A 60,948-nucleotide genomic window follows, 5' to 3' on the forward strand; every position below is an offset into this window, starting at 1 on the left:
TCAAATCCCCTCCCCATAGTACCCAATGTGGGCTTATATCTTCAAATATCTGGTTTCCAGGAGTATGTGGGGCAGGATTGCTCACCAGTAGCTTCCCCCGTTAGCACTAGGTTCAAAATGGCACCAGAAACCACCAGCAGTAACCTCGCAGTACTTCTGCTAGGAATAAAGCTGCCATATAAAACAAGGCTTTGAGCTAGCATAGTTTTTGCTGGAATAATGCAGTTTGTAGTGTTCACCATAAACTTATTCAATGTACATAATAATGAGTTGTTTTCATGTGTTTGCATCTCATTATCATTTATCTTTAACAAACCGACATGCATTATAGTAACATAACATACATTATTGCCATTAACATGTATTAAGGGGCATATGATGTGTACTACTATCATAATGTACAGGTACTTGTCGACTTACGACCTATTCAAGTTACGACTGTTCGACACGTTTACTAGTTTTCCCCACCAGCTGTTAGCAGCCCCAATCTCCCGCACTCCCAAGTCTCGCTACACAGCAGTAATAATATAAAGAGGAGGAGGCGCCACAACGAATATTCACCACAAAGGGATTGTGCTGTGCTTGACTTAGAAAGTAAGAAAATGTTGATAAAATATTACTTTAAGATGATTACAATACCATTACCCAGTCTAATACAGTATTCTTACCTTAGTCTAACATAGGCCGACTTACATCACGATCAACTTACGACTTGTCAGTCGGAACTAATTACGGTCGTAAGTAGACGAGTACCTGTACTTTAAACAACTACCCCCCCCCCTTACCTGGCTAATTAGAATCAAGTGCTTTAGTAACTGAGGGGGTCCTTTTACTAAGGCGCGCTAGCTGTTTTGGTGTGCACTAAAATGACTAGCGTGCCTTAGTAAAAGAGGGGGGGTGAGTCACTAGTAAACCAACCCACAGAATAAATATGCAAGGCAGAGTCTACAGTAGACATCCTGCCCTATATCAAAGGTTTGAGTACAGTGATCATAAATGTTACTGGCAACTCAAGCCAAAAAAAGCGCCATAATCAATAGCAGGTATGTAAGCAAAAGAAAAGAAGGTTCCAAGCCTTGAGGCACAACAGAACAAACAAGAAGAGGCACTGGAGATGTCAGAACCAATCTGCAGTTACAAATACTTTATTGACAGTTTGCACCAAAGTTCAATTGTGAATCATTGAAGTGCTCAACAAATATAGTCCCAACTAGGATCCAAGTTTCGACGACTCTGTCGCCTTCCTCGGGGGACAATTATAATAAGAACTTGTGAAGCGCTACGATTCATGCGTATAAACACATTGGTGTCTCTACTTCAAGAAAGAAGCACCACTTTTGGCATTTATAAGCATGAATTGTAGCGCTTCACAAGTTTTTATTATAATTCTCCCCTGATTCACAATTGAACTTTGGTACAAACTGTCAATAAAGTATTTGTAACTTCAGGTTGGTTCTGACATCTCCAGTGCCAATTTTTGTTTTGCCATGTAAATTGTAGCTTGAATCTATGGATGGGATGGGGAGAAGGAGACAGGTTTTTCTGTTGTGGTGAACCGTGTATACTATTAACATCATCATCATATAAAGGGCTCCATTGGCAGATGACCCGGTATATAAACTGAAGACTAGATTAGATTAGATCATCATGATTTGAAATTAAATGTTAACAAAACGGAAGTAATGGTGGTGAAAGGCCAAAGGGATAATTTTGAGTTGGAAAATGTGGTTGTTATGGGGAAAAACTATCAGTAAAAAAGGAGATGACTGTCCTGGAGTGTGCTTAGAAAGTTGTTTGGCAATGGAAAACCAAATATTAAAAATAATCAGGGTGGGATACATGCAACTTCAAATGTTTTATAGATTGAAGCCAATATTACCAGCATTTGATTTCCATACTGTGGTGCAGACATTGATCCTGAGAAGGGTAGATTATTGTAATTCACTATACTTAGGAGTTGTGAAAGGGAAGTTAAGGGCTTTGCAAATGCTTATCAACTCTGCTGCAAGATTAATCACAGGGGGTTCCAAGGAGTTCCCATATAACTCCTGTGTTGAAGAAACGACACTGGTTACCTAAGCAACAAAGCGTGCAGTTTAAGATTGTTGCGATTATACATCAGACATTATATCATGCTTCCCCAAAGATCTTACAAGAATTCTTTGAGATCTATAAACCGAGCACTTAGAGATATAAATGGGATGAAATTAAGTTTGGAGGGTAGAATGTTGATTATGCATGCTAGGATTGGAGCATCATAAGAACATAAGAAGTTGCCTCCACTGGGTCAGACCAGAGGTCCATCGCGCCCAGCAGTCCGCTCCCGCGGTGGCCCATCAGGTCTGTGACCTGTGAAGTGGTTTCTGACCACTTCTATAACCTACCTCTAATTCTATCTGTACCCCTCAATCCCCTTATCCTCCAGGAACCTATCCAAACCTTCCTTGAACCCCTGTAGTGTGCTCTGGCCTATCACACCTTCCGGAAGCGCGTTCCATGTGTCCACCACCCTCTGGGTAAAAAAGAACTTCCTAGCATTTGTTCTAAACCTGTCCCCTTTCAATTTCTCCGAGTGACCCCTAGTACTTGTGGTTCCCCACAGTCTGAAGAATCTATCCCTGTCTACCCTCTCTATGCCCTTTAGGATTTTGAAGGTTTCTATCATGTCTCCTCTAAGTCTCTGCTTTTCCAGGGAGAACAATCCCAGCATTTTCAACCTGTCAGCGTATGAATAATTTTCCATACCTTTTATCAGTTTAGTCGCTCTTCTCTGGACCCCCTCAAGTACTGCCATGTCCTTCTTGAGGTGCGGCGACCAGTACTGGACACAGTACTCCAGATGTGGGCGCACCATTGCACGATACAGCGGCATGATGACTTCCTTCGTCCTGGTTGTGATACCCTTTTAATGATACCCAACATTCTGTTTGCTTTCTTCGAGGCTGTCGCACACTGTGCCGATGTTTTCAATGTTGAGTCCACCATCACCCCCAGGTCTCTTTCAAGGTTGCTCACCCCTAGCACTGATCCCCCCATTTTGTAGCTGAACATCGGGTTCTTTTTCCCTACATGCATGACCTTGCCTTTCTCTACGTTAAAACTCATTTGCCACTTTTTTGCCCATTCTTCCAGTCTCATTAGGTCCCTTTGCAGGTCTTCACAGTCTTCCGTGCTTCTAACCCTGCTGCAGAGTTTGGTGTCGTCAGCAAATTTGATAACCTCACATTTTGTCCCCGTTTCCAGGTCGTTTATAAATATATTAAACAGGAGAGGTCCCAGCACCGACCCCTGTGGAACTCCGCTCGTGACCCATTGCCAGTCTGAGTATTGACCCTTTACTCCAACCCTCTGTTTCCTGCCTGCCAGCCAGTTTTTGATCCATCGTTGGACATCCCCTTGCACCCCGTGGTTCCACAGCTTCTTAAGCAGCCGTTCGTGGGGTACCTTGTCGAAGGCTTTTTGGAAGTCAAGGTAAATGATGTCTATGGATTCCCCCTTATCCATCTGGCTGTTTATTCCCTCAAAGAAGTACAGTAAGTTTGTGAGGCAAGACCTTCCCTTGCAGAAGCCGTGCTGGCTCGCCTTTAGTTGTCCCTTGTTTTCTATGTGTTCGTAGATTGTGTCCTTTACCAGTGCTTCCATCATCTTTCCCGGAACCAAGGTCAAGCTCACCGGCCTGTAGTTTCCCGGGTCACCCCTTGATCCCTTTTTAAAGATATCTGTGGCTGGCGTAGAACTATGGAATGCCTTGCCTGGTATCCTGCGGTTTTGTATGGGGGAGGATGAATTTTAAGAAAATGTTGAAAACTAAATTATCTGCCAATGCCTTCTTATGCTAAAGTATATTTCAGTTGACAATCGCCTTTTTGAAATTTTTTGACAGCAATGTATGATTTAAAGCTTGCTTGTATTTCTGAATTGATTGAATTTGCGCTCTATCCCTGTTTATAACAGGGATAATTAATTATGTTGTTTAGACATGTCTATGTTATATGTGATAATTGTAGGGAAAGATTTTATGTATATGATATGGAAACCACATAGTTGTATGCGGTATATAAATTTTTAAATAAATAAATCCCCTGAAATGAACATTTTTGAAAACACAAAACAAAAATGACATAGGAAGCTACACAGAATTAATATTTTTACCCCCGTTGATAGTCATCTGTCTGAAAAGATTTACAAAACCATTTTAAAACATTTTCAGAAAAGTACTATTTTATTTGCAAATTGACAAACGATAGGATTTTTGGTTCATATTTTGTTGTAAAAGTACAGACGTGTAACTAAACATGAGCTTGAACTAAAACAGCGTTATTTTACAGCAATTTCTCAGGTTTACACACACATTTTTTTTTCTTTTAGAGAGGTTGTTTTTTACTCTTGTTTTGGGCACTATTCATTGGTGGTCGAACTATCCAGTTTTTAAGACAAATTAAGAGCTTAATTTATATTGCTTAATAAAATGAATAAAAACAAATACAATGTTTATGTTTATCTCAGCCAGAAAAAGCTTGTTTCTTTGGAGTCAAACCAAGAATGAGGTTAAGCTCATTTTACTGCAGGATAGATTTTATTTAAATCATGGTTTTCTACAGAAAGACTCATTCTTGCTGGTATAATCTTAATGTTTACAAGCAGATGGTTTCAGTTTTTTGAAAAATAACTTTTCAATTAGTTTTACGGTTATACTATTAGAAATACATACATAATTATGAATATGTTGCAAAGTTAATCGGTTTAATAGGTTACTCATTCATATTTGGACTTTTCTGCTGTACTTTATTGAAAGGAGACAAATAGTTTTATTTAACTATGTTAACTGATGTGGTTAAACAAAATATAATTTTAAAAAACTTTAGCCTCCTTTTACGAAACTGGGATAGCAGTTTCTAGCGCGGGGAGCCGCGCTGAATGGCCCGCGCTTCTCCCGATGCTCACCGAGTTCCTAAGAGTGTCGGGAGTAGTTCGAGCCATTCAGCGCGGCTCCCTGTGCTAGAAACTGCTATCACAGTTTCGTAAAAGAAACTGTCAGCCAGGTCAACACATGAAAAACTTGAAATACTGTCTTCTGTAGCTCAATCACCTTAATCTTCATCTTCTTGTTTGTTCATAATCTGGAAAAGAAAAACAAGCTCTCCTGCTTTATTGGGTCCCAGTTTCTCAATTTGGAATGAATGAGTCCAAAGGAAGAGAATATTCTTTCTATGCCAACAGAAGAAACTACTGCTGTTAAAAGTGAAATCATTACTTTAACAGTCTCCAAATCCAAGTGCTTAATAAGTAACCTCCACCAGTTCACTGGCATGACTTTCTTTAAAACATTATCGGCACACAAATATTTTTTGAATGGTTCCCACTTAGCTCTGAAGTTTATTATAGTTGATTCCTGGATACTGATGTGTCATAGCTAACTCTTCTTCTTCTTCAGTATTTAAGGTTTGAGCCTGGTACTGGATATTGACAATATTTACAAGAAAATGATCTGGAGATAGTGCTTGTCCCATTCGTTTTTTTTTATGCTTGTAATTTAATTCTGTCATTATGCAGTTCTGTTTAAAGGACCCTGTGCTCTGGGATAGCTCTCCTTCCCACTCCACTGCAGGCAGCAAACCAGCAGACTGCTGTTTATAACTCAGATAAGCATCATAAATCAGGCTGACAAAGTCTGGTGTAAAAACCTGGATTGGAGGACCCGAAAACCCTTGAGAGGACTCCACCTGCCTCCCAGAGGATCAAGCATCTTCCAAGCGGTGCCTCTTTGCCACAGATGCGAACTCGGCTTTAGAAGCCTCTGAGGAGACTTTAACCCCTCCAGAGCAGCCTGTCTGCAATCCCAGAACCCTCAAGATATCAGATGGAGCCGAGTCCAAGGCTCTTGCCTTTCCCTCATATCCTCATGTACCCCGTGGCACGTGGAACATGAGCACTCCTCAGGCAGCCATCCAGCGCAAATCTAGCAGGAATCCAGTGCATCACAACCTGAGAAGTCCATTTATGCTTTATTATTGCAAAATTGAGGGATATTAAAGTAGGCTTTTTAAATCAAATTGGGAAACCCAAGATAACCGCCACAATAGCAATTTTAGTGCTAAAAATGGCTCAGGGAAACAATTTGAAAACACAAAAAATTCAGGGAAAGGGGTTTTAGAGAAGGGAGGACCTCTAATCTGGCCTCAGAAATCTTCAGAACAGGGATTTGAAGCCAACCCTTCCACCTGATTTGTCCCATAGGCTGCAATAGCCAGTACTCACATGTGCCTGCTACTGCTGAGACTGCCAGAGTTGAAAACTTCAGCTGGAACAGAAAGAGAAGACATCTGCTTCAGGAGGCACCAAAATTCTTGCTTCTTTGGGCTGTCAGAAAGACCTTGAAGAGGTAGGCTGAGGACTCGACCCCCACAGGTCCTCAAACGTTGATAGGGGAGTAAATTACACAGCCAGCACCCTCTGCAGCCCTCAGAATCAACTTGGGTACACACAAAATGGGTTCAAGCCCTGGACAAAATCTAGGGTGAGCCTCGCTATGAGGGGAATGGTCCCCAAGTAGTCTCAACTGTTAGAGCAGACTGGCGAGGTGGGTACCCCATGAACAGAGAAGTTTGCTAGCAACAGACCTCTTTAAAGAGAGTCTATATCTTCTCATAGTCAGAACCATCCCAGAATACTAGGAAACTCTGTAGTACTGCAAGCTTCAAGATCCGGTAAGAAAACCTCAAAAATCAGAGCAGATCAGATACCTTCTGAACGTTCTTGCAAAAGGAAAAATCTGAGAGGCTACAGCACAGTATACTAGGGAATGAGGCAGAGCCAAAGAAAATGACTGATGCCTTGTACAAGACATGCGATTTGGGAGTGACTACCCAGCTGTTCAGCACCTCTACATCCGTTGCATGAGAACTGCTGCTGTTGTTGGGTCTGTACAAATTGCTGCTGCTGTTGCTCCTCCATCATAAGATGGATTAGTTTCTCCGTTTTACTGGCAGCACTATAGCACTCTGAGTACAAACAAAAAAAAATCCTGCCTGTCCAGCACTGATTATACAGTTTTAGGTCCCTTGCTCGAGGCGGAGCTAATCTCCTTAGCCTCCAAGTATGGTGAGATATTAAACTCAGGCCCAGATCCTGAAGTTCATGGGGTCTACTTCTTCTAGTGGGTTTGAGTAGAAGCACACTCCTGACACCACATGTAACAGCTTGAGTGAGGTTGGGTCTGGTCCAGTACACAAACAGCCAGACATGAACACAAAAGGTAAAAGGAAACTTCTTTATGAACTCAAAGGAAAAGAAAATCCTGCACCGTTTCTTCACAGGGCCAGGCAAATACAGAACACGGTCTTTCAACAGTTTTTCCCAGTCAGGCAACAGGGTTTGGCCCTAGCCATATCTCAGATCAAACTCCCAGGTACAAACTTAGGTGTCCATTTTTTAAGCTGCAGTAGAAAGTGATTTTAGTACACTTTTACGCAGGTTTTTCCTGCATGCTAAGGCCATTTTTATCATTTATTTATTTTGAACTTACTATACCGCCTTCAACTATGGTAGCATATTAAGGCACTGCACCATCTACAACTTAAAATAATAGATAGGAACTACAAATCTTAATAGGATAGAAGTAGCCATACTAAAGACACACTCATACAAACATAATATAAGGGAATTAAAACAGAGATTCCAGGAAGCACAGCAGTGAAACACTGAGAACCCGCCCCCACAGTCCCTAAAATCTTGCTCAAATAGTCATGTTTTAACTACAATTTTGAACTTTTTCAAGAAGACTCACTATAGATTGCCAAAGGGCAGACTTTCCATTTTTTCAATTAATGACCATGTGCTCAGGTTGCCAATAGCATGAAACCATAAAAAAAAATAGCACATGAACCCTTACTTACCAACATCTATTTTATAGGCAGTAAGGGTTCATGTGCTAATTCTGTGCTTATCATTTAGTACACAGTAATGCAGCTATGCTTAACTGATCAACACAAAACCACCCTCTGCAAAAAAAAAAAAAAAAAAATATATATATATATATATATATTTTTTTTTTTTAGTATGCAGTTTGCACATGCAAATCTCAAATTTACTGCAGGACGCCATTTTAATCTGTGGTACATGCACACTAGCATCTACCACAGCTTAGTAAAAGGATCCATTTCTTGAAGGAACAAGAAAAAAATAGCTGTGCCTGAATTGTTGCTGAGCAACAACTGAAAAAAATGCAAGTTAAATCCAAAATCCATTCCCCCTCAACATGATGAGGAATAATTCTGTATCTTTGTGACACACCTTTGTAGTCTGACTGTATTTCTCAGTACTTGAGGATCTTGTTTGATATACAGAATAATCATTTGGCAATGACGCTTCTATTAATTATCAATGCTCTCGTGTTCTATATCACTATGTCCATTTTCCTTGCGTCAAGTTTATTAGTTGAAATAAAAAGGTATTAAACTAGGTGTTTTACATGTAATGTACACAAAAATTTATTACAGCAAAAAAAAAAATCTAGAATCGCTTGTGGGGAGTACACAGCGCGGGTTTCCCACCCCCTTCCTCCAGAGGCATGCCCCCTTCTGCTGAAGAGCCTTCATGTCCACATGCTCGAGAAGGTCCTGTCAGCTCCATCCACTTTGACACATTTGCTTCAGAGGGGTGGTACCTACAGGGCCTCATGAGCAGATAGACTCAAAAGCTCTATGTCAGTTAAGCTAGCACCAGTGCCAGGCCCTTATATAGACTCTGGACTCCCTGACAGGCAGCAGGAGGGTGGATGCAGTCAGAAGGAAGTGCAATTAGAGACTAATAAAATCACCAGACAACAAAGGTAGGGAAAATGATTTTATTTTCAATTTAGTGATCAAAATGTGTGAGTTTTGAGAATTTTATATCTGCTGTATATATTTTTCTATTTTTTGAAGCTGTTCCTGAGATGATTTTGCATATTTTAAAGTCATCTGCCTTGACCTCTTTGAAACCTTCTCCCAAATATAAATGATAATTAAGGGGGGTCAAGTGATGACGCTGAGCGGTGTCTCTATGCTGCAGCTCCGTCTCAGTTTCTGCTTTAATCTTTTCTAACCACGCCACACTTGGAACACCGCTCCTCAGAAAGAGGTGGAAAGTCTCCGAGAACCCAAGAGGGTGGAGATCACCTTCTCCGAATAACTTCTCTCACTTAGGTGCTCCATTTCAAGAGCAAAGCTGTAAGACAAAAGGGACCCGGCTCGAACATTGGAATGGGATCCTGAGCCAGAAGATTGGGCGAGAGGGGCAGGGGGAGAGGATCTGCCACGAGCAAAAAACCATCTGCATACCACAGGTGCCTAGGTCAATCCAGAACCATAATAATCACGCAGCCTGCGAGCTGGCAATCAGAACAACTCTGCCCAAAGGCCAAGGCGGAAAGATGTACAGCAAGCCATTCGTTGGCCAAATCTGCACCAGAGCATCCAGCCCCTCGGATTGGTTCTTTGGCATTGACACTCATTGCCATGAGGTCCACAATCGACTGGTCCCATGACTGAACAATCAACTCAAATGCTTCCTGTCTGAGACACCCTCACTGGCCTTCTGCATCACTAGATGACTCTTTGTTCCCCCCTGCTGATTGATATAAGCCACCACTGTGGCACTGACTGAGAGAACTCAAACTGACTTGCCCTCCAGCAAGGACTGGAACTCAATGAATGGCTCTGGTCTCCAAAACATTGATTGACCAGGAAACCTCCAACGGCGACCAGCTGAGCGACCGAGACATTGAGCCCCCCAACCGAGGAGACTGGCATCCCTGAGAAGCACTACTACTGGGGTTGATCGAAATTCACTCTCTGAACCAGATTGCAAGACTGTAGCCACCAGCATAGGCTGTGACTAACTAACCCCCTAAGAGGTACGGGAGAGTCCAGATTGTGAAACTGGGGTGACCAGTTCTGAAGAAGTGCACATTGAAGCGGATGCATGTGAGCCCAAGCCCACTTACAAAGAAACCACCATCAACCCCAAGATTTGCAGAAAATCCTGCGCCCGCGGACATCGACAATCCATCAAGGAGCAAATCTGCACCTACAATTTACACACCCAGGCCTCCAGAAGGAATACTCTCCGCAAGCTGGTGACACTAAGATATTCCAAGCGCTGAGATGGAGACAACCGGCTTTTGGATAGATTGACCATTCAGCCCAGTAACTGCAGAAACTCCACAACCCGAGTCATAACCCAGGAGCTCTCCTGGAAAGACTGCTCGAATCAACCAATCATTCAGATACAGGTGAACCAGAATGCCCTCCTTGTGCAAGGCACCTGCCACCACTACCATAATCTTGGTGAAGGTCCGCAACACCGTGGCTAGACCCAAAGCACACAAAACTGATAATGCTCTCCCAAATATCGAAAAGCAAAGGAAGCGCTGATGGGAGGCCCAAATCAGAACATGAAGATAGGCCTCCATCAGGTCAAGAGAAGTCAGAAATTCTCCAAGCTGGACAGCAAGAATTATGGTATTTCAGGGTTTCCATACCAAAAGACGGAACCCAAAGAGCTCTGTTGACACCTTTCAGATCAAAAATGGGCTGAAAACACCCCTCTTTCTTGGGTATCATGAAGTAAATGCTGGTGCAAATCTCCTGAGGAGACACTGGAAACACCACTTTGAGGTCCATCAACCAGAGCATCTGCCAAAAAGCCCTCCCCTCTTCCAAGTTGCTTGACAAGGAGGAGAGAAAATAATCTGGCAAAGGACGGGAAAATTCTAAAGCTTAACTATCCCGAATCACCTCTAGGACCCACTGATCCGTTGTGATCTCAGCCCACCCCAGGTAAAAATCCAATAACCAAGCTCCGACTGGCACCGGGGAAAGGACCTGCAGCGAGTCCTTGGGCTGGGCAGGCTGAAGAAAAGCCCCTGGAAGAGTCTTGACTCCTTTGGCGGGTTCCCCAAAAGGACTGCATATGCTGAAAGAAGCGACCTCTGAAAGGAAAAGGGGCTGACCCCCAGCCAGGGCATTACCTATGAAAATCACACAAATGCCCACAGGTGGTACCACCTTACGAAGCAAGGCGATGTCTGTCCTCCAGCAGCTTAGGCACCTTAGAGTCCTCCCCAACTCCTCCCCCGAAGAGAAAGGAGCCCTGAAAGGGAAATTTACTGAGCTTAGAATTAGATGCCACATCCGCTGACCAACCCCAAAGCCACAGGGTACGGTGGGTCGCCACTCTGAGGGCCATGGACTTAGCTGAGGCCCACAAGAGATCATACATTTCATCAGAGAGATAAGAATCGCTGAGCTCAATCTTAGCCACCTCCTGATCCACTAAGGACCAGTCAGCTGACTCATGGTCCAGGAATCGCTCGGACTACCAGAAACAAGCCCAGGCTACAAGACCGCCACAAATTGTCACCTGGACAGCTCTTCAACATCTTTATAAACGATCTGGACATTGTTAAGACAAGTGAGGTGATTAAATTTGCGGACGATACAAAGTTATTCAGAGTAGTGAAGACGCAGGGGGATTGCGAAGATCTACAAAGTGACATAATCAAGCTCGAGAAATGGGCATCGACATGGCAAATGAGGTTCAACATGGATAAGTGCAAAGTGATGCATGTTGGTAACAAAAATCTCATGCACGAATACAGGATGTCCGGGGTGGTACTTGGAGAGACCTCCCAGGAAAGAGACTTGGGAGTTCTGATTGACAAGTCGATGAAGTCATCTGCACAATGTGCTGTGGCAGCAAAAAGGGCGAACAGAATGCTAGGAATGATAAAGAAGAGGATCACAAACATGCCGCTGTAACGGGCCATGGTGCGCCTTCACCTGGAGTACTGCGTCCAGCACTGGTCGCCGTACATGAAGAAGGACACGGTACTACTCAAAAGGGTCCAGAGAAGAGCGACAAAAATGGTTAAGGGGCTGGAGGAGTTGGCATACAGTGAGAGATTGGAGAAACTGGGCCTCTTCTCCCTTGAAAAGAGGAGACATGATCGAAACATTCAAAATACTGAAGGGAATAGACTTAGTATATAAAGACAGACTCTCCAAGGTAGGGAGAACGAGAGGGCACTCTCTAAAATTGAAAGGGGATAGATTCTGTACAAATATAAGGAAGTTCTTCTTCACCCAGAGAGTGGTGGAGAGCTGGAACGCTCTACCGGAGTCTGTTGTAGGGGAAAACACCCTCCAGGGTTTCAAGACTAAGTTGGACAAGTTCCTGCTAAACTGGGACGTATGCAGGTGAGACTGGACTCATTTAGAGCACTGGTCTTTGACCTGGGGTCGCCACGTGAGAGGACTGCTGGGCAGAATGGACCACTGGTCTGACCCAGCAGCAGCAATACTTATGTTCTTATCAAAACTCTGTTTAAGGAGATCCTCCATCTTGCGATTCTGAGGGTCTCTCAGGGCCGAACCGCCCTCAACAGGTACTGTATGTCTTTGAACGATAGCAGAGACCACCGCTTCACAAAAAGGGAAGAAGGTTGGAGGCTGAAAATTACAGACCGGTGAGTCTCACATCAATAGTGTGTAAACTTATGGAAACGTTGATTAAAAACAGATTGGATACGTTTCTGGATGACGAAAGACTGAGGGATTCCCCACCAGCATGGATTTACAAAGGTCTTGTCAAACCAATCTGATAAGCTTCTTTGACTGGGTAACGAAACTACTGGATGGGAGACAATCCCTGGATATCGTGTATTTAGACTTCAGTAAGGCTTTTGATAGTGTCCCACACCGTAGGTTATTAAACAAGATGAATACGATGGGTATGGGAGATACATTGACTGCATGGGTTAAAGACTGGCTTAGTGGCAGAATTCAGAGGGTGGTAGTAAATGGTACTCCCTCGGAAATGTTGTAAGTGACCAGTGGAGTGCCACAGGGCTTGGTTTTAGGTCCGATACTATTTAATATCTTTGTAAGGGATCTACCTCAGGGACTTCAAGGTAAAATTGCGTTATTTGCGGATGACGCTAAACTATGCAACATTGTGGGCAGCGCAACCGAGCCCGACAGTGCAACCATGCCAGACACTATGAGGCAGGACCTACTTTTACTGGAACAATGGTCTAATTCTTGGCAACTAAGTTTTAATGCCAAAAAGTGTAAGGTGATGCACCTTGGAAGCAATAACCCCTGCAGAACATACACCCTGAATGGTGAAAACTTAACAAGAACCATCACAGAACGAGACCTGGGTGTAATCATTAGTGAAGATATGAAAACTGCAAATCAGGTGGAGAAAGCTTCAGCCAAGGCTAGACAAATGCTAGGTTGCATCCAGAGAAGTTTTATTAGCTGTAAGCCTGAAGTCATAATGCCGTTGTACAGGTCGATAGTGAGACCTCATCTGGAGTACTGTGTTCAGTTTTGGAGGCCATATTATCAAAAGGATGTGAAGAGAATGGAGTCGGTTCAGCGTATAGCCACCAAGATGGTCTCAGGACTTAAGGATCTCCCATATGAAGAACATCTAAGCAGGCTGCAGTTATGTTCTCTCGAAGAACACAGAGAAAGGGGTGACATGATAGAGACATTCAAATTTCTTATGGGCCATATTGAGGTGGAGGAAGATATCTTCTTCCTTATGGAGCCCATGGCAACCAGAGGGCATCCGCTCAAACTCAAGAATGGGAGATTTCATGGTGACATCAGGAAATACTTCTTCACCGAAAGAGTGGTTGATCGATGGAATGGTCTTCCACGTCAGGTAGTTGAGGCCAGTAACGCACTCGACTTAAATGGACGATGGGATAAACATGTAGGTTCGCTCCGGGGAAATGCTTAAAAAGAGGGTTCTTGGAGTGGGTTCGCTCAGGGAAATTCTTAGAGGGAGGGTTCTTGTTCAGGGAGGGTTCTTCGAGTGGGCAGACTTGTTGGGCCGACGGCCCTTTTCTGCCGTCATACTCTATGTCTATGTCTAATTAGGAATGGGGTAGAGCCTGGCCATGGACTGTGCCAAGCGAAAAGGTGCGTCCGAAATCTTCCACTGAGCACATCCTGAATATCCTGATGCATAGGAAAAGAGTGGGATGCTGACCGAATCAATCGTAGCAGAGGGTCCACAACTCGAGGGGGGTCCTTAGCTTCTTCCTCAAAGCATAAAACTGATGACACCAGAAGAATAAGCTCTTGCAGCTCCTCCCAGTGAAAAGCGTGCACAATCGACGCATCCTCACCAACCAGCGCCTCCAAAAATCTACCATCCAAATCATCAGACCCCCCCTAGAAAATCCTGGAGGTCCACCCCAAGATCCAAGTCCTCATCCGCTGAAATCAAATCAGCCATAAAAAGATTCTTGTCCCAAGTCACTCGTGGCTGCTTGGACAATGGCTAAGGGGGGACAGAGGCAGCTAGAGCAGGAGACTGAATGGGAGCGGCTGTGGAAGGTACAGACCCCCTAGAAGACACCAAAACCCCTAGGACAGAAGCAGAACCCCCTGCCGCTTGTAAATAAGCCTTATACATGGCCAACACAAAATAAGGACAACTCCACCCCCACCCCAGCAGCAATATAAAATTCACAGCAGGAGCAGAAGACACATGTAAGGCCTGTTCCTGTCGTTCTAAGACAGAAGGAAGGTTGCCTGAGGCCACGGACAAACTGGCTGTACTTCCCGGCAAAACCAAGGCAAGGCCCGCCGATTAACTGTCTCCTGAAAGCAGCGGCAACGAAGGCTGACTAGTCCGCTAAGGCAGGACTGCCTGCAGCCACTGCTGCAGTGGCAAGCCCCCCCGGCGGTAGATCAGGAAACTCCAGCATGGGCAGCAGGGGAAGCCCAGGTGTCTCCACTGCCCCTCGCCGACGAGCGGTGCATGCACAAAGGGGAGCCCTGGTTCCCCCTCGAGGTGGCCGGAACATTTTGTGCATATGCCGGCTACATCTACCGCTTGGCGCCCAGGAAAAAAAATACACTTTTTCTGCATTTTAGAAGTGCTCATAATGAACGCGCCGAAGACCCACACACAAGGGCCCTTTTTATGCTCCTTTTATTTTTTGCTCTTTTTTTTATTATCTTCTCACAGCTCATCAGCTGTTATCAAGAGAGCAGACTCCACTGGCTCTCTAAACTGTAGTCTGTGCCTAACAGAAGGCCAGGCGTACAGCTGAGGCTCCTCTAAAGCAAAGACATAAGGGGAGGTGGGACTCGACCCATTCGAGTGTGGCACTCCCGAGGTTGGTAAGACCCCCGAACAGTAAAATGGACAAGAAAGATTCACTAATCAGATCCAACAGGCCCTAACAAACATCAGTACAGACTGCACAAGCTTACCACTCCACCTGCTGGAGACTAAGAACAGACTGATTGTAGATGGGACCGCATAGCCGACTTGTACTGTAGTCAAAAGTCAATGTCTCAGTCTCCACCTGCTGGCAGAGGAGCATAAACCTGTCCATTCTGTGCCAGTCTAGAGGGACAATAAAAAAATCTTTATTAGCCATAAGTGAAATTGCCTAAGGATGGAGTTAATCGGGTACATTTGGCTCTTTATAACTATCAAAATTTCTCTATGTATTTTTCAACAGAGATGTACATTCCCTCTGAAACTGTCACCACCAAGGCCTTCACACTGGGGACTTTACTTATTCTCTTCCCGTAGCATAGCTTCACATGGCTCTGCCAACTCCGAGGCATGCCGCCAGAGTATCTCATTCTGACAGAATCCACACTTATCTTCAGAGGCTTTCAAGGCTCTTCAGAAATACTGAGGCTTCTAACACCTGCACAAACATTGACAGCAGCTTTTCTCTTCAGAAGATATGAACTCTAACAGGGGGACATCCCCTTCCCCAATGGATACTGCACTCCTCCCTTCTGAAAAAGCCCAACCTGGTCCACCAGATCAGGTTCATTATTGTGAACCAGTTAATCCCAGCATGAATCTCATGCATCTGGACTTGTCTAATGGACCATAAGGAACACAAACTCTTCTCCCTATTGCTGCCTCTCTTCTAAAATTAGATTTCGCATACTCCTCTGCGAAAGCACAAAAGCTTAGGAAACAAAACCACAAATATAGCAGAACCTGAATGTTTATTGTGCTGTATATTTTAAACTAGTAAGAAGAGGTAAACATCTGCTGGTAAAATAAAAAAATAGGAAGTGAATATAAAACAATATGGAAATTAATATAACCACAAATCATTGAAGGATTGATACATAACTACATTAATATTGTTACCATCACATTTGCTTGTTATCTTTGCAAATCAAGCATTAAGAAAATTATGCTGTAGGTTCTCAAATTAAAGCTCTGGTCTCAGTCTGTGACTCTCCCCTTTTTACTTTTCTTGTAGAAAAATAGACTCAGTCTCTTAAGATGGAGGCTTTGGTTTAACTCATGAGAAAAAAAAAGGTTGCCCAACATAAAACTCATGCACTTTTTTAGTCCTCTAGGCCAGCTCAACTTGCAGTTTACAGCTTATCTATCAAATCGTCAATAGTATACACCAGGAGTTTCATGTCATCCTTTCCATTCATGTAATGTTCACCCTGTTTACGGAGAATGACATCAACATCTGTACTGTTGACCCGATCAGCAAGCTGCAGGGAGACATGCCATAATACATCTTCATCCTGCATACCATGGATAAGCCTGACAGGGCAACTTATGGGGATGGGGCTGGCCAAAAGACAGTGGTTCTCAGCTTCTTTAATGGTCTCATAAGGCACACTATAAAAACCATCTTTAGCATACTTTGATGGCAGTGACCATTCTCCATTTTCTTCTATTTCTTTTTTTTCCTGCAGAAAAAGAACATGAAATGTGTGGATTTTTCCCTTAATCCTAGAATGGAACAACTTTTCTTTAGAAGTAAATCTTTTATTCTAGATCTTTGCTTATTACTGTGTGTAAATAAAAATGTATAAAATCAAGAAAACAAGGCTAGGAAACCAATTTAAAGCAGTATCCCAAAAATAGTAACAAGAACTCCCCTCCCCCTTAAAGTACCCTCAGTAAAGTAATAAATTCACTACTGCAAATCTCACTAAGAGTAAAAACCAGGCATATGCATGGTTTTTGAAGCACTTTGATCACTACTGAAATGACTCATATTAAATGGTAAAGTCCAAAAGTAAGATTGCCCTCCTCACTAGGCCTCCAACTGATCAGTTCAATTTAGCAAAAAGGTGATTGCAGTTCTAAATAGATAACGAGGATTCAGACAAGTTAAAAAGCACTTAAAATGATATTTTAAACACTGCTAGGAAACCTATAATCACTTCAAATAAAAAGGTTAAAAAAAAGATTAAGGTGATCTAGCCTTATGATGACCAGTATCTTAAAAGTTAATTTATCAAGCAGTGCAAAGCTGATAAATAAACCAAAAATGTTGATACTGGTCTGAAAAAAGTTTATAGGGTAATATAAAGAGCGTTGAAAGCTTTTTTCCAGTAGATAGGCGATATATTCTATCTAGACCATAGGGTTATTTCCCCTTACTCGCATGAGCTGTAGAAAAAATCCAGTCCAGCTTTTTCATTCTGCCTCCAGTAGTGCTACCCGATTCAGGAAAAAAATTTCGATTCGATTCAGCCTATTGAATCTAATTTTCAATTCAATTTTCCTGCCCAATTGGGTGTTTTTTTTCAAACATCCTGGTGGGTTTATTTTATACTAAACACACTATCCTCAAATCCCTTAGTGAGAGTAATATTCACAATAATAAAGACCCCTAATTTCCCACTAGATATGAAAGAGTGCAACAAATATCATTAACTAACAGGAAGGGCCTCAGTCATAGAGCCTACGCAAGTCATAGACTCTGACCGTACAAGTCTGCGTACATTCCCGGCTCCTTAGCTCTAATCATCGGCAGCCTTCCAGTCCCTTACCTCAACTAAAAAGCAAACTGCTTCAGACCAGGCATGGTCTGAAGCAGTTTGCTGGGGACATAGTATTTGAAAGCTAAGTAATTTCAATGGACATTGGATATTTAAATTAAGTCTCTTATAAAGAAATAGTGCATCAATTTATAGAACTTAGAGTTTTAAAAGATAAAAAAAGATATAAAAAAAATTTTTTTAGGAATCTATTCGTAATAAATTTAAAATCTTTTTAGTTGAGGTAAGGGACTGGAAGGCTGCCGATGATTAGAGCTAAGGAGCCGGGAATGTACGCAGACTTGTACGGTCAGAGTCTATGACTTGCGTAGGCTCTATGACTGAGGCCCTTCCTGTTAGTTAATGATATTTGTTGCACTCTTTCATATCTAGTGGGAAATTAGGGGTTTATTTTATAGCCTCTTCACCCCTTTTATAGACTTTTCACCCCTTTGCCCTCTCCTACCCACACTGGTGCTGTGGTGTAAGCAAAATAAACAAACAAAAAATACTTTTCCTCTCTCTGTTAAATCCTAGCTCACATTCGCGGTCTAACACCAACTTTGGTAGGATACACATTTCAAATCTGACATGTTGTAATCACAAAACAGAAATAAAATGATTTTTCTACCTTTTGCTGTCTGGTCATTATTCAAATCATATTGGTCCCAGGCTCTGGTTGTCTTCTGATAACTTGCTTGCTAGGGTCTCCTTCTTTCTCCGTGCTAACCATCCATCTTCCATCTCTGTTCTCCCCTTCTGTTTCCCTTCCCTCCCCCGAAGGTCTAGCATCTTCCCTTTTTTCATCTCCATCCACGCAGCTGCAGCGATGGACCCCACCATCCCCAGATCCACCATCTCTCCTTTTCTGAACTACTCTTTCATCCAGCATCTCTCACTTCTTCCCCACCACCCAAGGGTCAACCAGCTCTCCCTTTCTCTTCCCAACTACCCTCCTATCCAGTATCTCTATCCCTCCTCGGGCTAACTTAAAACATCTCCAGGGGGCCACACGGTCCAGGCATTTCTTCCCCTTCTGTCCCTCTCCCTCCGTTCCCCTCACCTTTCCGGTCTCTTTTCACTCTTCTTGTTCAGATGGGCCCCAGCGTGGTAGTCATTCTCACAAGCTGCCAGCACTGCCCTGAAGCTTTCCCTCTGCTGTGATCCACCCTCTCCCTGAGCTTCGGGGTAGCAACTTGTGAGCATAGCTGCCCTGCTGGGGCCTCTCCAAACAAGTCTGGGAAGGGAGGTAGAGGGACAGAAGGGAAAGAGATGCCCGGATGGACCGTACATTAGCCCTGATCATGTGAGGTCCCCAAATTATTGGGGGTGCTCATGCACCCACAGAGCTGGTGCCTATGTTGCCAGGTACTTGTAACATGGGTTGGCCATTATTGGCAACAGGATACTGGGCTTGAGGGACCTGCGGCCTGTCCCAGTATGGCAACTCCTATGTTTTTATGGCATGTAATAAGAAAGTATCAGGGCTTCCAAGTTACCCAGCTGCAGGGGGGAGATTGTAAACCAGTCCTGTCGGCTCGGTTTTAGACATCCCTCCTCTCTGCTCTTCAGCTTATTAGCTTTGACGTCGCGGCTGCGCTAGAGCCTACATTAGCCCCTTCTCTTTGATCTTATCCACGTGCTTGCAGCCCCGGGCTCTAGCTTCCTTCGCGCAGACAAGAGCGGAAGGAGTTCGGAGCAGAAGCTGAAGTTCGCCCTTGAGCAGATGCGAGCCTTCCCCGACTTCCCGTCGGCAGATGTCTGCTTCCAGTGAGTGGGAGGGATGGTCGGTGCAGATTTTGCCGCATCTCTATTACTAATACTTATAGCGCTGAAACACAGAGACAGAAACTGTGCAAGAGCAACTTTAGGTTAGCAGCGAGGGGAGGAGGGTTGGGCCCCGAATCAGCGATGCTGATTTTTTTAAAAATACAAATCGATTTGAATCAATTCACCCAAAGTGAATCTATGAATTGATTCGAATTGCGAATCGGGCAGCACTAGCCTCCAGAGTACTTCATAAGCTAATATAGCACCCTCTAGCTAGCAGTAAGTACACAAGCATAGAGAGACACACCCATCTGTGAAGTAGAGGCACCTGTAACGACAGGCTAAACCAGACATGGGCAACTCCGGTCCTCGAGGGCCGGAATCCAATCGGGTTTTCAGGATTTCCCCAATGAATATGCATGAGATCTATTTGCATGCACTGCTTTCAATGTATATTTATTGGGGAAATCCTGAAAACCCGATTGGATTCCGGCCCTTCAGGCCCGAAGTTGCCCAGACATGGGCTAAATAATTGTTCTGCTCAAACAACTAAACCGTATCGTTAACCACCAACAGAGGCATCAAAGGAGTTCAAAACTACTCCAACAGGTTATACCAGTGGTCGGCAAACTGTGCTCTTTAGCCAATCGAGTGCGGCTCGTGGCTCGTCTGGAGCAGGGGTGCCCAACCTGCTTCCCTTCCCTTTCTTTCTCACTGCCCTCCCCCAAGCCACCGCCATTGGGGAATAGGCTACCATCGCTGCCATCGGGGAACAGGGCGACGCCGCGTTCTGAGCTCTCCCTGCTTCCCTTCCCCGTAGAGGACGCTGAAGCGCAGGGCCGCCCAAATCTTGCCATCCGACGTCAATTCTGACATCGGAGAGGAAGTTCTGGGTCAGCCAATCGCTGCCCGGCTGGCCTGGAACTTCCTCTCCGAAGTTAGAATTGACGTCGGGTGGCGAAAATTGGTCGGCCCTGCGCTTCAGCGTCCTCTTTATGGGGAAAGAAAGCAGGGAGAGCTCAGAACATGGCGTTGGCCTGTTCCCCGATGGCGGCGGTGGCAGCCTATTCCCCGATGGCAGTGGTGGCAGCCTATTCCCCAATGGCGGTGGCTTGGGGGAGGGCAGTGAGAAAGAAAGGGAAGGGAAGCAGGTTAGGCACCCCTGCTCTAGACGAGCTGCGAGCCGCACTCTATTGGCTACAGAGCCACAATTTGCCGACCACTGGTATAACCTGGGGAAGGGAAGCAGGGAGAGCTCAGAACTCGGCGGCGGCCTGTTCCCCAATGGCGGCAGTGGCAGTCTATTCCCCGGCGGCGGTGGCAGCCTGTTCCCCTGCGGCGGTGGCGGCATATTCCCCAATGGTGGTGGCTTGGGGGAGGGCAGGGAGAAAGAAAGAAAGGGGGGGGGGACAGGGAGACAGAAAGAAAGAAGGGAGATGGGAGACAGACAGAAAGGGGGCATGAAAAAAGAAAAATAGAAAGAAAGGGGGCAATAGTGGTTTTTAGTGCAGGGAGCCTATGAGCATCGAGAGCAGCGCAGGGCATTCAGCGCAGCTCTCTGCACTAAAAACCGTTATCGCGGTTTAGTAAAAAGGGAGGGGGTATATTTGTCTATTTTTATATAGTTGTTACTAAGGTGACATTGCAAAAAGTCATCTGCCTTGACCTCTTTGAAAACCTGTGGAATATAAATGATAATTAACATTTTCTCTGCGTAGTGTGCTTTTTAAAATTTTATTGTTGATAGATCATTCTAACTTTGTCATGAAAGTAAGGGGGAGGGAGGGGAGCTGCTGGAAGACATCTAATCATCCTTGCAGGCTTGACTATGCAGGGAATTATTTTTGTAAAATCATATTTTGTTATGTGACTGGCATTATTTAGACTTTAATTTCTATGAATGAATAGAATGAAAATGATATAAAATTGCTTGCTTGTTTTTATGAGCATGCGCTGAAGGGAAGTGGAGAGAGAGTGGGCTGAGGATGCTGAAGGGAAATGGCAAAGAGAGAGTGGGGAGAAGATGCTGATTTATAAATTGACAATTGTACAAAATATTGTTTCTATTTATACTTTAATATAAGTTCAGTATAAAACTATTTGAGGCTTGTGTGGATGGGATCAGATGGTTTACGGGGATGGGGACAGAGACAAATTTCTTCCCCGTGTCATTCTCTAGGCTCTGCCACGAATCGATTTCGACTACGTGCGGGCGAGCGGGATGTCAGTCGGGTTGACGTAGCCATCATAGCACAAGCGGGCACGGGGTATGGCTCTCAAAAAAAAATCTTAATTGTTGTACTGCTGATTATTGCTCTTTTGCCTAATGAGTTTGCCTACCACTGGGTTATACATATATACAAACTTTTCTTAACCCCAAAGGGTTAACCGGTCTCCAAGAAACAGATTGGGAGACTGAAATCTGAAAACATGCACAGCAAGGACAGGGCTCTAGAATGCCTCACCTATCTACTAGAAAAGAGCTGACCAAAGTACATAATCTCTTTTTCCAATGCAATAGGTGAGACCGTCTAGACCAGTGAGACTGAATGCCCAAACTGCAACCTAAAACCCACTTATTTATCACAAAGTGCCAACGCAGCAAATTAACCTGAATATTGAGGTTTGAGTTTAGAAAAAACAATTCATACATTAACATCTTTTGTCTGATAAGAAACACATAACAGAGCTTTCAATGATACAAACAACTTTTTATTGAAAGGTAAGTTTACATTCAGCATGCTTTTGAACAATTAATGTGATTTTTGCTGTTGTATGCATGCTGATAATTTGTCTAACCTTGGCTCATACTTTGTAAATTTGAAAGCAACACATGCAGCAATCAGGTCATCTATTTCTGTTGTCAGATTTGATATAATTCAAAGCTGAAAATAGCTGCTCACAAGCATAAGATGATCCAAACAAAGTAAGGAAAACAGTCCTAAGTGCTTTCATTGACAAAATTATTTGGCAGAGAATTCCACACTTTAAGGATTTCATTTTTAGAACTGTGCTGTCCTTTGTCATCCCTTCTATCGTCTCAAGTGTTTCGTGCATGTCATAGAATTTATTTTTCAAAATAGAGTTTTCTTGAAATTCCAATAGCTCCATGTCCAGATTTCCTAAATCTAACCAATGAAAGCACGTTCAACTTCTTCAGCAGATGATCCTGATGTTTGGAACCTGTCAGTTTGAACAACAGGCAAACACACTTCCTGATTGACATGGAAAGCTGAAACTACCTTCGGCAAAAAGGAAGGAACTGTCCACAGAAAAACTCCAGTCTCAGAAATTCGGAGCAAAGGGTATCAATACGACAATGCCTGCCATTCGGAAACCCTATGGGCCAAAGTGATGGCGACCAGAAAAAACAGTCTTGAACGTTAAATCCAGGAGAGAAGCATCCCTAAGAGGCTCAAAAGAAACTCTGGCAAGGCCAGACAGTACCATGTTAAGGTCCCAGGCTGGAAACGGATTCTTAACATGTAGTCGGATCCAAAGAGCCCCCTTCAAAAACCAAGCAACATCTGGATGCAATGCCAAAGAGAACCGACGATCCAGGGATCTAAAACTGGACAGACTGGCCACCTGGATCTGCCACCATGAGGCCTTTATCCAGTTCAGCTTGGAGAAAAACCAAGGACCAGCCACATCGGAACCAAATAAGGGTCCACCTATTCCTGGTCACACCAGTGCCTTAGCATAAGCCAAAACCGTAGACGACTTCTTAGACCTGAGAAGTGCAGCTATCACAAACACCAAATAGCCTTTATGTTCTAAGGCTATGCGCTCAGAGTCAAGCCGTAAGAGCAAAGAGACCCAGATCCTCCATGGCTACCGGGCCTGAATGAGAAGGTCAGGATAGACGCTCAGGCACAGACTGCATTCCACCCATAGCTGCATCAGATCTGTGTACCACGGTCTTCAAGGCCAATCGGGCAACACCAGAATGATGCGGCTGGGGTGAGTCGCAATCCTCCGAAGGACCCAGCTGATCAGTGGTAAAAGCAGAAAAACATATAGATGAACCTCCGGAGGCCACAGTTGCACTAGAGCAGTGGTCTCACAGCCCAAGGGCCCTCCAGGTACTATTTTGAGGCCCTCGGTATGTTACCATTGTTTTGGAACATTGCCCACCTCACTGCTGTAACCTCACACAAGCACTTTCCTGCGTCTGTACACGATTGTGAGGTGGAGTGGATAGGACAATTAAGGAAAGATTTATAAACTATAATGAGTTTTACCTTATGCAAAGTTGTCATTTCTTTAATAAGACATTAGCTATTTTTTTTGCGGCTCTCCAAGTACCTACAAATCTATAATGTGGCCTTGCAAAGGGTTTGAGTTTAAGACTGCTGCTCTAGAGTACTGAGTCTCTCACTTCTGGGTTCGGATCTGTGACTAAAGCAGCGTGCGCCTTCTTGTTTCACACCATGAGCCGCTACTACCACCATCACTTTGGTGAAGTTCCGGGGCGCTGTTGCCAGCCCAAAGTACAGGGCTGAAAACTTATAATGCTGATCCAGCACATGCAACTGCAGGAACTTGCTGTGATCTGGAAAAATGGGAATGTGCAAATTTGCCTCTGTAAGATCCAGGGAGGCCAGAAACTCCCCCGGAGCCACTGCTGCAATGACCGACCGCACGGTCTCCATCCGGAAACGAGGAAGCTTGAAAGCTGGATGGACACGCTGCAAAAACAGAATTAGTCTCCAATCTTCAGATCATGTCTTTGGAACAATAAAATAACAGAGTATCTGCCTGAGCCCGACTGTTCGCTTGGCATCGGCTCTACTGCTCGAATATCCAGCAAGTACTGAACAGCAGACAGGAGAAGACACGAACCAGTTTGACAGGGGCTGGGTAAATTCCAGCTTGTTGCCCTGACTGAATAATTTCCAAAACCCATTGGGCTATCATAATGCGCATCCAGGCAGGCTGAAACTTTGAGAGCTGACCCCCTATCCGACTACATGGCGTCATTGGGTTGTACAGGCAGGTCAGGCAGGATGGGCGATGGAAGGCAGAGTGAGCCTGTAGCCTGGAACCCTGAGAAAATCTCTGCGATGAAGAAGAATAATCTTACCGGTAGTCACGAAAATTTCATCAGGAACCATGAAAAGCAGGATGCCCAGAACTCTTGGGCCGTGCTCTACTATCCAGCAAGATCTTCGGGTGACGGTCCATTACCAAATTCATGAGGTCATCTAGACCCTTGCCAAACAACTGCCCCTTAAAAGGCAGCTGCGCCAGAGTTGCCTTGGAGGTGGAATCATCAGCCCACTGCCGAACCCAGAGCATTCAGCGGGCCAAAATAGCGTATGACACCTTTGCCAGCACTTTCAAAAGGTCATATAAGCCATCCACCATGTAGTCCATCCCAGCCAACAGAAGCTAAGGAAAAGGCTTCATAGCTGAGCTAGATAGGTATGTGCCACAAAGGACATAGTCACTGCAGTTAATGTCTAAATTAGCCGGTTCAGAACTTTCCGGAGAACCACATCCACTCGGCTTCATAGCTTTCAACACAACTCTCCTGTCACTAGGGAGAGAGGTGTGGCGGGTCACCTGAGCCACCAGGGAATCCACCTTGGGCTGCCCTAAAAGCTGCCGACACTCATGCGCCAGAGGATACAAGCTGGACATAGCCCTAGCATTCCATAAAGGACCATCCAGAGAGTTAAACTGATCCGTAACCATGAACTCATATCCAGATGCCAGGAAAGGTCACAGATTGCGAACAAATGCTGCAGAGCCAGGGAGAAGAAGTTGAAGAAATGGAAGGAGCGGGCTGGGTATCCAAGCTCAACTCCTGTAAAGCAATCAGGTCTGGCAGCGCCTCAGACTTAAACAAGCACCAGACAATTGGATCCAGAGCTCCAAAGGGATCCATGGATCCAGCACCCAAGTCCTGATCCCCCAATTCAGGAAGTGCAGCATTGTCCAACAAAGGATCAGGGACGTCCAGATCAGCCGCTGGAACCCCTGAAACAGTCTGGGAAGGAGGAACAGATGGCGGAGGCGGAAGCACAGCAACCCCTGAGCACACTCTGCCACTGAGATACTTAGCAGGGGGAACAGAAGAGCACCCAGCAGCCATACCCTTGGATTGAAATTTGGACCACAAAAATCTCATGAATTCTGAGATATCTGAACCTTGGGGCATAGAGTCACCCTTAGTTGACTTAGACTTTCACTTGTCAGGCTGCAGAGAGTCTGTCTCACGTCTGACAGACAAAGCTGCAGATCCAAGTCCCAAAAGCAAAGGTGGCTGCTCCAACAGGCTAGCTGAGCATGTAATCACTTGCTTCTGTGAAGGGGAGGCTGAACCAGTTGTTACTACCACCTCTGACCGAGCCACATGGCGCAAAAATGCTCTAAACGTGGCAATTTTGCAGAAATTTGGTATGACTCCAAACCAGGAGACCTAAGGACTCCATTCTAGCAGTTTTCCTGGAAAAAAATCTGAATTTTAAAGAAACAGGGAGATGTTGAAAAAAAGATCATTGAAAATCCAAGATGGCTGCCAGACCAGAATTCAAGCCAAAAACACGCTATAAAAGCACTTCCCGAAATTAAACAAAAATAGGATTTTTCAGGTGGGGGGGGGGGGGGGGAGGGGAACACTATAAAACCTTCAAAATCCCTCAAAATTAACTTTTGAAAATCGTTGTTGGAGCTTGTCATCTTTCTGCTGCACCTGCTTCCAGCTTTTTCAATAGCCGGTTCAGAATTCACTGCCACACTGCTGGAAATGCATCCTCCAAGTTGATCTTTGGGCTACCAGTCAGACGCCAATGTCTGACTATGCCTCCACCCCTGCGGACCACTGGATGCGCACCTGGTAGGCGGAGGCACGAAAATGCAGCCAGCACACTGCGAAACATCTAAGCGCGCAACAGTCTGCGCTCGACCCCCTGCTTAACAGGGAGTGAGACTAGATCAGGGACAGACCTGAGTTCCAAGGAAGACCAAGCAGACTGGCTAACAGGTACTCCAAAGGGATCAGCCTGTCAGCTACAGACCGAAGTCTGTGAATTCTCAAGCAGGAAAAGCTTCAAATCCACTTCAAACATGAAAATATCCATGAAAGGGACAAAACTACATTGAATTCAAAATAATAAAACTCGAAGAGCAGAATCCACACAGTTGCAGTCATGAATGCAGAAGAAAAGATGCTAGTGGGCACTAGCCTGTGAAGTACTCTGGAGTTAGAGTGAAAAAGCTGGATTGGATTTCTTCTGCAGCTCATGCGAGTAAGGGGAAATAACCCTATGGTCTAGAATGTCTCACCTATTGCACTGGAAATCAGTTTGCAAAATAAAAAGAATCTGAATAGCTATATACAAAAAAATGTTTAATATCTTTCAACATCTTCTGATTTTCACAACCATTTTATTTCCCCTCTATATAAATTCACCCAATCTCACAAAAAAGACAAACATGTCTGGGAAACTTTTTAACAATTTGAGCAGAGTTTAATTGGGTATTCAATCAAGCAGAATAGTACCTCCACAGTAAGCTCATTAAAAGCGGAGACAAAAAAGTCTGCAGCGACAGCCACCCCGACAAGAGCTGCTATCCTCTCTGGCCTTGCTAAAGCTGCAAGCAGCATAAGCCAGCCACCTATGCTAGAGCCCACCAATATCTGAGAAAACAAATGAAAATGTATCTGTTAGCTTACTTCAGCAGTGGTTTTCAAGATTTACTTTTTCAGGCGCCAGTACAGAAAAATACTTCCCCCGCTTAAAGATAAAGGACAATCGCTGGGTTTTACTAAACGGCAGTAGAGATTTTTTACCACAGGCCTGCGAGGTAAATGCTCCGACATTCATAGAATTCCTATGAACGTCGGAGCATTTACCTCGCCAGCTTGTAGTAGAAACCTCTACCACCATTTAGTAAAAGGAGCCCAATATTTGTTAGCTATAACTAATTCATGACAAGTAATAAATTATATATTGAGGTTAGCTCTAAATCATTTAAACACAATATCAAATATGAAGTTATTTAACTTATTTTAATATGAATGCTTGGCTGGCCAGTTTTTTTTTTTATTTCTTTCCATTTGGATACAAAGATCAAATGGATTCACTTTGTGAGGAGTGTGTGGTGCAGTGGTTGGATCTACAGCCTCAGCACCCTGGGGTTGTGGGTTCAAACCCCGTGCTGCTCCTTGTGACCCTGGGCAAGTCACTTAATCCTCTATAGCCCCAGGTACGTTAGATAGATTGTGAGCCCACCGGGACAGAGAGGGAAAATGCTTGAGTACCTGATTGTAAAAACCGCTTAGATAACCTTGATAGGCGGTATATAAAATCCTAATAAACTTAAGATCAGATCTGGTCTTCCGATACTAACATATGTACACTACCCCTGGGGGAACTCTGTGCAAATTTTTGTGCTTTTTTTAAGTTCAATATTTTTATTGGTTTATTTTAATGAGATATTACAAGAAAACATATGTACAACATTAATACAAAACCAGCATTAATATATGAAGTATAGATGTGCTATGAATATAATAAGAATGGCTTGGTGCAGTATACATTCAGAAAATAATTATAAGGGTGTTATAGTGACATTAATTAGTGGTTTCCAAGTCTTTTCGAATGCAAGTAAGGATATATTCTTTATAGCTTCTATTTTTTTATATTTATCTGTGGTACATACAATATTCCACCACATGTTGTAGTTGACAACTGAGGTAACTTTCCATTGCTATCGTATCATTTTTACTGCTAGCTGAATTAATATATTCAATAACTTATCTTCCTCTGGGCTGTTTACACTTCTCCTTCCAAATTCGTGGGTTTAGGACTCGCAACTTAAGCTATTTGCTAGTTTCTAAACCCTGACCCACCCCTGTCTCCCTCCCGTACCTCTCCATACCTTACCTAGTGGTCTAGTGGTGAAGCGGGGCAGGAGCAATTTTCCTATGCTCCTGTCCCATGCAGAACCGTGAACAAAAATGGCTGCTGCAAGTTGCCGCTGTAGTCTCATGAGTCCACGGGAGCTCAAGGCAACCATTTTTGTTCACGGCTCTGCACAGGGCAGGAGCCCCACTTCACTGCTAGACCACCAGGTAAGGTGAGGAGTGGTGTCAGAGTTGGCCCTAAAATTATTCACGATATTTCCATATTTGGGGGCTGGCTCTGCCCCTAACCCCATGGAATTTGGAGGGAGAAGTGTATTTGTAGTGTTTTTGCAGGTAAATGCTCCTCTTCAAGCTCTAGCATCAACCCTCCCCAATGGCACATTATTTTTCTGCTCTCTTCCACCCCAATGGCACATTCACATTTCTCTGCTCCCTTTTCATTGTACTTCTGGAGCTGGCTCTTCCCCTCCCCGGCAGGGATTGCACAGCAGCAGCAGGAGGAGGAGAAAGTAAACCACTGTCCACTGGGTCACTTTCTCCTCCTCTGCCAACTCAGACTAGACTGTTTATATGACATATAGTTCACATAAACAATCTAGTCTAAGACGGCAGAGAAGGAAGGAGGAAGAAGTGACTGCACAGTGGTTCATTTCCTCCTCCTTCATGTTCTACAGAGCAGGGGGATTTTGCGCTGCACAGAATTCTCCCAGGAGATATAAATATCAGAGGCCTGTACACATAATCCTCTAAACCACATGTGTCAAACACAAGGCTTGTGGGCCAAATGCAGCCCACCTGTCCATTTTATGTGGTCCATGGTAACACGGCACCTGACACTACACTGTAGTGAAACCCTCTCCGGGAACCTCCATGAGTCCCGACTTCCCCACCTACCACTTACCCGCCACTGTAATTTAAAATCTTCAGACAGCTGGAGGCACAATGAAGCGAGCCTCCTGCTGTCGGCCTGCCCCAGAAATGTTCTTTCTGCAGTGCCCTGCCTACGTGGGAAGAGGATGTGCTGCAGAAAGAACACCTCCTGCAAAAAGTCCCAAGACTACCAAAATTGGAGCTTGGAAGGGTTCTACATCTTCAACAGCGCACCAGTGCTTAAAGGACTTACAAGTTTTAGCATAGGGTGCCACCGTCGACAGCTTCTTAGCTCTGAGCAAAGAGGTGACGACCACACCCAAATAACCCTTGCTCGTCAGTGCTGCCCGCTCAAGAGCCATGACGTAAGCCCAAATAATTCTGGATTCTCGATAGGGACCAGTCTTGGAGTAAGACGATCCACATGGACTGGCAGCCTGAGGCCTTCATTCCTCTGGGGATGAACTGGGTCCGCATACCAAGGCCTGCAGAGCCATTTGGGTGCCACTATAAGACTACCAACTCGGGATGACTTGCAATACTGCAAATGACTTAACCAAGCTTGGGCTACAGGGAAAACACGTATAAGAGCTTTTTCCCTCAGCTACAGTTGAACTAACACATCCAAACCCGGGCTTGTAGCCTTGGCTGTAAAAGCAAGCTGTCTTTGTATTTGCTGCCAAGGCCATCAGATCCATCTGTGGAAGTCCCCACCCTTGAACTATGAAATTGAGAAAGTTGGTCTGCATATTTTCCACTCCTGCTACATGCACTGCAGAGAGAGCCTGCATAAGAGCTTCTGCCCATCAAAACAGATGTTGAGCTTCTAGGTGCAATGGGGAGCTTTTGGTGCCTCCTTGTCTGTTGACAAAGGCTACCACTGTCGCCTTGTCTGAGAAGACTCTGACTGCCTTGCCTTCCAGAGATTTCTCCAGTGCCTGAAGTGCTAGCTGAATGGCTCTGAGTCTGAGTTCCATGTGATTTATAGACTACTTCTGCTAAGCCAGTGTCCAATGACCCTGAACTGGGTATCTGTTGCAATGATTCCCCTCCCCCCAACAGTAAAGGCTTGGATCAGTCGTAACTATCTCCCAGTAGGAAATGTGAAGAGGTATGCCCCTGGAGAGAGCAGCTGCTATAGCAACCATCACAGGCTGCTCTTCACTGCTGGTAACCAAAGAAGCGGTTTCTGAAGCGAGTCCATGTGAGGAGACCAACAACAAAGGAGGGAGTCTTAGAGGGGTCTCATGTGGACTCTCGCCCAAGGGACCACCTCTATGTAGAAACATAGAAACATAGAAAGGTGACGGCAGAAAAGGGCTACAGCCCATCAAGTCTGCCCACTCTACTGACCCACCCCATTAAGTCTGAGTGCTGCTCGACTCACGTAGGGATCCCACGTGGATGTCCCATTTATTCTTAAAGTCGAGCACGCTTGTGGCCTTGATTACCTGCACCGGAAGTTTGTATGTATGTATGTATGCCGCCATCGACAACAGGAGTGTGTGGCGCAGTGGTTGGATCTACAGCCTCAGCACCCTGGGGTTGTGGGTTCAAACCCCGCGCTGCTCCTTGTGACCCTGGGCAAGTCACTTAATCCTCCGTAGCTCCAGGTATGTTAGATAGATTGTGAGCCCACCGGGACAGAGAGGGAAGATGCTTGAGTACCTGATTGTAAAAACCGCTTAGATAACCTTGATAGGCGGTATATAAAAATCCTAATCCTAATCCTAATAGGTAGTGCCACACAGTAAGAGTCAGCCTCTGAAGTAGATCCAAAATTTGCTTCTGAAGCTTGGTAAAGGTGCTGTTGCTAGGCAGAAGGGGAGCACCAAGAACTGGAAGTGCTGCTCCAGCACATGAAACCACAAGTACCGTCCACAGGCCAGAAGATGCGAATGTGGAGATGGGCTTCAGAGGCGCCACTGCTGCTATGACTGACTGAACGGTCTCCATGCAGAAGTGCGATTCTTTCATGGCCGCAATGACTGACCTAAGGTCCTGAATTGGCCTCCAGACCTCTGAGCTGTTCTTTGGCACAATGAAGTATATGGAGTATCTGCCTGAGCCTGATTCTCATTCCAGGATCAGCTCTAATGGCCCGAAGTTCCAGTAGCCTTTGCACCATTGCCTGGACTGAGTTCTCACTGGTCAGCCAGCTGGCAGGAGAATACAAAGCAGGGGGGGCAAAGAACTCGATTTTGTAACCGTCCCAAACAATGTCTAGGACCCAATGTTCCACGCCAATCTGTGCTCAGACTGACCAAAAGGCTGGCAGTCTACTCCTCATCTGGTAGGGAGCTCAGCCTCTGTCCTGGCATCACTGTGATTTCTTAGAGGCTGGGGAGCAGCGAGAGCCCGAGGCTTGCTGTCTGTCTGCCTGCTTCCTGCCTCTGACATGATCCCTGAAAGAACTACTGCGCCACTTGTCCTGCTGCATAAGGATGGAATCTTTGAGAGCCTCGAAAATTGCACTGTCCAGGCCTCCGAACCATTTGGGGTCTGTCTGGTAAAGGCTTGGGATGATGATCTTCAACACTTGCCAACAGGTCATCCAGACCCTTTCCAAATAGCATCTGCCCCTGAAAGAGGAGCCTACTCAGCATGGCTTTAGAGGCAGAATCTCCTGCCCACTATCTAATTCAGAGCATCCATCAAGCGGAGATTGCATAGGCCAACACCTTGCTCACAACTCTAATGATATTATACAGAGCATCCGCTATATAATTCACCCCAGATAGGAGTATTTGGGGATCCTCATCATCCTCCAGGTCTGAGGCTCAAGACAGGTGGGTGTGGCAAGCACATGCCACAAAGGAAGTCGTGGCTGTAATCCCTAGGACCAAGGCTTCAAATTGCCTCTTGAGGAGCAAGTCCACTTTACGGTCCTGAGAATCCTTTAACATCAGAGATGTGCATTTAGTGACTTGCGCCATTAGCAAATGCACCTTCGGCTGAACAGCTGCTCGAAATCCAGAGCCATCAAGTATAGCTTGGCCATAGCCTTAGCCACCCCTCTGGAGACTCCCAGTGATCTGTGACTAGCTTTGGGATGTCCGAATGTGAAGGAAAACATGTGGTTAGAGCAACAGAGCTACATAACTGAACTCTGAGATGAGGGTGCTGGAAGGAGTTCCAGCTTTAAATCTCTCAGTGAGGCAGAAATAATGCCTGAGAGTGCAGAGACTGTGAAAAGCTAGTGAACTAGGAAGTCTTCCCCCTGGTCTGGGGCCACTGCTGACTCCTGACTGCAGCTCTCTTGCAAAGAGCCAAACTCTGCCAGCAAAACTTCATCCTGGGACAACAGTGGCATGGGAGGGGCCTTATATAACTTGGGCCAATCAGAGCCTCAGGTCCCTCCCCGGTGCATACCAAGATGCACCGGGGAGGGGAAGGCCCATTTTAGATGACACAGGCAGGCTAGCTAGGAGGAAGGAGTCTGCCCTCTATGCATCTATGTGGAGGTAAGGGAGAGGGGGCATCATAGGCAGGGGAGGGGGCAGTGTTCTATGGCTGGGGGGTCACTTGGCAGCGGGGAGAGTGGGCATCTCTCCTGCTGCGAGCGATGCATGCGGCTGAGCGGTAGCAAGTGTGTCTTGGCAGCGGGGAGAGTGAGCATCTCGCCTGCTGTGGTGGTGGGGGGAAGGTTGTCGCCGTTCCTGGGATGGGGGTCACTGCCACTTAAGGGGAGGGTTGTTGTGATGTAGCGGGAGAGAGAATGGGCATCTCTCCTGCTGCATCACAACACAGGCTTTCTAGCAGCCTCTGACACTGATTGGCACCCCTAGAACAGTCACTTATTTTTGTCGCCAAAAGCCGATGACACTTTTAGAAAATGGCTCAGCATTTTTTAAGAATCCACCGGAGGGCTCATTTCAATGTTGAAGAGCCCATTTGCATGTCATTGTTGGAGACTGGTAGAAAGCTCGCTATTGACAGAGATAATCCATTTCGATAATCTGCTGCTAAAATGCGTACAGGCTAAACAGACGGTAAACAGTTTAACGACGGTATTAAAGTTTTGAGAATCTGGGCCTGAATTCCCAGTTCTATATTAACAATAGTTCAGTTCCAGCAGGCAAATTTGTACAGGTTGCTAAAGATAGCTCAAAGGTTTCAAACAGGGTTCTTTCACACTTACAATGCAAGTGTGTTCATATTTTAAATGAAAGATTAGGTTTCTTACCTCTGCTAATCTTCCTTCTTGTAAATCTCCTCTGGAGGCTGAATTTGAGAGATCCTGCATCCATTGTAGCCTCGGCTGCAGAGCTAACAAAACTTGCTCCCTCCCCTTCAGGTTAACTACCTGTCATGCTCAGTTAGTAGAAAATCCAGGTAGATCTAGGACAACAGGAAACAGAAGAAAAGAAAGAAAGGGTGCGGGAACTCCCGCTACCAGTCAATTCTGCTCATGAGAATATCACACGAAAAACCATGGCCAAAAAGGCCAACTGTAATCAAACTTATAAATGTGAACATTATAAAACTGTAAAACATAGGAAATTTAGCTAACGTAGACACAGCCTGAAGATCAGAAGGGGCACCCCCCCTAGGGAACCCCACCTTATAAAAGGAATAAGCATGTAATTCTTAGTGAGCCTGGTCAAAGACAGTAATCCAGTTTACCAGTTACTGAAGAGGCGACCTGCAAATTGGACAAAACAGATGGGCGGGAGTTCAGCCTCCTGAGATTTACAAGAAGGAAGATTAGCAGAGGTAAGAAATCTAATCTTTCATTCTTGTACAATCCCTCTAGAGGCTGAATTGGAGGGACGTTTCAAGGCGGTCCCAAATCTCAGGGGGGGGGGCCCAATGAGCCCACCGCCAGAACAGATGCGCCAAAGGCCGTATCACCCTTAGCCACCACATCAAGCCGATAAAACCTGGAAAAGGTATGAAGGGAAGCCCATGTGGCCGCCCGACAAATCTCCTCAGGAGAGACCGCATAAGATTCAGCCCATGATGAAGCCATTCCTCTGGTAGAGTGAGCCTTCACCCAAGGAGAGGCTTCTTCCCCGCCGCCACATAGGCCATGGAAATGGCCGCACGTATCCAACGTGAGATAGAAGCCTTGGAAGCAGGCCGACCCTGGCGCGTGGGGCCTGCCAGGACAAACAGATAGTCTGACAGATGGAAGTCGTTAGCGGCCTCTAGGTATCTCAAAAGGAGACACAAAAACACGATTCTTAGACTTGGAACCCGAAGGAACAAAGGCTGGAAGCCAAACTTTCTGGAAACCACTTTCGGAAGAAATGAAGAAGTATCCTTAAAATCACCGCAGACTCCGTGATACGAAGAAAAGGATCTCTGCATGACAAAGTCTGAAGCTCCGACACTCTCCACGCCGATGTGACCGCCACAAGAAAGATAGTCTTAATGGAAAGATCTTTCAGAGAGATCCCATCCAGGGGTTCATAGGACGGATGAGTCAGGCAGCGTAGGACCAAATTCAGGTTCCATGTCAGGCAAGGCAGTCGCAAGGGAGGCCGCAGCCTCCCTGCCCCCTTCAAGAACCGGACAACATCCGAGTGAGAAGCCAGAGAACCCCTCAACGAAGAAGGACCTCAACAGGAGAGACCTGCAATCTGGACACGGAGAGAAGAGACTACCATATCCTTCCTGAGGCCAGCCTGCAGGAAGTCGAGAACATGAGCCACCAATGGTACTAAAGGGTCCACCTGAACCCCCACACACCAAGCCTGAAAACACCTCTATGCTTTCACCTAGACTGATAAAGTCGATTTCCACTTGCTCTGAAGGAGCGTGGCGATAACTGAAGAGGAATAAGCCCTAGCTGTCAAGGCCGCTCGCTCAAGCACCAAGCCGTAAGACCACAGTGGTCCAGATCTTGAAGTGCAATTGGGCCCTGCGTGAGCAGCCTCCGATGGCAAGGAAGACGCAGACCCCTTTTCGAGTTCAACCTCACAAGGTCTGCGTACCAAGGTCTGGGCCAGTCCAGAGCCACAAGGATCACCGGACCCCTGCTAGAGGACACCCGGCGCAGCACGTGCCCTATTATGGCCCACAGGGAAAAAAAGTACAGAAGTTCCCCTTCAGGCCAAGGTTGAACCAGAGCGTCGAATCCTTCGCTGCCGACCTCCTGTCGGTGGCTGAAGAATCTGTCTGCCTTCCTGTTCTTTGATGACACCATCAGATCGAAGGGAGGACGACCCTAGTGGCTCACTATGTTCTTGAACGCCAGCCTAGACAGGGACCATTCTCTCTGACCAGAATCCAACAAGTCCAGAATCCGACGTCTGAGAAAGTCTTCCTGAACATTGTCTACGCTGGCCACATGACTCGCAAACAAAAGCCAACAGATGACCCTCCGCCCAAGCAAAGAGCATCCAAGCCTCCAAGCCTAGCAGAGGACTCTTTGTGCCCCCTTGACGGTTGATGTAGGCAACAGCCATTGCATTGTCCAAGAACACACGGACAGCCTTCCGGTGGAGACTCCCTTGAAATCTCAGCAGAGCTAACCAGATCGCTTGCAGCTCCAGTCGATTGATCTGCTCTCCCTCGCCATCCAGCAGCCCTGGACCGGGACAGACATGCAAACTGCTCTTCAACCGGAGAGACTCATGTCCATAGTCAAGGTCACCCAGTCCAAGATCCGCAGAGGGAGCCCTTTGTTCACATTGACCGGGTTCAACCACCACAGCATACTGCTGCGCGCCGCTACCAACCAAGGCAGCTTCACCCCCAGCGCATCTCTCTGGGGATTCCACCGCGTCAGAAGGGAAAACTGAAGGGGACGTAGGCAAGCTCTCGCCTACGGAATCACATCTATGGTTGCCACCATGAGACTCAACACCTGCAGGTACTGCCAGGCCGTTGGTGCTGGGACCACTAACATGTTCCGAATCAAACTCCTGAGTTAGAGTTTTCTGGATTCTGGAAGAAATACCTGGTTCATTCCCGTGTAGAACCGGACTCCCAGGTACTCCAAGGCCAGGGTCGGCTCGAAGCAACTTTTCTTCAGATTGATCACCCATCCGAGGCTTTCCAGCAAAGACACCACTTGGTGAACCGCCAAGCGGCCCTGCACCCTCAAGGGTGCTCGGATCAGCCAGTCGTCAAGATACAGATGTATGAGAACACCCAGTGATCGCAGATGAGCAGCCACCACCACCACCATATCTTGGTAAAAGATCTGGGTGCCAATGCCAAACCGAAAGGTAGTGCCGCAAACTGGAAATGCCTCCTGAGAACATGAAACCTCAGGAACCTCCGATGATCTGGAAATATTGTGATGTGGAGATACGCTTCCGTGAGATCCAAGGAAGCCAAAACCTTCCCAGGCGCCACTGCTGCTATTACAGAACGCACCATTTCCATCCAGAAACGTGGAACTCGCAGGAATGCATTCACTGATTTCAAGTCCAGAATTGGTCTGCAATCATCGGAGTCTTTCTTTGGCACGATGAAGTAAATAGAGTATCTCTCGGAGCCCAAGTCATCCCTTGGGACCGGCTTTATGGCCGCCAGATCCAGTAACCGATGCACTGTAGTGGGCACCTTGCTGGCTCTGTCTGGATTTCTCTCAGGAGAGGAAGAAGTCCACCAGCGGCTGGAAAAACTGTAGTCAAACATCGTCCCTGAGTACCTCTAGGATCCACTGGTCCGAGGTTATCTTTAGCCATTCCAGAAGGAAGGCCGAAAGCTACCCCCTGACCTGGGGGGGGCCTCGCCAGAGACCTGGCATCATACTTTTCTCTTGGGAGGGACAGAAGGTCAAGAGTTGGAAGACTGTTGGTGCGCTGCACCTCTAAAGCGAGGTCTGGAGGACGCTCCGAAACTCTGTCCCACCACAGGGGGCCCGGCCTACTGTGTAGTTCTCTGGAAGGGATGAAAATTCGGATGTCCCGTCTCCCTGGTCGGGCGAGGTCTAGAGCCAGGAAGCACCTTAGGCTTACGGTCCTGCACACTTGCCATAAGGTCATCCAAACCCTGGTCAAACTAGAGCGAACCTTTGAAAGGTAATTTGCTCAGCGTAGCCTTAGATGAAGAATCACCTGACCACTGGCAAATCCATAACATTTTCCTTGCAGACACTGAATAAGCTCCCAGCTTAGCAAAAACTTTCAAGATATCATAGTGTGTCTACCAAATAATTCACCCCAGAAACTAGGAAGTCGAGGTCCCGAAGGACAACCTCCTCAAGATCCTGATGGTCATGCCCAGGCCACAAAGGAAGTGGCCGCCGCAGCTCACACTCCCGCTGGAATAGAATCAAAAAGATGCTTCATGACAAAATCCAGTATTCTGTCCTGGACATCCTTCAGGACAACTCCTCCATCCGAGGGCAAAGAGGTACGTTTAGTGACCTGAGCCATCATCGAAAGTGAGGGCTTAGAACTCATGACTGAATACTCTGCCTGAACCCCTGAGTCTGAATCAAGTTTCAATGTCCGCAGGGACTCAGAGATAAGATCAGGAAGGCGGCTGGACTTAAAGAGCCTGCGCACTGTCTGATCCTCTCCCAGATTGCGGAAATCAGTGTTCTGGGAATCCCCAAGATCCGCTAAGCTAGCCATATTAGCGGACACCACCGAAAAGCCAAATGATAACAACGGCATAGAAAGTGACACAGACACAGAGGCAATAGCGGGAAGCTGCCACTGGCTTTCAGGAGGACCAGTAAGGGAGCAAATGGAAATGCTGGAATCCAAAGGCTGAACAGACTGCTGTACCGGAGTCTGACAGGAAGATACAGGTATAGCCCTCTTTCTCATGAAAGCCTGATAAATCGTATCTACAAATTCCAGTGGAAAATAGTCCCCAGCGGCCAGAGCCGATCTGCAGGACTCGGATTTGGAATGTTTAGAAGACTTACGAGACATTTCCCTGGAACTGTGCTTGCGTTTCGCAGAAACACCCTCCTCACCCAAATTTGGCATCTCAGATGCTAGAATTGCATCTCAGGCAGAATTGGAGGAAAGCAGGGGTGGGATCCACGCAGAGTTAACGCCCCTCGTGGGCCATGGTGCACGTGATATACGGCTGCGAATCAGTCAGCCATCCGCTGCATTTATGGCATGAATCCATGCCATCCTGTCCTGAGGTGGCCATCTGTGAAGTTTGGAGCAAAACGAAGCTTCTAATTCCAAAAAATATACTTTTAAAAAACTTTAAAGAAAATCCAACATTGGCGCCAGGGGTGCCAATTTTGCATTAAAAATTCCCAGGAAAATCACAGGGAATCACGAAAAATGGCGATTTTACAATTTTGCAGGTGGGGGGGGGGGGAGGGCAGGGCATGCAGGGAAACCACCCCAAACCCCGATTTCAGCACCCCCAAAATTGGCAAACTCTGTGACTCAGACACCACAGAGAGTTTTGCTGCAATGAAAGTCTATGGCAGCCTGTAATACACAGTACAAGCAAAATCAGTACCTCAGGAGCTGAATAAACTGGATTTTTCAGGTCTTCTGACTGCCTCACCTTCCCTGTCACCACAGATCACGACCATCAGGACCCCTCAGGGAAATTAGGTAAGATGTGCAGTCCGGTTCCGATCCCGGAATACCTCCACGGAATTGCAGCAGCCTGCGTTCTACCCCTTTGCGGACGAACCAGGGGAGAGATGGCTCCAGATCCTGGAGATCCGATCCAATCCGCAGGCTGTCTAGAGGGCTTACTGAAGTTTAAGCTCACAGAGCACCCTTCAGAAGCAGACAAAATTTTAAATGTCTGCGATTTCCTGCCGAAGGATCACTCCCACAGAGTTGATCCGCAGCACTTGGGCAACCCCACAAAATAAATCAAATAAAGTCTAGGAATTGAAAATAAATCACGAGCAGAAGAGACTGATTTCAACCATGCAGAGAAGCTGCAGGAACAAATTGAGCATGACAGGAAGCTATCAGGTAGGTAGCCCATGTTTTTATTAGCCCTGCAGCCGAGGGCTTCCTCAAGTTCAGCCTCCAGAAGGATTGTACAAGAATCTGCAAATAGGCCCTCTCGCAAAAATCAAGGTTTGCAGCCTTCAGGGTACAATGGGATAATTTAAAAATTCCACAGCAAAAAAACTTGCACAAATGTTCAAAACATGAATTTAGTATCAAATCAAAAGCAGCTATGTCTGTGAAGTATTTAACATGTTTATACTATGTTTTTAATACCTGGGGTCCTACACAAACGTCATCCAGCACTGAAAGAACATCTTTCTTCAACTTCCCCACTGTCTGCTTTTTAAAATCACCCTCTGAATTTCCACAGCCGGAATAATCAAACCTGAAAAACAGACCAAATCTTGAGAACCATCAGTTTCATTCTGCTAATGACTGGAGGACTCTGAATACTGGATTTTCCCTGCTATACTGAGCAGTAGCAGAACAAGTTCTTACACTCTTTAAATGTGTTACTAACCAGGGCCAACACCAACTAGTTGATCCAGTACTTTGCAGAACAAATGTAAGTGATGAAGAACATTTGGATGTTACCTGAATGTTTCTCATTCACAGTGTCTGATTTTCAATAGTAGTTTATCAAACAAATCTAGAATTTGGGACTGGCAAAAATGTTATCAAGATTATAAGCCACCTGCTGGATCAAATCAAGAGTCCATCAAGCCCAGCTTCTTTCTTCAACAACAGTCAATCTAGATCATAAATTGACTGCAGGATACTAAATTGGAGATCTATTCCATTATCACACCATTCCCACAGAAAGTGGCAACTTTCCCAAGTCTACCTGGCTAATAATGGTAATAAGAGTTCTGGGAAAAGATTGATATATTTGAACAAATGAGGAAGCTAGAGGCTGAAATCAATGTTCAATGGGAAATTTTATTGTTGTAGTGCTGCTTCTGAAGGCTCTAACAATTAAATAAAAATTAAACAATCTTAGTTCACTTTAAATGTATATTGCTAGCTAGTGATGCGAGTGTTAATGTTAATAATGGTTTATGACAGGCAAACTCTCAGGGGCACAATGGGATTTGTGTTATTTTTATTCCTTTCAGTGACTTGGCACAGCCTAGGTGGAGTAATGGTGGTGAATGACATGCATCAGCCTGCCAGAATCAGGATATATAGCAGATCCTCCCTCTTCCCTTCTCATCTGCTTCCTCAAATTCCTCCTGCAGTGTGGCAAGTCTATTACTTGCAGATTTCTTTTAGACAGAGGTTGCTTCCTTCTCCAGGATGCAGCAGCAGAGGTAGCCACACCTCAGCAATAGCCACTTGAGCAACACTGATGTGAACACCAGTACTTGACTTGCTGCCACACCTCCAAACTTCCACAGAAACAAAAGATTAGGTTCTTACCTCGATAATCTTCTTTCCTGTAAGGAGGGCCAGGAGTCTTGACTAATGGGTTCTCTGTTTACAATACTCACAAGGATTGCAGAAGGTATCTACATTTTTCAGCTCTGCTTCCTTGTGTCACTGGGCAGTGCCCCATCTCCTCAGTTCGTACCAAAGCAGTTGATTGCCCCTAAAGGGCATGGGAACTCCGCAACCAAATCAATATTTTTCTGCTCTGTAACAAAGTCAATTAAACAGCATGAAACTCAATACAAAGGTGCACCCAAATATGCTAACTACCCGCATGCAACCAGCATTAACTTTTATGTAGCCGTTATAGGCTCTCCCTTGGACTTTGCCATAGCTTACTATCGCATCACATATTGTACTTGTTTGAAATGTGAAACAATCATCTTCATACTCACTTGGCTGCTCTAAGGCAAGCATTTGGAGAGACACGAACCCATCTGAGACAGGTAGCAGGTTAACATGACATCTGATGGGGCGGGCATCAGGACGCCTGTCCCTCCTTAAAGGAAAGAAGATTATCGAGGTAAAAACCTAAATCTTCTCTTCTATTAGTCAGAACTCTTGCACTGGAAGTATCAAATCAGCCCTCTGAGTCTAGGGTAGGATAGAAGAGCCTGAGCACTGAGGGCCCAAAGATAGGGTCCATTTGTGCTGCCATATCCACTCTAAGTTTGTAAAGGTATGGAGAGTGGACCACATAGCTGCCCTACAAATCCCCTCAGAGGGAACCACTTGGGACTTTGCCCATGATGAGGCCACAACTCTGATGCAATGCGCTTTCAAAGAAATCGGTGGCTGTATACTACAGACAATGTACGCATTGCAAAACCATCTGGAAATGGTCGCCAGAGGCTGCTTTCCCTGTTTGGTAAGGTTGGATGATACAAAACCAAAGAGCAGAAAGACGAAATTCATTCATCATCTCAAAATAACGGAGAACTCACCTAATTCCAGAAATACCAATACTTTGTCCTTTTTCCTGACCCCTGCGGCAACAAACGCTAGGAGCTGGACTTCATGATTTACATAAAAAGCTGGGAACACTTTTGGTCGAAAGGAAGACACCATGCGTAGAGCCAAGTCTGCCTCCATGAATCTAAGAAAAAGGCTCCAAACATGTTAGAGCCTGGAGCTCTGAAACCTTCTTGCTGTGCCAACAGCCACTAGGAACACCATATTGATTGTAAGATCTCTCCGCGATGAATTCTTTAAAAGGTACATCTCCTGCACAACCACCGGTGAAGTTTCAGATGGTATGGAGGATCTGTTAAATTTCAAACATCAATTCATGAAACCAGTCAAAATCCTTCACAGGATCTCCAGAGGACCTCTGCAGAGGACCTTACTGTTTCCTCATGGGCTCAGAGGCATCTGCGCACTTGCGTTTCACTGGCAACATCGAGTCACAATTCAAGGAATCCAGAAGGGATTTTTTTTTAAAAATGTACTTTATTAACAGTGGTAGAATACATACAAAGATAAACCACTCAGGATTCAACAAATACTGTAAACAACACATAGGCAACTGTGTACAGCAGTGGTCCCCAACCCTGTCCTGGAGGACCACCAGGCCAATCGAGTTTTCAGGATAGCCCTAATGAATATGTATAGAGCAGATTTGCAAGCCTATCACTTCCATTATATGCAAATCTCTTTCATGCATATTCATTAGGGCTAGCCTGAAAACCCGATTGGTCTGGTGGTCCTCCAGGACAGGGTTGGGGGATCAGTGATGTACAGTATCAAAAGTGGGGGAAAACATCCGGGGTGGAGAAAGACTAAGATGGCTGCCTGAACTGCTCAACAGGACGCCACAGGAGACATTCTTACCTATTGATGGTAAAGAGGAAGGCAAAGACCCAGGTTTTTCCTGTTGAACCCGGGTCAGTCCAACATTTATCCGGTCCCATGGATGCCTTTGTGGAGCAGGGGTTGACAGTAATGCCGGAAGAAAAATCCTCAGCTGGAGGTGAGAACCATATGGAGGATTCCATATCCTCTCTCAAGGCAGTCAGCTTCTCTCCGGAAGAACAAAGAGCTCCGGATCAACCACACTCCCTTCTTGCATGCGACAACGCAGGGAAAGAGGAGAATCGGGCAGCCCATCCTTAAGACTGCGGAGAGAGAGATGACTCTGCGGCATAAACATCGCAGGTTGATTTTCCAACCCAGCTGCGATCCGGTGTTGCCATGAAGACAGGAGAGGGAATGCAGGACCCACTTTGCTTGGATTCATATCAAGATACTGTGAAATTGAGTGATTTAGAATCTATCTCTATGATTCCAACCTTGGTGAAGCCACCGACTATTGACCTGGACTCTATATGGGAAGCTATTTCCTCATTACACGTAACCTTGAGGACCCAGATACAAACCCTAACTTCCCATTGTGCTGGAGTGTTATCAGAGTCTTCTAAATTAAAGGATAGAGTGGAGAAGTTGAAAGTAAATTACACAGATTAAGAGAGTAAAATTGAGACATTACAAAACCAATTCCAACTAATGATGAGAGATAGTGGCAATCTTAATTTTAAACTTGAGATATTGAAAAATTTATCTAGACGACAGAACCTCAGACTAATTAATTTTCCTAAAATAATTTATATTACACCTCTTGAGATGTTCAAGAGATATATTTATCTGAGATCCTAAAAATTCCAGAAGCTTTTTAACTGCCAATATCCAAAATTTATTATTTACCATTTGGCAAGAAGAAATTTGGGAAGGGTCAGCAAGATCTCTCAATGGATAGTTTGGATTTCCTGGAAAAATCAGAGATGGAAGTGGTGGCCTCAGCCACTCTTTTCATCCAGTTTGCATTGGACTCAAACAGAGAATGGTTGTTAAAAATGTTTTTTAAACATCAGGATAAATTGTTTATGAATAGAAAAACTGGCATGTTTCAGAATGTGTCGAGGATTACCCCAAAAAAGAGGAAGCAATTTTTGCTCCTACAACCTCGTCATAAAGTTGGGGGCTACTTTTACCCTTAGATACCCCTGTAAATGTCTGATTAATCTCCTGGATATTAAATATATAGGGCTCCTGTTACGAAGCCGCGTTAGCAGTTTAACGCATGTAATAGCGCGCGCTAAACTGCCAGCCACGCTAGCCACTAATGCCTCCTCTTGAGCAGGCGGTAGTTTTTTGGCTAGCGCGTGATCTAAAGTTGCGGCGTGATAAAGCCACTAACACGGCTTCGTAAAAGGAGCTCATAGTCTTTGAAGCATCACAATTAACTAAATTCATAGCTGGCAAGTGGTTGTTCCTACTAGTACCCCATTAGATCTTCAGGCACAAACTTTGTAAGAAAGGAAATGTTAACCCAGAGTAAGGTACTCATCTTTTTCTTTTCCTTTGAAATTTAAATATGTAATCTCCGTTGTTATTATCGCCCCTCCTTATAATTGGGGACTAACTGTACAAGATAATGCTTGTTTCCTATTATTTAATTCTGTTAATTTTATTTTCTGGTATTAGTGAATCATGAAAACTTTAAATTTAATAAAGAAATAATTATAAAAGTGGGGAAAAACAACACAGTGCTTGTCCAGTCAACAGCCTATAAAGCAATAACAAGTCTGATATGGACTGTAGCATTCTTCTACCTTTTTTATTTTGTTTCCCCCCCCCCCCAATGGACACACCACGCATTCACAAAAACTCACAACATACTACACAACATTCACTTCCCCATCCCACACTCATTCCACTATCATCATTCAACCTCCCCACCCCAAGAAGAATAAGAATGATTGGTAAAGGAAAAGGAGAGAATGACATTTAAAGTGGTAAGTTACATCAAGGGGAACCTCCTGGGGTGGATACAAAGTCCAACAGTCTATCCCATAAAGCAACATAATGCTTCTTATTAGGGAGTGTAGAAGTGAAGTACCAGTGTTTCTCAAAGGTGGCCAGGTCCCTCAGTCTAGAATGCTGCAGTGGGGTTAGCGGCAAATCCTCTGATACCCAGTGGGACAGAATCAGTTTCTTGACCAAGACAGTGACATTGTAAATTAGTCTACAATGGGAGAGCAAGAGGCCCTGCCCCAGGAGGGGTCGCCGAATGACAATTAAGTTTCAAATTAGTTTCAAATTAAATTTTAACCCAATAAAGTTGGAGGATTTCCTCCACCCCCCATTTTTAATGAACCTTCTGGTCATTTATTTGGATGTGATCAGCTGCTAAGCAAATTAAGCAAAACAACAAAAACAGAGAAGAAGATCCAGTAAGAACTGTGAGGGGAAATGGAAAGTACATTTTTTCTTAGTTTTATTAAGCAATAACTTTCTTTAACTGTCTTAATAACTTTCTTTAACTTTTACTGAATATTTTGTGTTAAATTTAGGTTGAGTATTGATCCAGGCTGATCTTGCACAATCTTTAATATTTCGCTCTTGCTCATTAGTGAGACGTCTGAGCTTGATTTCATCCACTTTTGAAGTGAAAAAATATTTCCTCCTATTCGTTTTAAAAGTACATATATCCCTGCAATTTAATCGAGTATCCCTTAGTCTTTATAATTTTGACAGAGTGAAAAATCGATCCATTTGTATCCGTTCTGCTCCACTCAGGATTTTGTAGACTTCAATCATATCTCCCATCAGCCATCTCTTTTCCAAGCTGAAGAGCCCTAACCTTTTTAGTCTTTCCTCATATGAGAGGAGTTCCATCCCCTTTACTATCTTGGTTGCTCTTCTTTGAACTTTTTCTAGTGCCGTTATATCTTTCTTGAGATAAGACCAGAATTGAACGCAATACTCCAGGTGAGGTCGCACCATGGAGTGATATAGAGGCATTATAATATCTTTAGTCTTGTTAAAACCATTCCTTTTTAATAATTCCTAGCATCCTGTTTGCTTTCTTGGCTGCCGCCACACATTGGGTGAAAGGTTTCACCGTATTATTTACAATGACACTCAGATCCCTTTCTTGGGTGCTAACCCCCCAAGGTAGACCCTAACATCCGGTAACTGTGATTTGGGTTATTCTTCCCAATAGATATAGCAAGATATTATCCGTGAATAAGCTTATCTTATACTCCCGACCCCCCCCCCCCCCCAACCACTGGTACACTGACAAATCTGCGCAAGACAATTGTGCTGGGACAAATGAGGCCTGAGAAGTGCGTGCAGGACATTTGCGGAAGTAAGTGGAAGTCCCTGAATTGCTGACACTCCTCAGGCCCCGTCACTTGGGAGGGGCGTGAGGCGCCTCAAGCTCCTCCCAAGGGACAGGGCCTGAGGAGTGTCAGCAAATCAGGGCTATCTAGTGTTAGGGTAAGGTTTATATCATGACTAGTGTTTTAGCCCGTTACATTAACGGGTGCTAGAGTAGATATCTGTCTGTCTGTTGTTTTTTTTTTTTATTTGTCTCTCTCCTTGGACGCTGTCATTCTTTCTGTCTGTGTCTTTACCTGGCCCCCTGTCTGTCTATCTTAATTTCTAACTCTATCCTCTTCCCTCAATCCTGCATGTGCCCTTTTTTCTTTCTCCTCCCCACTTCCTTCCAACATCTGCTCCCCCTGTCCTCCACACTTCCATTCAGTGTCTGTCTCCCTCTCTCTACCCCTTCCATCTACTATTCACCCTCTGTCTTGCCCCTTCCATTCACTGCCATCTCTTCTCTTTCCATCCAGTGTCCGCCCTCTCTCTCTGTTCCATATGGCCTCTCTCCATCTCCTCCTTTCTTTTCCCTTGGTCTGGCATACCTTCCTCCTTCCCTCCATGCCATCTCTTCTTCCCTCAAAGCCATTCTGTCCCCCTCTGCTCCCTTTCCTCCTTGAACTACTTCATGGGGCAGCAGCAGCATTCACAATTCATTGCTGTTGCTGGCTTCAGGTCTTTCTCTCTGGCCAGTCCTGTCTTCATGAAAACAGGAAGTAGGCAGGACCAGCCAGAGATTAAGGCCTGAAGCCGGCAACAGCAGCGAATTGTAAACGCTGCTGCTACCTGAAGCACCCGAGGCAGACGCTTCTCTCTCCTCCCAGCCCAACCCCCGCTGACTCTGCGACTCTCCCAGCAAGATGACTTTAAGCACAAACCTCCCTCCAGCGTTGGCAGCCGCAGCACGCTAAACAGGCTGCTTCGCGGCTTTCTCCTGCCATTGAGTCCCTCTGTCGCGTCATTGATGACGTCATCAGTGATGCGGCAGAGGGGCTCAACTGCAGGAGAAAGCTGCGAAGCAGCCTGTTTAACGTGCTGCGGCTGCCAACGCTGGAGGGAGGTTTGTGCAGAAGCGGTATGTCCCTCCCCCTCCAGTACCTGTGCAGCACTTTAAGCGGCACATCCTCCCACAATCCTGAGTCGGCCACAGCGCTCGAGTGTGGGCCCTAACCGTACATCCGCTCTCCTGCCTGCCACGGACCTACGGATCACGCAGGCGGGAGTGCGCATGCGCTGCTAGTGTTTTATTATATAGGATTATGGTTCCCATAATCATGATATAAACCTTACCCTAACAGTAGATAGCAAGTGAATCTTTAAAGACAAAAATAGTATCCACAGCCACAATTGTCCATGTGCACACTTCTAGATAGAAACCCTCAAAAAGACAAAATAGTATCCACTGCCGCAATTGTCCATATGCGCACTTGTTTGTGCGCGCAATTGTTGGGGCGCATGTGTTGGAGCGCAATTGTCCTGCGCTCATTTGACGGGTCATCCCACCACTACCTTCCCAAATAGAGTCAAGTGTTCCTGATTTTAATGGCTAATGGCTCGATAGCTAAAAGGAAGAGGAATGGGGAAGAGAGGGCAGCCCTGCCTAGTGCCCTGATGAAGCTCAAAACGATCAGTGAGCACCTCACAATTAACCAGCAGACGAGCCTGTGGAGCCTAGGAAAGGCCCTCAAAGCCATATTGTTCCAATGTCCAGAATAGATATTCCCAGGAGATGCTATCAAACGCTTTCTCCACATTAAATCCTGCTATAGCAGACTGACCTCCCCGGCCCCCTCCCTGAACTTGAAAGGCTCCCAGGACTTTTTATTAAGTTCATAGATGCACAGTGGCCCGGCACAAAGCCCACCTAATCAGGGTGAATGAGGCAAGGTAAGATATGATTCAAGCGGTGGGCCATGGTAGCTGCTAACAGTTTGACATCTTGGTCTAGAAGAGAAATGGGCCTATAAGAGCTCACCAGCTCATGATCCTTGCCCAGTTTGGGCAAGAGCACAACATGCACCAGGCTATCTGGAAAAGAGCCCCTTACCTCAGACACTGTATTACACATGGTGCTCAAATCTTGAAGGATCCAATAATATTTCAGTCCCAACCCGTCAGGACCAGGTGCTTTTTCCAGAATAAGAATACGATACTTAGAAGCAGTTCCGCTGCCCTGAATGGGGCATTTAGGACAGCCAGTTGTCGTCCTCCTAGCGCTGGTAAATTAAGGTCCTGAAAAAATTTAGTTAAGGCTTCCATATTGAGGGGCCTTTTGTCATACAGAGTCTTATAGTAGTGAACAAATTGCTCTGCTGTTTGTTGTTCTCTAGTATATTTAGTCCTGTGGGCATCCCGAATAGATGTAATGATTTTTTCTTTTTTTCTGCAGCTGCACCAAATTGGCTAGGAGCTTTACAATTTTACTCCCACATCTATACAGCTGCTCAGTTATTAAGCAGTTCCTCAAGTTTACCTCTAAAAGCCTTATATTCACTTCTGTCAGTGTCTGACAGTGTTTGAATGCGAGACTGCTGATGAGTGTGGAGTTTTTGAGTTATGTGCAGCAATTCACATTCTTATTCCCTCTTTTTATGGGTTGTATAAGCAAGAATGTGATCTCGCAACACAGCCTTAGAGGCATATCAGAAGGTCCCAGGTCCCACATCTGGAGTATCATTAGTAGCCTGATAATCCACCCATTTGTTTTCCTCTGGGGGCTTGTCTCTTCGGGCAGCCTTTTATATAGATCTCACGAGTCTTCATTGGAAGACTTCATTGGAGTCTTCATTGGAAGTGGAATACAGCTGGAAATTGTTACAGTTGCTGGACCAACACAGGCCACCCAACCTAAGTGCCTGAAAAAGTTCAGGGTGAGCTACGCTTCTAGGGGAACCCTCCCTGAGCTGTACCAAAGATATTGCAGGCTGGCTAGGAAGGTGCCCTAAAGGATTGTCTCCCCACCACTACAGTCCTCTGAACCAGAGACTGTATCTTCTCCTGGAAGAGATGTCCCAGGATTTCTGGAAACCTCTAACACCAGGAAGCCTCAAAATTGGATACAAAAAACAGAAAATAGATGCAGAGCAGAAAAAAAGTCATCTTCTCAATTCACTTGCAGAAGGAAAGACTGAGGAGATGGGGTACTGCCCAGTGACACAAGGAGGTGGAGTTGAAAAATGTAGATTATGCCTTCTGCAATCCTTGTGGGTAAATGGAGAGAACCCATTAGTCAAAGACGCTTGTTCATCCTGCACTGGTAAAGCAATTTGGTCTAGAAAATGACACAGGGACAAATTTTTCCCTGGCCCCATGGGAACTCATTTTCCTATACCATCCCTGCGAGTTCTTTTCTGGTCCCTGCCCCATTCCTGCAAGCTCCATCCTCATTTGCACAAGCCTCAAACACTTTAAAATCAAATGTAGTTGAGGCTTGTGTGGTTTAAGGCAGAGCTTACAGAATAGGACAGGGACAAAACTCAAGGGACGGGGAAATCGAGTTCCTGCAGGGTCAGGGACAAATTCGTCCCTGTGACATCCTCTAATTTGGACCTCAGGAAGAGAAGTCTAAAGAAGTGGGTGCCAGCCATTCAGGGTATTATTGAGGAAAAGACACAATCAGAACTACTCAGATTAGGGGGTGGAGAATAGGATAGAGAGAAAACTTTCTTCTCTTCTTCAGGACTTTTGCAGGCAAAGAGAAGGGGGCATAGGGAGGGCAGTACTGAAAAGGAGGAGATAGGAAGTGGACATGGAGAGAGAAGAAATTTCAAATGGACAGGAGACCCTACAAAGACAGGAAAAAATAGACAGAAGAGAGACACTGGGACCAAAGTGACTGGAAAATGCTCAAACACGTAGTGTGTAGAGATCTTGTAACAGTCATATTCGTACTGTTTTCCTATTAGGTTGTTTTAGGGCCTGGTCAGGAAAATTACTGACACACTAAGGGTGCCAATAGTTTATGGACTTTTCCTCTAGGAATTTGTCCAAGCCCTTTCTGAAGCCATATCCTTTGGCAACAAGTTCTACAGCTTGATTGTGCATCAAGTTAGAAGAAAACAAAATTAAACAAAACATTTTCACCAATTTGATTTTCACTTGTTGGTACACAAGAGGACACTTGAAAGAAACTACCGGAATTTCAAAATATAAATAACCAATTTCTATTTGCTTGCTCCAGCAAAAAAAATGATTTTAAAGACCTCTAGCACATCCCATTTTGAGATGGGGCAACCAGAACAGCACAATACTCACAAGTGCTAAAATGCCACAGATAGTTCCATGGGTATATTTTATTTTCCATTCCAAATATATCTTAATAATCTATTTGCTTTTCAATCACCACTGCACACTGCACTTTAGAATTCAAAGTACTGACCACAGTGGCTATGATTCCTTTACAGGGAGGTGACCTGTAAAATGGAGCCTATATGTTCCTATAGTTTGGATTCTTCTTCCATGTACTGCATGCATCATTGCACTTCTCCACATGAAATTTCATCTGACTTTTAGGTGCCCTGTCTCATTCAATCCTCCTGCAATTCATCAGTTTGCTCTTGTTTTAATTTTGTCCAGAACTCTAGCACAGCTGTATATGTCACTAGGCGCCTACCTAGATTGCAGCATTAAGGGGGCAGCAATATGGTAGAAGAGCATCATCTCATCTTCCTTTCCTTACTATGCTTCCATGCCCAGCATGACCCTAGTGCCACAGGGCATCACTTCCTGGGTCACTTAAAAGACCCTTTCTGCAGGTACAGGGCTTTGCAGTAGAGAGGGTCACACAAGTATGGTCACATCCTACCTTCCCTTTAACAAGAAGTACTTCATCTGAGGGAGGGTGGAGGTGGGAGTACTTTATTGTGGCCTATACTTCAAGGCCCTGCACCAGCCTGGAAAACCTTTTTGAAGTGGAGCAACAGTGGAAGCATGCTGAAACAAACTGGGGTAGAAACATGTTGACAGATAAAGGCCAAATGGTCATCCAGTCTGCCCATCCACAGCAACCACTCTCTCTTCCTCTCTCCAAGAGATCCCACATGCCTATCCCAGGCTTTCTTGAAATCAGACACAGTCTCTCTGTCTCCACCACCTCTACTGTGAGACTGTTCCATGCATCTACCACCCTTTCTGTAAAAAAGTATTTCCTTAGCGCCATCACCTCCTAACTTCATCCTATGCTCTCTCATTTCGGAGCTTCCTTTCAAATGAGAATCAACTCATACGCATTTACTTTACATAGGTATTTAAATGTCTATCATATCTCCCCTCTCCCGCCTTTCCTCCAAAGTATACAGATTGATATCTTTAAATCTGTCCCCATATGCCTTATGACAAAGACATTTTAGTAGCCTTCCTCTGGACCAACTTCATCTTTTTAATATCTTTTTGAAGGTGCAGTCTCCAGAATTGTACACAATATTCTAACTGAGGTCTCACCAGTCTTATACAAGGGCATCAATACCTCCTTTTTCCTACTGGCCATACCTCTCCCTATGCACCCTAGCATCCTTCTAGCTTTCGCCGTCACCTTTTCAACCAATTTGGCTACCTTAAGATCATCATATACAATCATACCCAAGTCCCACTCTTCTGTCACGCATATAAGTTCTTCACCACTTAAAATGCACCGTTCCCTCGGGTATTTGCAGCCCAAATGCATGACTTTGTATTTCTTAGCATTAAATTTTAGCTGCCAAATTTCAGACCATTCTTCAAGCTTTGCCAGGTCTTTCTTCATGTCTACTCTATTGCAGATTTCAGTATCATCCACAAAAAGATAAATCTTACCTGATAGCCCTGTAGCAATATCATTTATAAAAAAGTTAAAAAGAACAGGAACAAGAACAGAACCTTGAGGCACACCACTGGTAATATCCTTTTCCTCAGAGCAATCTCCACTGATCACTACTCTCAGTCACCTTCCATTCAACCAGTTCATGACCCAGCCTATCACTTTAGGACCCATCCCAAGGGCACTCAGTTTATTTATTAGACATATGTGTGGAACACTGTCAAAGGCTTTGCTAAAATCTAAATATACCACATCTAGCATACACCCTCTATCCAATTCTAGTCACCCAGGCAAAGAAATTGATCAGACGTGTCTGACAAGACCTACCTCTAGTGAATTCATGTTGACTCCAGTCCTGTAATCCACAAGATTACAAAAACTTCACCATTTCCTATTTTAAAAGTGTTTCTATTAATTTGCTTACCACAGAAGTCAGACTTACCAGCCTGTAATTCCCTACTTCTACTTTTGTGGAGAGGGACCACATCTGCCCTTCTCCAGTCCTCCTGACTCTAGAGACTCATTGAAAAGGACAATCAGCAGACCCACCAGAACTTCCCTAAGTTTCTTCAGCACCCTAGGATGTACACCATCTGGCCCCACTGCTTTGTCTACCTTTATTTTAGCTAGCGCCTCATGAACACAACACAACCCTCTGAAAATCGATCAGGGTCTACCACTCCTCCATCCCTATTCATGTTTGTCTTCTACAGTACCGTTCCCGGCGCTTCAGCCGTGAACACAGAACAGAAATATTTGTTAAACAATTCAGCCTTTTCTTTATCAGCTTCTACATATTTCTCCCTTCACCTTTGAGTCTCACAATGCCACTTTTGCACTTCTTCCTATCACTAATATATCTAAAAAACTTGTCAGCTATTTTTTTCTTCCATTTGCATCTTTACTTTCCTGACTACACGACCAGCCTCTTAACTTTTCCAGATATTTCTGTCTGTCTTCCTTTCTGCGATCTTTTGTAGTTTATGAAACCTAACCTCTTATTCCTTACCTTCTCAGCTACTACTTTTGAGAACCAAAGTGGCCTTCTTTTCCTCTTACTTTTACTTACTTGCCTCACAAAAAGGTTTGTTGCTCCTTTCAGTTTTGCCCATTGCATTTCTACTCCTTCCAGACGTTACCAGTCAGACAATTCCTCGACGTAAACCCCCATCTGAACAAAGTTAGTTTTTTTAAAAGTCTAGAACCCATCTTAATATTAAACCATACCATGCAGTGATCACTGGATGCCAGATGATCACCCACTAACATCAGAAACACTTTCCCCGTTTGTAAGCACTAAGTCCAGTATGACCCCTTCCCGCTTGGGTTCCATTGCCAACTACTGGAACAGTTCTCCTGGTAGAGAATCCAGGATCTCCCTACTTCTAGAAGACCCCGCAATAGGGATACCCCAATCAACAACCGGCATGTTAAAATCACCTATTAGCAAAACTTCCCCTTCTTTACATATATTTTGAATGTCTGCTATTAATCTCTGTTCACTTCTTCCGTCTGTGGAGGCCTATATATCACACCAATTTAAATATATTCACCATTCCCTCTTTCCAAATTGATCCACAGTGCCTCTTCCTTGCCCTGCAGATCCTGCAAGTGTGTGGCTTTAATATGATCTTTAACATATAATGCTACTCCCTCCTCCTTTTCTTCCTACCCTGTCTTTCATTAACAGATTATATAGCCTGGTATAACTATTTCCCAGTCATGGTTCTCTGTGAACTACGTCTCAATGATCACCACTATATCCAACTCATCTTCTTCCATCACAGCTTCTAGATCCAGAATTTTATTTCCCATACTTTGAGCATTTGTATATACTGCATTCCAGACATTGCCCTCTTTTCCCCATCCGTGAAGAGGTATTCAATGATTTACCTGAGAGCTTATACTCACCTGGGAGCTTTGATCACCCTGCCCCATCACTTCTAGTTTAAAGCCCTCTTCAGTAGATTAGCCAGCCTGCTGCCAAAGAAACTTCTTCCCTTCTTTGATACACACCATCCCAACAGCAGCCCTTGGAAAATCATCACATGGTCCAGGTAGCCAAAACGCTCTCGGCGACACCATCCACGTAGCCACACATTAATCTCTGCCCTGGCCTTTACACTCGACAGGGAGGATGAATGAAAATACCACCTGTGCACCCGATTGCTTCACCTTCTCTTCCAGAGCCAGAAAGTCGCTTTTGATATGTTCGCAGGGATACCTGGCAGTATCGTTAGTGTCAAAGTGGATGAGCAGTATCGGATAATAGTCATCAGGCTTGTTGAGTCATGGCAAGGTCTCTGTACATCTTGGATTTCTGCACCAGGCAGACAGCATACCTCTCATGACATGTCTGGTCTGCAGATGGATGCTTCTGTACCCATCAGAAGGGAATCGCCAACTACCACTACCTTACGCCTCCTAGTGGTCACAGATCCAATAATTTTGGTGATTTCAAGCTTTGGTTCTTACTCTCCTTGGGATGCTCTCATCTCCATCCACTTCCAGGACAGCATACTGGTTCTTCAGTTCAAGGGTGGGGGGAGTCACAGTACCAATCTTGCAGTGTTCCATAATCTGTGTCCAGCTGTCTTCCCTCAACACAGCCTCTTTTTCCCCACTGCTGGATATCTTTGATGCCTCATGAACCATTTCTTAATGTACCTCTCATTTTCATGGATGCTTCTCAGTCTTGCCACCTCCTCTCTCAGTTCCTTTACTTCCTTCATGAGAGATTCAAGCTGAGGACAGCTTGTACATGGAATCACTCCCTCTGCCTGGGTAACATTTTCTGTCCGCACAGACAGAAGTTGTAACCTGAGCAGCAGCTTTGGTGATACGATGTTTCCCAGCCATACTGTGGTGCAGAAGTATTTACACCTGGAAGAATAAGAAAGGGCAGAAAAATCCTACAAAAGTAATGCCCTGTTCCAGGTTGGCTGAAGAGCCTATAAATCAAAAAGCTCTACCTTGGGGTGGGCGAGAGCTATTTGTGCCCTAATCTGATATTATTATGCCCTGAAATGCAACCTAAAACACTAATCTAGGCTAAAACACTGTTTTGTATTAAACCCTAACAGAGGCTCTAAAGCAGGGATCTCTAAGTCCCTCCTTGAGGGCTGCAATCCAGTCAGGTTTTCAGGATTTCCCCAATGAATATGCATTGAAAGCAGTGCATGCACATAGATCTCATGCATATTCATTGGGGAAATCCTGAAAACCTGACTGGATTGTGGCCCTCAAGGACAGTCTTTGAGACCCCTGCTCTAAAGGCTACACTATGGCTTAACTGATTTTGCTGAGCTAAAAAAAAAAAAAAAAAGAACTGTAATGATATAAACTACTGAAACCCAAGTTTATATTTCCCAGACAGTAGTTTACAGGTTGCTGTGAAAAACTATCTTTAATGCTGAGTCTCGACAACCTCTCTCCTAGAATTAGGCTTACTGAGGGTTAGGTACTAGGCCAGCATTCCTCCCCTCAAGGGTCACCCGTGGAGCTTGATCTCTTAAGAAAGTCCTCAGAGTTCAGAAGAGCAGAAGATATGCTAGACCTTTTGGTGGAGAGGGGCGCCTTCTTGAGCCACTTCTGGAAGCGAGGGCATCAGGTAACTTGGGCCAGCCCTGTTCTCTATATTGCCCATTATAACTGTTTTATCAATTGAAAAAAACAATCACAAAACTACTACAAAGCTAAAATGTTAATATATACTAGACTTACACCTGAAGATCCTCTATAATTTTGATCACATAAATGTCTAAGAACTATCACTTTTGGCTCAGTTTTAATTAAAAGAGGGAAAGAGTGGCCTAGTGGTTAGAGCTACAGCTTCAGTAACCTGAGAACCCCACCCTGCTCCTTGTGACCCTGGGCAAGTCACTCAATCCTCCATTGCCCCAAGTAATTGTGAGCTCACCAAGACAGATAGGGAAATTGCTTTGAGTACTTGATTGTAAACTGCTTAGGTAACCTTGATAGGTAGTAATTTTTTTTTTTTTTTTTTTAAATCCTACCTCACAAAAGAATGACCAAGAGATTTGCAAAAGTCCTCCAGAGCAACTGCTTTTTGGCCATACATATCCGAGGCATATCCAGGCAAATAAAGGACACCAGGACTTTTGCCATTTAGCTTCCGATAAGCCAACGTTGGAAGATCTGGTCGACAGAGATACTGAATTGAGGTCTTATGCCTACAAACTGATAAAAAGAAAATGGAAATTTGATCTAGAGCAGTTTTAGCAGTCCGTATATAATTTATTCAAATCTGTAAAGCAAGAGTCCTAAAATCATTTATTTATGGGACACAACAAAGCTTGTGAGCTGCAGAATGTTAGTAGAGGGATTCAGAAGACCATCCCCCCTCTTCTCCAAAGCCGCGCTAGCAGCAACAGCCCCAAAGCCCTTTAAATCTCTACGGGCATCGGGGCCGTTACCGCGCGGCTTTGTAGAACAGGGGGTATATGTTATAGAGAAATAGAGTTTAAGGAGAATATCGGTGTTCATAATTTGAGTTTTGTAAAACACTAAAAATAATAATGAAAATAAAATCCTTTTGTATGTAGGCTTGATAGAATATCGAATAATTATGAAATGTTTTTTCTTTTGTAATTATTTTTTTCTGTAATTCTATATCTTATATTATATTGGAATGTAAATTATAAATATACAATTAAAAAAATCCACCAATACAAAATTCAGTTAGCATAACCAATCAGAGAAGCTAATTTGAAAAGTAATGAAAGTTCGTCAATTCAAGCTCAAAAGACCCCTCTCTGGGATCGAGTAGTTTTCGCAGTTTTAGGGGGCTCAAGTAACCACTTCAACAGGGGAGCTATGACCTATACAGTCTAGCTCTGACCTGAGAGTGCCGTACGTCCGAAGCAAAGTAAAGACCGCCGCAACCCCCAGCAGGCCGCCATTTTCCTAACCCCCAGCCCGAGACCGCACACAGTAACATGACGCCGGCGCACTCCAATTACGTCACAGAAGAGCCTAGACTCTAACGCCCCGCCTCCCTCTGCAGCCCTTTAATAGACCAGCGCGGGAAAGGTGGAGAGGAAAGCATTCCAACTATCAGCCTGATTCCGGAGTTAAGTTTGCCTTGTGCATTAAGGATTTTTTTTTTTTCAGGGTCGGCCTAAGAGTATCTGACTATCTAGGCCAGTGGTCTTTATTATCGTTTTACATTTGGGGATTGCAACACTACAATATCAATGACATCCATACCTAGCGTGACCATTTATTTTTTTCCTCAAAACGGGACAGGACCCCCCCCCCCCCCCAATACCTTTTTAAAAATCCTGGTGGCTGCCTCCTGTCCTGATGCCTTCTGGCAGCAGCAAAGCGGCGCATAATGCAGGCGCGCACTTTTTGCGCACCTGTCTGGTCTGCACTGCTCACTAAATGGCTGCTGTCAGTTCTCACGGGATTCACGCCATTCAATGAGTGGCGCGGGACTAGGCAGGTGCGCCGCTTTGCAGCTGCTGGATTAAAAAAAGGTACCGGGGGAGGGGGACTATATTCACTATGGTACTTGTTTCTTCAGCAGGCCCCTGAAAACGGGACATTTCAGCATCCTGAAGCTATGCTTGGGGACAACGGGACAGGCTACCTTAAAACAGGATAGTCCCGTTCACAACGAGACATATGGTCACATCCATACCTTCCAGACCCCATTCAAAATTTTCATTTGGGTTGTCCTCAAGGAGTTGGGCATTTTCAGGTTGTTGTTTTTTTAAATTGAGAAGTGTCTTATCCTTCAGGCATACAATCTTATCCCCATCCACTTCTATCTTTCTAGCACAAACCTGGGTAAAGAGACTGAGTAGTGCAAAGAAAAACAAACAAACAGTGATGGAGCCACCATTAGCTCAGGGGCCTCACATTGACGAACACTGCCCTAGTTGAATCATCAACCATGTGTCCCCATTTTACACCTTTCAGAGATGGAAAAGATAAAGTCAAACTGTGAATTACCATGTTCCGCTTAATAGTTCAATAAATATGTAGAAATTTGGGGGCATCTCCATATAAGATCTTAAATGTTGAACAGCGTATGTAGAAAATAGATATGTGCAGAGCATGCACTCATCTTTACTAGGGATGGGCATCCACAACATTTTCATTTCATGTCTTTTTTTCAGGAATTTTCATTTTATTCACATTTTCTTTGCCATTTTATCATAGAAGCAGTATTGTTAAGGCTACTGTCTTTGCAAATAGTACACACTTAGCACACAAAAACAACTGCACAAATTGTTATGTTTTTTTCTGCTCAGTTATTTGTTAATGATATGCAACAATATGGGATATGTAAAAAAAATGACAGTTCATCCCTACTATTTACTACTAATTTCTATAGCGTTACTAGACATATACAGCAAAACACAGAAGAAACGTTCTCTGCTCAAAAGAGCTTATAATCTAGTCAAGACAGACAAACTGGACAAGAAGGTGCATCATATACTGTGCTCAGGTGGGGGAATTACAGAGGGAAGACTGATATTGGTGCTTAGAAGGTAGGTAGGAGTTTAGAATTGAAAGCATCTTCAAAGAAGTAGCTTTGAGTCTGGATTTGAATACTGTCAGAGTCGGAGCCTGATGTATCAAGTCAGGTAGTTTGTTCCAGGCATATGGTGCAGCATGGTAGAAGGGACGGAGTCTATAGAGGAGAAGGGTACAGATAAGAGAGATTTATCCAATGAATGTAGTGCCAGGGGCCCGGGGGGGGGGGGGGAGATACGGATTTGCTGAGCGAATACACTTGTACCTACAAGCCTTGCAGGTCAGTAAGAGGAGTTTGAACTGTATGCGGAAACAAATAGGGAGCCAATGAAGTGACTTGAGAGGGACAATGTGGGCATAGCGACATTGATGGATTATGAGGCTTTTAGCAGAGTTCTGAACAAATTGAAGGGGAGCGAGATGGTTTAGCAGAAGGCCAGTGAGAAGCTGATTGCAGTAGTCTAGGCAAGAGGTGATGAGGGTATGGATAAGGGTCTTGGCAGTGTGTTCAGAAAGGAAGGGTATGATTTTAGCGATATTGTAGAGAAAGAAACAACAGGTTTTTGCAATCTGTTGGATATGTGACGAGAAGGAGAGAGATGATTCAAAGATTACCCCAAGATTGCAAGCCAACAAGACAGGGAGGATGAGGGTGTTCAGAGAAATAGAGAATGGGGATAGAAAAGAGACAGGTTTAGGTGGAAAGATAAGGAGCTCAGTCTTGGACATTAATTTTAGATGGCAGCGAGCCATTCAGGTAGCGATATCAGGTGTTAATCAGTATGCTATTTGAGTGGTTCTGGGAGCCTATTGCATTCTTTTTATAAAATAGACACCTTTGTGGGCTTCTTACGTTAGGCATTCTGTTTAAAGTTACCCTCATGGGTAGGGTTACCAGACGGCTGGGAAAACCCAGAAATGCCCTCTTTTTATTTTATTTTTTCAAAATTTTATTTATAAACAACACATATAATACAAGCAGGAATCCCTACAGACTCGGGATAACAATGTATATTCCAGCCATCAATCAAAATACAAAGAACCCATGTAAGCAAACAATACAAAAAACAACTCCACTCGCCCCTTCCCCTGTTCTCCCAGTCCCTCCTCCCAGGTCAACGCTCAGTTGCCAACTCAGATTTTGGGCTACAATTGTCGCCAATCTATATACACGTCCCATACTTTATGAAAGGAAACAAAACGCCCATTTTTATATGCTCTTAACTTTGACATCAAACAAATAACATCTAATTCAAGTGACGGAATATCCAAGTGCTTCCAATACTGTGCCAGCATAAGCTTTGCTGCAACAAAAAAGGCCGCAGCAAACTTATGTGCCGTCTGGGTCACAAAGGGTGGTCGCACATGCAAAAGACAATAGGCAGCTTGGCAAGGGTAAGGAACATGCAAGATACCCACCAGAGAGCCTATCACTCACCTCCAGAAGTCTTGAACCACAGAGCAAGACCACCAAATGTGCAAAAATATACCTCGTGCCCCACAATTACGCCAGCACAAATCAGAAGAACCAGAAAATGCTCGGGACAAACGTGTGGGGGTCAAATACCACTGGTAAAAGATTTTATATCCATTGTCATTGAGATGTGCTGCAATGGATACTTGAAAAAAAGTGTTTAAAAATCAAAGACCATTGTGTTGTAGAGAAAGTAGATCCAGACTTTGTTCCCAATGGGTCCTATAAAAGTGAGCAGGAACTCGCTGGACCAAAAGGGCTCTTTATAGTCTCCCCAGTCCCCCTTTTCCTATACTCCTACGTAGTACCTGTTCCATCACTGTTTCACCCAACTTCAACTCCTCGCATCCTTTGCTGCATATGAAATCCTTTAGCTGCTGATTAAAAAATAAATCCCCCATTGGTCTGGCATCTCTCTCTTCTCCTTCCCTCTCCCACATCTCTATTCTGCAATCCCTTTCTTCCCTCATTTTCCTTTTCAATTTATTTTCTGCATCCATCTAGATTACGTTCTTACTACCCTCTCATCAATTTCCTTTTTTACTGTCTACCTACAGCTCACCACCTCTTTCCCTCACCCCCTCCAGTATTTTCCTAACTCAATCCTTTCCCCCCCATCATGTACCCTCCTTTTATTTATCCCCTCCTTCCATCATGTGCCCTCTTTCTCTACCCCTTCCATCTAGCACCTTCTCCTCTCTCTGTCCACTTCCATCATCTGCTCCCCTTTCTCTCCTTCCATTTCCTTCCTTCATTTGCACCCTTATCTCTCCCATCCAGCATAAGCTCCTCCTCTACCCGCCACACTACCATCCAATGTCTGCCCTTTCTCCATCCACCCCTCTTCAATCAGCATCTGCCCCCTTTCTTTCCCTCCGATCCGATTCCATCCAGTATCCTTCCACCTTATGTCTCTCTCCCCTTTCCCTGTACATCAATTCCATCAGCACCACCCTTCCGTACCACCCTGGCCCCTTTCTCTCCCTGCACCACTCTTTTATTCCAGCAGTCCTGCTCCTTTTTCGTGATGACTGTAGCTGCCGGCTGCCGGTCCACCCCACTCCGACGTACTAGCTCTGGAGCCACATGCTGGAAGGTCCCGCGATGACTCCAGGCTTTGCTCCGGAAGAAGTAAGTTACATCGGAGGGGGTTGACCCGGCAGACGTAGGGAGTTGCGGCAAGGACCCGCGATGACTGCGTCTGCCAGGTCCACCCCCTCCGACATAACTTACTTCTTCTGGAGCAAAGCCGGCAGACGAGTCATTGGGGGATCTTCCTGCACCTCAGCGCAGCTGCCGACTCTGAGTTTTTCAACCTTTTTACACTCGTGGACTGGCAGAAATAAAAGAATTATTTTGTGGACTGGCAAACTACT

The 60,948-nt window shown here is 44.9% G+C and overlaps 1 protein-coding gene across 3 annotated transcripts; it reads right to left on the minus strand.

Annotated features, from left to right (window-relative positions):
• Window positions 1–16,024: 16,024 nt before the first annotated feature.
• On the minus strand, window positions 16,025–57,037 carry ABHD10 (abhydrolase domain containing 10, depalmitoylase). Of its 3 annotated transcripts, none has more exons than XM_033943879.1 (5): window positions 56,882–57,037; window positions 55,608–55,791; window positions 39,477–39,588; window positions 27,115–27,252; window positions 16,025–16,754 (listed from the first exon to the last, which is right to left on the minus strand). In XM_033943879.1, the coding sequence occupies exons 2-5, from the start codon at window positions 55,670–55,672 to the stop codon at window positions 16,425–16,427; spliced, it is 645 nt and encodes a 214-aa protein (XP_033799770.1). In that variant the 5' UTR covers window positions 55,673–55,791; window positions 56,882–57,037; the 3' UTR covers window positions 16,025–16,424. The 3 variants fall into 3 exon arrangements, with proteins under 3 accessions (XP_033799770.1, XP_033799769.1, XP_033799772.1); XM_033943878.1 differs by lacking the exon at window positions 56,882–57,037 and adding an exon at window positions 56,453–56,582; XM_033943881.1 differs by lacking the exon at window positions 55,608–55,791 and having other exon boundaries at window positions 56,882–57,035.
• Between the last annotated feature and the right edge of the window lie 3,911 nt (window positions 57,038–60,948).

This window comes from Geotrypetes seraphini, chromosome 4 (genome assembly GCF_902459505.1).
Source record: "Geotrypetes seraphini chromosome 4, aGeoSer1.1, whole genome shotgun sequence".
Classification (NCBI taxonomy): domain Eukaryota; kingdom Metazoa; phylum Chordata; class Amphibia; order Gymnophiona; family Dermophiidae; genus Geotrypetes; species Geotrypetes seraphini.

Excerpts from the sequence above, each read along its gene's own strand:
- ABHD10 (XM_033943878.1), bottom strand. The coding sequence starts at position 56,513 with ATGGCGGCCTGCTGGGGGTTGCGGCGGTCTTTACTTTGCTTCGGACGT. Across the intron at positions 39,589-55,607 it reads CTTGGTCATTCTTTTGTGAG|GTTTGATTATTCCGGCTGTG; the intron begins GTAGGATTTAAA and ends TCTGTTTTTCAG. Across the intron at positions 16,755-27,114 it reads TTAATGAGCTTACTGTGGAG|GAAAAAAAAGAAATAGAAGA; the intron begins GTACTATTCTGC and ends CTTTTTCTGCAG.